This window comes from Chenopodium album, chromosome 7 (genome assembly GCF_948465745.1).
Source record: "Chenopodium album chromosome 7, dcCheAlbu1.1, whole genome shotgun sequence".
NCBI classification, from domain to species: domain Eukaryota; kingdom Viridiplantae; phylum Streptophyta; class Magnoliopsida; order Caryophyllales; family Amaranthaceae; genus Chenopodium; species Chenopodium album.
The window spans coordinates 64,609,869-64,681,957 of NC_137840.1; the positions used below are offsets into that span (position 1 = coordinate 64,609,869).

Genomic DNA, 72,089 nt, shown 5'->3' on the forward strand with positions numbered 1-72,089 from the left:
GTTTTAACCAACAAGAGTTGACTCAAGTGGTAAGCAACTTGATGTCGCTTAAGAGAGGTTTCGGGTTCGAGCCTCACTGTATTAGGCAAAATATAGCTGTAAGTTATTAGCAGTGGTGGCAAATGTTATACGTACTAAAGAATTTTCAATATAATGGAGATTATATGATATGATTGCAATTAGGCTCCCAAAAGTTGACCCCTATTTTGCTCTTCTTATATTAAGAATAATAAGTCAAATGTATTTAGTGCAAAGAAATAAGTTTAGAAATGACAAGTTATAAAAAGTTGATTTAGCTTGAATAAGTTGGAATATTACCTTTTTTTTTTTTTTGGTCAAGGGAATATTACTTGTATAGTTGTATCGCATATTTTAATTTATTCAATCTGTAATTTATTATCATGTCCTTGTAGTTGATGTAGACCACAATATCTAATAATTTATTAACTAATTAGATTTTTTTTTTTCCAACTTTAAAATAGTGATAATTCATGGTAAAGTTGTGATTCTTTAACCAAAACATTCCAAAGAGAAACTTTAAATCAAATAGACAAAGAAAATAACTCGAAAACCAATCCAAAAGTTTTGGGTTTTGACACAGAAATTAAAGTTAGATGATAACGAGATAACTAATAACTTGCAAAGTATTCGAAGTTCATGATTCATAAAATAACCAAGTGGTGATGATTGTGTGCTACTGTTATTAGGCTAGGAGTGCATGGAGCTTTGGAATTAAAAAGTTATCTTCTCATTTCACCAAGCCTAAAGGTGTTTAATGGGGCTCTATGAATTTTTTAATTTTTAAATTAACTTTTTATCTGAGTTTTGCAACTTTGCAATATTAAGCTAACTTTTAAGATAATAAAACATTCTATATATTGCATTAGTACGATATATAGTGATGTACAAAGTTACTAGATTAAGGATAGACATGGGTCATAGTCACACTTATACCTCATGTCAAGCTTGCATGCAAGTTGCCTAGCGCATAGCTAGACCCGACCCAAGTTGAGCTTACTAAGTTGCTAGTTATATATCATACTGGATTTTTCTAAAGGACCTAAGATCAAATGTCACTATTTTGTGTTAGTATGCCAAACTAATTTAACTTTTTAAAAGTACTTTATAGACTTTTTGTCATGTCTACGTGTTTTTCCAAATGAGCCTATAACAACTACAGAGTATGTCTTATGTTGAGATCAAACCTAATGCGATTTTTACTGACTTGGATAGGAAATTGATTTATTTTATTATTTGGTCTAAATAAGTGACAAGGGCAACACAGATTAGAAAGGGGGGGGGGGTGTTGAGGAAATTTGAACATTTGAGATATGACTACATTGGAAATTTGTAATTAGTCTTTGTAGCTCTAGTCTCTATCAACGTAATCTCTTATTTGTTGTTTAACTTGGAAGAATGCTTTGGGTGAAAGTTTAAAGTGTATTAGAGAAAATAAACATTGTAAGACCTAAAATGAGATATTTGCATTGGAATAGCCTTGTAATCATTACACATATTATATGCACATATTTATTGAAAGCCCTAATTGTCCAGTAAATGTGTTTAGTTTTCCTCCCAAATATGAGGTTCTTACATTAATTAATATGGAGTACTTTGTTTTCTTCTAAACTTTATTAGTGTTTCTTACCATTTGGACTTCTACATACATTATATACACCCATTCTTCTTTAATCATATATTGTGATTTATACATACATAATGAACTAATTATGAAAGATCATGTTTGTAAAATTTGACTAAAAGAGAATTACAAATATTCATGGTCAAAGTTTTGCATTGATATAAAATAAAACAACTTTATTGAAAAAAAAAGAAAATCAGAGAAAGCACGTGTTAACCTAATTAATTGCCCATTTTGTGAGCCCTCGATTTGTTATGTCTCCCATCCAATCTTCCCTGTCCCATTGGGCATGCCTTCTTATACTGAAAGCATTTCTTTTGCAATGCCATATTGCCATTAGAATTGGATAGATGTTACACTTCACCTACCAAGGAACATGAAAGTAGCTGCATTTTTGCACCAAGCTTATATCATGGAATATTCAACTTTTGTCTTATTCAATATAACTAGAATTATTTAAGGATGTTAATATAATAATGAATTCATCCTCATAAATGCCCTCCTGTACTTGATTTGATTCATCCATGTAATGTGATTTCAAGTTGGCTTCATATCAGGGCACTACCTTTTTTCAAACAAAAATAACAAATTGTTGTAATAATGTGAGTAATATTTCGTAACATATTATTTTACATTGTACAACTACTAGCTAAAAATTGATTTTACCAAACATATATAATTAATAGTTGACTAGTTGTACATACAACTAATTTGTCAATCTATTGAACAAATGACAATCAGTAACCAATTGGGAAATCGTCAAACAGAACTTTTGTGTCATTTTAAAAAAAAAATTACAGAATAACGTAAGATAATGATATAAAGAGAATACTGGTAAATTAAAATACCATCCCCAAATCCCCGAAAGAGTAATCAAGTGAGTCGAACTATTAGAAGTTGATTATGTTGTTTAACCGTGTACCGCAATCCTTAGCTGTATTATTACAATGTTGGTCCAGACCCATATTAATAACCGTGGATGTCCACGCCAAATAAATATAAGCCACTACGCTTACTTTATAACTGGTCCAACTAATTACAGTAACTAGCAAGCATCTGATGGTACTCTATTATCTTTTCCAGACATCACTAACATAACAAGGCTAATTTTGAACCTCAAAATTACAGAAAATATGTCTAAATACTACTTATATTGTACATATTCCGTTGGGGTTTTCTACGCCATACCCTTGTGGTTTTCGCTTTTCTTATGTATACTTCGTACATTTATAACCTTTTTTTTTTTTTTTTTTTTTTTTTTTTTTTTTTTTTTTCATTCGGCTTGTCAAATAACAAAGTAACCACTAAACACTAATCGAGTTACCCTATAGCCTATAATACTGATCGAGTAACCCCTTCAATCTTGAGGAAGTAACCCCTATAACACTAACAAAGTAATCTCTATAGTGGCTAGTCACATATAAGAGCTTAAGTTTTTTTTTTTCCCCTACCCTTTATAAGGTTACTTGCAAAAAAAGTGTGGAAACTTCCTCTGTTACTTCATCCATCTTTGTTGTACGCTTGTACCCCTTCCCTATACTTCTTATGTTTCATAATATTCCGTATGATTGACACATTTCATTTAGGTGTATTTGCCAGAGCATACGGGTATTTCAAGATGAATTGTCAAACAAAACCTTTGTGTCAAATCACAAAATGAATTCTGCATCAAATTAACTATACCTCGAGTATTTCAAATTTTATACTCCGTCCGTTCCAAAATTACATTCCTCTTTGGAAATTTACACGGGAATTAAGGAGAAAAGAATAAGACAAATAACAATAATTAGATAATGCAATGGGAAGTACAAAGATAGATTAGTTATTACTCATGACATGTCCTCAATCCTTTGCAAAAAAAAAAAAAAGGACTAATCACATGCTCCTAATTGAAAATTTTTAACCAATCATATTCATTGTAATTTGGCACAAGGATTATGAGTAAGATTAGGTAAGGATGAGTGAGAAAGCATTAAATATAAAACAGAAAAAGAGAGTTGATTTACTAAAAAAAACTTACCAAAAATAGAAAGGAGGAATGTAATTTTGGAATACCAAAAATAGAAAGGAGGAATGTAATTTAGGGACGAAGGGAATACTACATACTAGTATGTTTAATCAATGTTAATAATGATGCTTATTTCGTCTCCATACATTTTATACAGCTCTTAAACTAATAATAAATGGTACTCTACTACTCTGTAAACTTTTAGATTCAACTTTTATCGGAGGGAAATTGGATAAAAAAATTAACGTTAAAATCAAATTCAAAAATATAAGAAAACCAATTCATCTACCCAATACCATTAATATAACAGCGAAGGTCACAGCTACCATACAACTACTTCTATCTTTTCCAGAAAAACACACCTTTCATTTAATGTAACATCAATTTTGTAAATTCCCTTAAACCCCAGATCTTTCTTATATAAACCCACCATTTTTAACATAAAAGATTAAACAATTTCAATCATTTTCAGATTTTTCACCACTCAAAAAGTGTTAAAAAAAAAAAAAAAAAAAAAAAAAAAAATCTTTTTAGTGTGACTCAAATTTTTATCTATAAATACATTTCCAAAACTTTATCCATTCACTAAAATTTATATTTTCAAGAACTTCTGAGTATTATATAAAGAGGTAACGTGCATAAATATATTTTAAAAAGAAAGTGAAAAAATTGTGTGTTTTTTAGGAGCAGAGTAAATATGAGCAAATGGGTTTTATCCGGTGGTTTTTGTTGGTGGTTGACGGTGGTTATGGTGGTTGTTGTTGGTGGTTTTGATTGCGTAACGGCGTACCCGAAAGAGGATCTTGTTGTAAATTTACCTGGACAACCAAAGGTTGATTTCAGGCAATTTGCTGGGTACATTGATGTTGATGTTAAAGCAGGAAGAAGCTTGTTTTATTATTTTGTTGAAGCTGAAAATAATACTCAACATACTCCTCTTAGTCTTTGGCTTAATGGAGGTATAATTATTTCTTATTATAATAATGTAGTTATATTGATTTTCGCAATTTTTTGAATCTTACAGTGATGTACTTGCCAATGTGTTAGATTTCGTATGACTTTTTATTAATGAATTTTTGTCGGTTTTATATATAAAAAAAAAAAAAAAAAAAAAAACTTGTTCCTAGATTGTTTGAGTAGGGTATGTTACTTTGAGTTGTGTTGTTTGTATGTGCTTTTGTAATTAACCAAGGACAGATAAAACAATAAAAAAGTTTCTATTTTGTTTTTGTTAGAAGAAGTTTTGTTTTGGAGTTTAATGTTACTGTTGTATAACTGTTTTTACTGCAGGACCTGGTTGTTCATCAATGGGAGGTGGTGCATTTACAGAATTAGGACCATTCTTTCCAAGGGGTGATGGAAGAGGTTTAAGGGTTAATTCAAAGTCATGGAATAGAGGTTGAAATTTGGACTTTATATTAATGCAATTCATGTTATGTTGTTGAATTATGCAATAGTTTCAAGACCTTTGTTGTGATATGTTGTGAATTTGTTACTTTTTAGCATCGAATCTACTCTTTGTTGAATCGCCTGCTGGTGTGGGATGGTCGTATTCAAACACATCGTCTGATTATAATACCGGGGATGCAACCTCTGGTATGGACTAGGAAGCATTTGTTTCATGCTAAATTTTGGTTGAATTTTCTGGTTCTGCAAGTATTAGGCCTGTTTCTGATTTTTTGATATTTAACTTATATTGCAGCTAAAGATATGCTCACATTTCTGGTGAATTGGATGGTCAAGTTTCCTGAATTCAAATCTAGGGATCTGTATCTTACTGGGGAGAGTTATGCAGGTTTGTTCATTGCATAACTCGCACTTATTTAGTTGTTTTTGTAGCAGGAAAATTTTTAATGAATTATCTGTTTGCACTGTACAATTACATAGTTGGGATTGTATTAGATGAGAAGTTTTATGATAATTTTGTTGTCCTAGTTTGTACAAATCTTTCCTTGATCTAATTACTACGTATTTTAGTTGTAAATTGAACTCGTATACTCAAGTTGCCTTATCTGTAGCAATACTCAAGAACAAAGTCTAATATTCTGGTTTTCGTTCAAAGCTAACTTGTCTGTTACATTCCTGCTGTCTTACTGATGTTGCTGTTAGATTTCTGACATTATCGACGTTTATACTGCAGGGCACTACATACCACAACTGGCTGTTGCTATATTGGATCATAAGGCTCAATCAAAGGCCTCCAAGCTCAACTTGAAAGGAGTTGCTGTAAGTAGTGCAGTTTCTTCTGTTTTGATAGGTTGGGTTCTTTTCAAAATCTTCAATGTAGATAACCTGTTTTGCTTTCTGATTTTGAATCAGATTGGAAATCCACTTCTCAAACTCGATAGAGATGTTCCTGCAACATACGAGTTTTACTGGTCTCATGGAATGATCTCTGATGAAATTGGCCTTGCCATCATGAATCAGTGTGATTTTGAAGATTATACCTTTCCAAATCCTCATAACGAAACTGATGTTTGCAACAATGCTATATCAAAAGCAAATACCATTGTTGGCGATTATGTCAACGAGTATGATGTTATCCTTGATGTCTGTTATCCATCTATTGTAGAGCAAGAACTGCGGTTGAAAAAAATGGTGAGATCACTGTCCTTCATAGTAATTTTTACCCTGACATAAAATGAGTAACGAAACATCATTGCAAGAATTTCAGATGCTTTTTATGAATGGATTCATTTTTGTTCCTGAATACAAGTATAATTTTTTTTCAGGCCACTAAAATGAGTGTTGGAGTTGATGTTTGTATGACTTATGAAAGACGATTCTATTTCAATCTTCCTGGAGTACAGAGAGCTCTCCACGCAAATCGGACTAATCTACCTTATGAATGGTCTATGTGCAGTAGGTATGTAATTTTAGGAAACCACTGTCTACTTATGGTGATTGATTTTCCCAGCTATATCTTTATTGGCTTTATATGATATAACATTTTCTGATAACCCCTTCAGAAATAATGAAAAAATCTAGCAAGGCATTAGTACACTAGTACAAGTGTTACTTGCAAAATTGAACCGATTTGTAATAACTTGACTCTAACCCACAATACTACCCAAAAATGCATAACCATTATTGACCCGAACTTAAAATGAACCAATCATGCCAGGAAAGTTAATTGCATAACAGACACAAATATGATCCAGCCTGAATATGCAGTTAACAGAACTAAAATTTCATCTTCTTTCTTTCTCATTATTGAGTTTCTGACTGTCATGTTTTACAGCATTCTGAATTACACTGACACTGATGGTAGCTTGAATATGCTTCCTCTGCTGAAAAGGATACTGTTGCACAATATTCGTGTTTGGATCTTCAGGTAACAGTCTATGAAACTTACACTTTTCAAACCAAAGTATGAAGAAATATATCAAAAATTACACTGCTTAAACTTATTTCTTTAATTTTCGGCAAGCCTAAACATCTGTTACATTGTTGACAGTGGAGATCAAGATTCTGTTGTGCCACTGCTTGGCTCGCGTACCCTTGTTCGTGAGCTTGCTCATGACCTCAAATACAATATCACCGTCCCCTATGCAAACTGGTTTCACAAAGGACAGGTAAATTGTTGATGCATTGATGTCAGCTTTCTCCCCTTTCCCTGCTGTTACTTCTCTTAATCAAGCCTGCATATCTACTAACAGGTAGGAGGTTGGACAACTGAATATGGAAACTTACTCACATTTGCGACTGTGAGGGGCGCTGCACATATGGTACCTTATGCACAACCATCAAGGGCTCTGCACCTGTTCAGTTCATTTATACATGATCGAAAACTGCCAACAACAACTAAAGAATCCATAGAATGATGAGCTAGATTGGAAACTGATCTAGTTCTGGGTGCTCTCAAGTTGCATCCTGCAGTTCTGCATCATTCTACTAAGAGGGATAGTATTTAGATGATTAGTGATAAAGGGTAGAACTACTTCAAATTTCGAAATAAAGGATACTTAGGATAATTGAATTTTCGATTCATCTGCAAGATTAAAGTGAGGGAGCATAGATATCTGTTGATTTGAGTTTCGGAATCAGGGTCAAAGGAGCCTGATTCCTGTGATTTGAGATCTGTAAGTTAGTTTGACATTGTTTTGCAGTTTTTTTTTAATGGGAAATAAATTACATGTTCAAACATATTTTTGCAGCAAGTCAACAAAACTCAAGGCAGGTACATAATAAACAACACATTTCTTGCTGTAATTCTTCCCTCATCATGTATCAGAAGTAGTATTTAAGTTTGTTCCATCATTCTAGTGATCAATAGCCCGCCTAGCTCAGTTGGTAGAGCGCAATTCAGGGTATATCCCACCACTCTCCATGGGTGGTAAGCAATATAAAATCAATGGGTAGTTGTGGTCGTGGGTTCGATTCCCACGGCGGGCAGCACTTTTTCACCGTTTTAGAGTTTATTATTTGGTGTGACACCCATTTCTTGTATCTTGGCTTAGCCTGCGATGACTAAACGATTTGTATAAATTGGTTCAAAACCTTGTAATAATTTTCGGTATGTTGGGTTGGATGCTTAGGTAATCAGCAATTAGTAATTTCTTAGAATAGAATCTCAGTGGTCGAGACATCTTTTTATTTTAAACGTTTTAAAATAATGGTTACACTTACACTTTTTACACTCACACTTTTTACACTCACATTAAAAAGTACAATAAAAGAACTTTTATTTAGTGACTTTTTTGTCTCACGAGAATTTCAACTAATCAAGGAAGTTTCACTCTCTCCCTAATGCTAATTAAATGATTTGTCATAACTCATAATAATACTATGAGTCCATAGATTACATTTTCACTTTCATGAATTCACAATCTTCCTTTCATTTGCTTTTACATACTAAACAAACACTTAATTTATTGTTTGACATAGTTTATTTGAAACGCATAATATCCGAATATCTTACATAATAAGGATAATAAGGTATAAGGTTTGATTTAATTCAACCTTTTTTTTTTTTTTTTTTTTTTTTTTAAATATAAACTAAGGAAGCATGGGCCATTTTATAATAATCATACTTTTGCTTATTTGATCTGAATTTATATTTTATGATATGATATGATTTTATTTGATTGTCTGATTTGATCAAACTTTGACTTTACCTACTAAGTATTTTTTTTCTTCTAATCCAAATTTTTTTTTCAACTTAAATTTGATCTAAAATATGATCAATTAATAAAGTGACTCAACAAGACTTAACACATCCTCAAAAATTGGAAAATATTGAGAGTTGAGACCATCCTTTTGGTATTTAACTTTTTACAGAATTTTTTTCGTGATCAGAGGTCACGTGCGGCATGCGCTGCACCGGAAACTGAGAGCTGTACTCTGCTTGTCAATAAGTTCTTAAATCCCTTAAAACAAGCAATTATCAAAACTCTAATTTTGTTTCAGAAATGTTTTTACTATGATCAAAGCACTGAATTTTGGCTTCTTTTTCAACGAAAATGTACAAGAAAAACTCCCAATTTATTCGTTACTTCTGCAATTTCACACCAAATTTTCCAACCCCACATCAGATTACACATGAGGTTTATGACCATCTTCTGAAACTATGCTTGGAACAATGTGGGAAAATCAAGGCACGCCAAGTGTTCGACGAAATGCCTCAAAGAATATCCCAAGCTTTTAATGCTTGTAAAGTTATCCATGCTAGTACCTTGAAATTGGGTTTTGGGTTAAATGGGCAGTTGGGGAATGCAATTCTGGATTTGTATGCTAAATGTGGTAATGCAGGGTATGCCAACAGGGTTTTTGAGAGGTTGGAGATGAGAGATGTGCAGGGGTGGAATTCAATCATGTCACTGTATTTGAGAAGTGGGTTGTTAGATAGAGTTGTGGAGTTATTTGGGTCAATGAGGAATTCGGGTGTCGTGCCGAATCCGTTTACTTATGCTATTGTGCTGTCTGGTTGTGCCAGGATGATGCTGATTGAATTTGGGAAGCAAGTACATTGTGATGTTATTAAGATGGGTTATATGTGTCATACCTTTTGTGAAGGTTCTTTGATTGATATGTATGTTAAATGCAATTCTTTAGGTGATGCTAGGCGAATGTTTGATCACTTGTGCAGTCCGAGTTTGGTTTCGTGGACTGCGATGATTACAGCGTATGTTCAGATGGGATTACTTGATGAGGCATTAAAAGTGTTTGAGTGTATGCAAAGTTTAGGTTGTGTTCCTGATCATGTGGTATTTGTGACTGTGATTAGTGCATTTGTTAATAATGGGAGGCTGGATAAGGCAAGGCATTTGCTTACCCAGATGCCTTTCCCAAACACTATAGCTTGGAATGTTATGATTTCTGGTTATGCAAAAAGTGGAAATGAGGCAGAAGCTATAAATCTCTTCCTGAACATGAGGAAAGCCGGTGTGCCATCTTCTCGTTCCACTTTAGGAAGTGTTCTAAGTGCCATTGCTAGCTTGAAGTGTCTTAATGTTGGCCTACCAGTTCATGCTCAGGCAATTAAGCAAGGGCTTGATCATAATGTTTTCGTGGGAAGCTCTCTGTTAAATATGTATGCCAAATGCCATAAGCCAGAGTCTGCAAGGCAAGTCTTTGATTACTTGGACCAGAGAAACATTGTGCTGTGGAATGCAATGCTTGGGGGCTACGTACAGAACGGGTTTGCTGATGAGGTGGTTGAATTGTTCTTGGATATGAAGGATGGTGGTTTGCAGGCTGATGCATTTACTTATACCGGCATTTTGAGTGCATGTGGTTACTTGAAGTGGCTGGATTTTGGAAGCCAATTGCATGCTGTGATAATTAAGACCAACTTTGAGTCAAACTTATTTGTAAGCAATGCATTGGTTGATATGTATGCTAAATCAGGCAGTTTAGTGGAAGCAAGGCAGCTTTTTGAGACTATAGAAGGCAGGGATAACGTTTCTTGGAATGCAATCATTGTTGGGTATGTCCAGGTGGAAGAGGAGAATGAGGCTTTTGGCCTGTTTCGAAGAATGATGTCTGATGGTATGGCTGATGAAGTTGCTATGGCCAGTCTACTCAGTGCTTGTGCTAATTTAAAAAATCTTGCCCGCGGAAAAGAGTTACATTCTTTATCAGTGAAACATGGCTTAGCAACTAGCCTTTATGCAGGAAGCTCACTTATTGATATGTATGTCAAGTGTGGGGTGACTGAGACTGCATGCGAGGTATTTTATAGGATGCATAATTGGAGTGTAATCTCTATGAATGCTTTGATTGCTGGATTTTCTCAGGACAATCTGGAGGAGGCAGTAAAAATCTATAAGCTTATGCTGGCTGAAGGACTATGTCCATCTGAAATCACTTTTGCTAATCTTTTAGATGCATGTCACGGTCCTTGCGGATCTAATCTAGGGAGGCAAATCCACTGCCTCTTGCTAAAGAAAGGGACCTTGTATGATGATGGGTTCTTGGGTATATCTCTATTGGGCATGTACATGGATTCCCATAGCAATGCAGATGCCGGTAAACTATTCTTGGAATTTCCAGAGCAAAAGAGTGCAGTACTATGGACATCTATGATCTCTGGTTTAAGTCAAATTGATTGCCACAAGGAGGCTTTGGACCTTTATAGAGGAATGCGTAGCCAAAATGTTTTGCCTGATCAAGCAACATTTGCTAGCATTCTCAAAGTATGCTCCTTTTTAACTTCATATAAGGATGGTACTGAGATCCACTCCTTCGCTTTTCGCTCTGGCTTCAATTCAGACGTGTTAGTGGGCTGTGCTCTTATAGACATGTATGCCAAATGCGGAGATGTGGGAAGTTCTGTAAAGGTTTTTGAGGAGGTTGCCTGTAAACGGGATATTATTCTATGGAATTCAATCATTGTAGGATTAGCTAAAAATGGTTATGTAGAAGATGTACTAAAGATATTTGGTGAATTATTGCAGTCACATGTATATCCTGATGAGGTGACGTTCCTTGGTGTCCTTAGTGCTTGTAGTCATGGGGGCAAACTAAGTGAAGGTCGTCATATCTATAATCTGATGGTTAACCAGTGTGGTATTCAGCCAAGACACGATCACTGTGCCTGTATGATTGACCTATTTGGCCGATGGGGTTTTCTTGAGGAGGCAGAGAGCTTTATTGAAGAGCTGGAGTTTGAACCTGATGCTAAGATTTGGGCATCATTTTTAAATGCTTGCAAGTTACACGGAGATGATGCAAGGGGTAGGAAAGCAGCAGAAAAACTGATTAATCTGGACCCTTATAATTCTTCAGCATACATTTTGCTTTCAAGCATACATGCTTCCTCAGGTAATTGGAGTGAGGTTGACTCTTTGAGAAGGAAAATGAAAGAAATGGGTGTCTCAAAGTTTCCTGGATCTAGCTGGATTGATAGTATGGAGGAGAAAGTTGTTCATAGCTCGCAATGACCATACTTCACTTGCAGTTGGGACAATTTAAAATTATTGGAAAACTTAGGTAGTTTGCCTCACCATCTTTCTTCTGTCATCCCAATGTAAAATCTCTTGCAGAGCATCCCATAATCTGCTGTACTTCAGATTCAAAGCAGACCAAGCAGTACTTTGACAATTAATGATGACAAAACCGATCGCAGAGGAAGCTAAAACCATTTTGAAAGCACTGTTGTACATATCCACCTTCAAATTTAGAGAAGGTAGTAGACTATTAAAGGTGAAGTACAACAACAATAGCAACCCTGTGCAGCTTCCTATTTTGGCAGGATGTGGGGAGATATACATGTGCACAACATTATCAGTCAAGATTAGATGATAGCTCCTCAATGCAAAATATCTATAGAAGGAGAAATTAAATAGACATGGTATATAAATAGTCGCAAGAATTATAAGACCTCTAGGAAAATATAATATTGTAGTTGTGACGATGGAATATAATAGTTTTTTTTTTTTTTTTTTTTTTTTTTTTGGCAGGGTCACGGGGTTAGAACTACGATGGTGTTAAGCTTTCAAAGTGAACAACTCAGTAGCAGGAGAGACTGTAAGTGAATCACTATCATATTATCTAGCTTAAGCATCAAAAGTCTTTATTTTCAAGGGGTAGTGGCCGAGTGGGGGACAATTGGAATTCTGCTACAATATTTGTAAATGTTGTGCTGTAATTCCTCCATATTTCCTGATGTAATGTTGCAGTGTTTTCCTTCCATTACGACTTACGAGGCTATGTTTTTCCATAATCCTTTTACAAATTAAGAATCTTCTGCAGTTGTGCATATAATTTACTGATGTGTAGGTCTAAGACGTGAAACTTGGTTTCTGAATCGTATATCACCTCAGACCTGCTGCTGCATATTAACTACCGGCTTATAGTAACTGTCTATCTGTCAGTTATTGCATCAACATTAGCTAAATAAAGTTTGGGTTTGTTCAGCCCTACTTGCTAGAAATAAACTAGATTGCCTTTTGCATAGCTTCAACATAGAGCTGTCAAATTGGGTCTATGGTCAGTGTGAGAAGCGTGAGAAGCTCAGACACATTGGTAATACTTTTTGCAGATACATTGGCAGTACACTATGAATACATCAAAAATACACTGCAGATACCTGAAAATTCCAGTGTAGGTAGAAAGGCTTTTAAGGGTTAAGTCTTCTAACCCTCTTTTAGAAAGGACAAATTATCATCACCATTACCAAAACTTATGCAAAAGAGAAAAACATAATTACATTAATTTTGATTCCTAATGAATTGTCATGACACACTACATACATTATACAATCAAATATATACTCTGTTTGTCTGGTTTATTAGTTGAGTAATGCGTTGTAATTTTCTCTCCTCAAGTCCTTGTTGAACCCACCAAGCCATCAAAACCACAAATGCTCTCTTTAAAGTTTCAGCTATCTCCCAAAAGATTGCATATTCTAAACAGCTCTGAAATTAGAGATACTCAGCCTCTGTTCTTTGGTTTACTATTTCTTGAAGTTCAATGTACGTGTGTGTGTGTGTGTTTTCCGTCACATTTCAATCTCCTTGTCTATTATTACATAGGTGTGTTGTCGTGTTGATGGTGAACATAAATTAATTTGCTTGCTGCAAATCTACTCAGGCCAGTTCTTGTCAAGCCTTACAGATGGTGAGATAAATTGATCAACTCGGGAGCAGGAGGTATATAGTCGCCTTATGTGAAGCTTGAGAAGAGACTGATAAAGCAAGCCAGATGTATGGGAAAGATAATTTTGTCGTGCAAATTCATAGAGATTGTGAGCATGTCTCTTGATCTAGCATCTCCTTGATGTTCCAGCAAGTAGCTACTGACTTGAGAGGGGGACGGGGGGAGTATGACAATGAGATGATGATTATATCCTAAGTTTCAAACCTTCAGCTAACAAACATGCTATATTATGCATGCTCAGAAAGTAATGACAACTAGTCAGTTTATGCAAAATCACTGAGCACTATTCCTGCCAGGCTGCTTCCCTTTGTATTCATCTTGAATCTGGTTTCTGCATACTTCCATTCTATGTTGCTAGGAGGTATGTTTCCAATTGCCCAACTGGACTATTTTGTGGTATTGTTTCATTATTTGGTTAAAAAAAGAATTAAGTGTCTTAACTATTTTTTAATATCAAATATCCAACAAGTGTACTTGAGGTAAAATAAAGTGTTAATAGTAACAAAGCTTTCATTTGCAGTTAGAATCATTTTATGTGGTAGTCTAGATATGATTACTCTCCCGGTTTTTTAAGTGCATCACTTTGATTATCAAGGAGTTTTAGGAGAGGGAGTTGAATGGATTAAAAAATTGTGTAATTGGGATTTGTTGGAAATAAAAATTAATTAAAAAAAAAAAAAAGAGATTGTGGGAGTAATAGCTTATTAAAAGTAAGGAATGTAAGATTAGATAATAATAATAGAAGTGGGGGACCATGTGAGGAGAGAGATACAATAAAAATAAGAAAATATGTCCAAAAAAAATGTGCTGAATTTAAATAAGGGCCGAAAATGGAAAGTGATGCATTTAAAAAAATTTGGAGGGAGTGTATTGTTAACTCAAATATGTGAGCTGAAGCTGAACATTCCAAATTGTCATTGTAAATGAGGGATAGTGTTTGGTGGTCTTGTACCTTCTGAAAAAACAAAATGTTCTCCTAATTATCCTAAATCCCAATCTTTTGGGGATTGTGCAGTCATATGTAATCCTATAAATTTGCAGAGCCAGAAGGTAATGCATGTGCGGGCTCTTTGTTCAAAAAAAATTGGATGATTTAATTGTGCAAGTGGAGCTCATATATTTACGTACTCCGTATGAAAATATGGTCTCTATTTGGCTGGTAGTGACTCTGTCAGTGCTGATCTTATATTCTTTCCCATACCAGTTCTTTTTTAGTCTGAGGTTTAAGCTTATCTTTCAATTTGGTGATTGAATATTTTGGGCGGAAAATAGGGAGGACATGTCATTACAAATTATTTCCTTAATTTCCGGGCCCATGTCGATTTTTTATTCAAAGATATTTGTTGTTATGCAGTCTAAAAGTTATTCAATTGGACACTCTTTTCCCCACCTCCCTGAAATCTAGTAGCTTTAATTTTTTTTTTTTTTTTTAAAGGATAGCCAACTAAAAGGATACAAACACACCTTTAATATTGGTAATTAATAAACCCACCATTCACATGCTGCTATGCAAATAATATAAATTTAGTAAGGGAATATTTTGAAAAAGTATAGACTGGAAATGACTAGCAGGGCTTGCATCCATTGGTGGCTGATGCTGATAATTTTTGTAGGGATTGGTTGTTTGAATGGGTATCCTCTCAAGGATCTTGTGATAGGATTGCCTGGCCAACCAAAAGTTGGATTCAGACAGTTTGCTGGCTACATTGATTTGGATGTTAAGACTGGAAAGAGCTTGTTTTACTACTTTGTTGAAGCTGAGAAGGATCCTGACCATAAGCCTCTCACTCTTTGGCTCAATGGAGGTTAGCTTCTTGCTCTTCTGTCTGCTTCATATCCTGATGTTCCATTGTACATTTTTTTTTCTTTGTATTTGAATGTATTCTGCTAAGATGCCCTGATATTTCTATGTCGGCTGGAGTATCTACAAAGCTTTTGGAATTTCATACCTAAAACGAGAGACCAAATAAGCTGCTTGATTACAGCTTTTAATAGTAAATTCCTATGTGCTCCATAATAATAACAGTGTAGATAATTGCTGACTATTATTATTAAGAACTGGTTGTCATAGCCCTTCACCCCCCCCCCCCCCCCATCGTGCTGTGTTTTGTTTTCACCTGCATTTTGGTTTGCAGGCCCTGGTTGCTCGTCACTTGGTGGTGGTGCATTTTCGGAATTGGGACCGTTCTTTCCTACAGGTGATGGTAGGGGTCTTCGAAGAAATCCAAAATCTTGGAATAAAGGTTGTACCTGTTAACCATTCATTTAGAAGCTTTCTTATCTCCTGCCTACGTTTGTAACCCACTTTAATGGTACTTTTGTCACCCTATTCTGTGTCGATTACAGCGTCAAATCTCCTATTTGTGGAGTCTCCTGCTGGAGTAGGCTGGTCATATTCAAATTCAACGTCTGATTACAATGCCGGGGATACCTCAACAGGTGTGGTACATTATTTTAGGCCAATCTTTGTTCTAGTTACTATCTCAATAAAAGCTTCATCCTAATTTTATCAACAGCGAAAGACATGCACATTTTTATGATGAAATGGTATGAGAAGTTTCCAGCTCTGAAATCGAGGGATTTCTTTCTTACTGGAGAAAGCTATGCAGGTAATGATCTCTTTTCGCATTGTATGATGATCAACATCTCAACGGTTGTTTCCTTTGGCCCTTCCTACTTTCTCTCTTGCTGTACCCATGTTTTTTAGCAAAATTATATATTTCTTTCTTTTTCAAGTACTTGTAGAAAAATTTGAGGTACTAATGATGGTGTTCTAATATATTTTTGTGTGCTGCTTGTTATTATGGAGGATAATTTACAGGGCATTACATACCACAGTTAGCCGTTGCTTTACTGGATCATAATGCCCATTCTACTGCTTTCAAGTTCAACATAAAAGGAGTTGCTGTAAGTCATTTTGTGTAATTTCACCAATCTTATCTCTTTTCTTATCCCAACCAAAAAAGAAAGTAAAAGGGAAACCTTTCCATTAACAGTTGTAGTGACCCCTCTCTCTTTCTGTCTTTTTGTCGATTAGATTGGAAATCCATTGCTCAGACTTGATCGAGATACTCGGGCAACATATGAGTTCCTATGGTCACATGGGATGATCTCTGATGAAATAGGTCTTACCATAATAAAGGAATGTGATTTCAGTGATTATAGTTTTGGTAGTCCTGATCATAATGTTTCTGGTAAATGCTATGATGCAATAGCGGAAGCTCAGCTCAGCGTTAGTAGCTATGTTGATAACTATAATGTCATTGTAGATGTTTGCTACCCATCGATAGTGGAGCAAGAATTCCGGTTGAGAAAAGCAGTATGCTTCATCTTCATTCCTTAGTGAAATAGTGATTGCTTGTTCCTAATTGAAATAGTTCTGATTCCTGAATTGTGTCTGTCTGCTGATGTGCAGGCCACTAAAATAAGCTTGGGTATTGATGTTTGCATTAATTACGAATCTGGATTCTATTTCAATCTTCCAGAGGTCCAAAGTGCTCTCCATGCAAATCGAACAAAATTGCCCTACAGCTGGTCCATGTGTAGCGAGTATGTCAACTTATAGGAAGTTTTTGTTGGCATTATTGATTCAGGAGATCCTTCTTATGTTTCCTGGGAGATCTCAATATTTGGCTATGGGCTGACATCACTGATAATTGCATCTTTTCTGTGACAGAGTTTTGAACTATACCAAGACTGACGTCAAGATGAATATGCTTCCTTTGCTTAAAGGAATTATCCAAAAAGGTGTTCCGGTTTGGGTTTACAGGTAGAAGCTTGATATAAGATAAATTGATTTTACTCAAGTAATGGAGATATACAATCCTGAATTCTTTTATGCTCAATTTTCCATTACTCAGTGGAGATCAAGATTCTGTAGTTCCACTTCTGGGATCCCGCCAGATGATTCGTGAACTTGCTCATGAACTAAACTTTACAGTCACTGCTCCTTATGGAGCTTGGTTTCACAAAGGGCAGGTAATTCTCTTCCAACTTCTTATGTGGTTATGTCAGATGAGGATAACCAGCCATTATATATGATATGTAGATTACGTACAGCATGCTTGTCTAAAGGATGCAAATTCTTTGTGGTATATGTAGATAATTAGTGAAGTTGGAATAACAGTAGACCTGGCAAATAGGTCATTCAGGTCGGGTTCGGGTCGGGTCAATTCAGGCCGGGTCAGGTTTGGGTCAGCAAATGTTCGGGTCGGGTTCGGGTTGATTCGGGTTTCGGGTCAGCACTTCGGGTCAAGTTCGGGTCGGGTCAATTTTGGGTCGGGTCGATTTCGGATCGAGTCAATTCGGGTCGGGTCTTTTCGGGTCAAGTTTGTGTCGGGTCACCAAAATAAATTCACTTTAAAAAATAGTTGGAAAAATAAAGTAAATTCGTTAAAAAAAAAAAAAAAAATCATGAGTACCTATTACGTAGGAAATAATGAAGCCCTAAACTAAGTAATTCACTACTTCACCCTATTCACTTAGGATTCGGGTCAATTCGGGTTGGGTCACTACGGGTCGGGTCGATTCGGGTCAATCAATTTGGGTTAAATCGGGTCAGGTAACTTCGAGTTTCGGGTCATTTCAGGTCAAGTCAAGTTTGGGTTTCGGGTCAATTTCGGGTCGGGTCATGTTCGGGTCAACTCTATTTCAGGTCGGATTCGGGTTACTTCTGGTCATTTTCGGGTCAATGATTTTGGGTCAACTTTCGGGTTACGGGTCGGGTCATTCGGGTCGGGTCGGGTCAGAATTGCCAGGTCTAAACAACTCTGCAACAACCAAATAGTAGTATGTTTATTATTAGTATGTTTGGTACAGTTGAAGAAATGCGTTTGTATGATACATTTACATCTGATCTATCTGGTAACAGGTAGGAGGATGGTCAACTGAGTATGGAAATTTGTTGACCTTTGCCACAGTAAGGGGTGCTGCACATATGGTGCCCTATTCACAGCCAGCCAGGGGTTTACTCCTCTTTAGTTCTTTTGTTCGTGGACTAAGATTGCCTAATGCAACACGCCAGGCCATTGATGACTAGCAATATTTAGCAATCGCGTGAATTAGAATTGGTATGGCATCTCCAATTCTCCATTTGCTATGCTGCAGGAAACCATCAGTTATGAAAGGCAGATTCAAGTGCTATTTCTTAGGCAAAAACTAATTATTTCTTAGGCAATTTTTTTTTTTTTTGGTGCGAATTCTTAGGCAAATGTACACATAGTATAGCAAGACTGTGATGCACGGGGGATTCCAAAGGGAGGTTAGTTATGTATATGCTCATACATAACAAGTGGTTCTTTTTTTTTTTTTTTTTTTTTTTTTTATTATTATTTAACTGAAACTTGTTATAGTACCACTGAAACTATTAATAATATGACCTACACTGTATATTTTACCATTGATGATATTAATGACTTTTAACGGTACTAATTATCACAACTCTACTACTTATATATCTAAATAAATTAACTTTTAGTTTAATAGCCCACCATGCTTCGCAATAATAATTATTTAACTAGAGGGTTTAGACCAATACCTGAACTTAGTCGACAATGGAACCTCCGGCGTTCTAAGTTTCCGGCTTTACCAAGGTAGCTAACCCCAACCTTGTCTTCCTTAGATCAGGCTCAGCACAGATCTATTTCGTTTCCTACCTTAGACCGTAATTTATAATTAAATTAAACAATCCTTACTGTGTTTATGATGGAACTTTAAACAAAAAGATAACTCATTTGATATATAAGGTTCCAGGGGATAACGTTCCCTTCTTGAACGAAACTTTTATTTAATTTGAAAAGATTACAACACTCATATATTACAACACACACACAAACTGAAAGCTTAAACAGACATAAGCTGAACTAGAATTTCCTCTACTTTAAGAGAGATGGAGAACCAATCTTTCTCTTAAGGTGAGTATTTTTCTTCTAGAGGACTCTCTAAACCTTTCATAGTAATTCTCTAGCTAACTCTTCCAACTCTGCCTTCACTTCTTGGCCTAAGTCCCTTTATATAGGGAAGCAAACTTACATAGGATCCTTATCCTGACTCAGCAAGCAATTTTACACCATTGCTTTTTACAAAGATACAGAAACAATTAATAAAACGTGGCTACAGTAAAGATGCCTTGAATTATTGTTGGTGTGGGCTCATGCATTCATAATTTCATCCATCATCATTTCTTGTAGGCCTCCCTCACTATCTTTACTGTCTTCGTAAATAGGATTCTCTCTGCAAAGGTCTGCGACACATTTGGCTGCATACTCTTCATCCCAACTCATGAATGCTTCAAACAGATACTCATAGCCTTCAAATGACAGAAACTTTCCTCTTTCGATGTCTTCTAAATATTTGTAGATCGACTCGGTGTTGTTTATGCCATCTACTAAATATTCTTTCATCTCGTTAGGCGCCACAATTGTTGTGTTACCAACATGAAACATGACAAGAGGAATTTCTTTCCCTTTTATAAAATCGTTAAGATATTGTGAAATGTAGAAAAATCCCAATGCTCTTGCTTTAGTTGGATTTCTAACAGTCTTCTGACGAATTAGTATGGGATCTTTGCAATACCTCACTCTCCCAAATACTATTAAGTAATGCGGGGGACTAACTTTTCCTTCTTTAACTTCGATATTAGCACATTGTACCTTTACGCTTAACCGAAAATCGTCTTTTTTGTCATCACAATATTTTCGAACCTTGTTGAATGCGTACTGTTGGAACTTTGTAAGTCTTGGAAAGAAAGAGTCATTAGGAGTAGGGAATTCATAGAAATCATGTATCATTCCATAATCCCAAGCCTTGTAATGTATGCTAATGAATGGAGCATTTTTATTAAGAGGATATGGGTAGATTCGCAATGATGCAACTTTAGAGTTTTTGGGAAACTCTACTCTTTCTCCCCATAGATCTCGAAGATCAAAGAATTTACTGGACCTTGTAGCCACCAACTCATACCATGTCCTAAAATCGTTATCTCTTATTTTGTTTAATATTGTATTTCGTACATCAGGAATGAGCTGAAATAACATAATTGTTATTTTGAACATCAATAACCTTTGGACTGCCCGATGACAACCCTTAATTAAATCATCTCGCGAACGTTGTTTTGCTGATATGATCAAGCCTTGCATTAAGGCCCAACTGGAGGGTGAAACCCGCTCCATTGCCTTTTCGGTCTCATCAATGAGAGTTTTCCTCTCTACATCCATCTTTTGAAGTTGGTATGCAGGAGGTTTTTGTGTAGTCTTGAGCTTCTTGGACGACATTAGCTAATTCTCTGGTCAAGCTGTCTGCCAAAGAATTCTTTGTTCCCTGTATATGTTCAACAGTAAAAGAGAATTGGTTAAGCCATAATTGCCAACGCATGAGTCTCCCTTGCGCTTGCATATTAGACAAATTCTTTTTAACAAAACCGAGTATGCCTTTGCAATCTGTTCTTATTAAGAACTGTTTAGGGGCTAAGAAGATTAAAAACTTCTCGATCCCTCTAATAACTGCAAGGATTTCCTTTTGCATTGTAGGATAGTTTAACTCAGCTTTGTTAAAACTTCCACTGCTATATCTGCAAAGTTTTTCTCCTTCTGGTATTTTTAACACAGCACTCCAGTGCTCATTACTAGCATCTGTTTCAAGGATTAAATCATCTTCACTAGTAGGTAGTGTTAGTACAAGAAGATCTTTACACATAGCTTTTAAATCTTGAACAATTTTGGAATCACTTTCTTTCCAGTTCCAAGTTATTTCTTTCTTGAGTTTTTGTTGTAATGGCTTTCTTAATAAAGCAAGATTTTCTAAAAAATCAGAAGCATAGGTTAAACATCCTAGAAACCTTTCTAGCTGTTTTCTATCTTCAATTTTATCGGGAAATTTTTCAATCTTTTCTAGAATATGTTTTTGTAGTATTATTTGTCATGCTTTAATTTCTAATCCTAGAAACTCAATTTCTTGTTTAGCATAAACACATTTATCTTTTCCAAGGATTATACCATGCTCTGCACATTTTTGAGTTACTGCTTTAAGATCATTTTTATGTTGTTCTAAATCTTTTGAAAATATTAGAATATCATCTATATAGACCAAACAACAATGATTAAGTTCTCTAAAAATGTTATCCATTCTTCTCTGAAATATCTGTGGAGCATTTTTTAATCCAAGAGGCATTACTAGCCATTCATAATGCCCTTGAGGGGCACTAAATGCAGTTAATGGAATGCTTTCTTCTTCCATTTTAATTTGCCAGTAGCCACTTTTACAATCCATTTTAGAAAACCATGTGGCTCCTTGTATTCTATTAAATAACACAGTTTTATTAGGAATATAATAGCCATCAAAAACAGTATTATCATTTAGTTGTTTATAATTAATAACCATTCTAGCTTTACCTCTTTTTTCTTCTGCATGATTTCTTACCATGAATGTTGGACTATTATGAGGACTTTTGCTATTCCTAATTAGCTTTTTATTAAGCAATTCTTTTATTTGTTCATCAAACTCCTGAATATCTTGGTAGGTATAAACCATTTGTCTCACTCTAATAATCTTATTGGGATTTGTTAGAGTTATCTTAGCAAATGCTTTATCCTTTTCCCAATGTTCTAAAGGATTTGTTGAATATAATTTTTTGCATAGTTTTTCTTGTTGCTTATTTATCTGACATATTAATGATGAATCACACTTAGAAATTCTAGTGCAACCTCTCGTTGTGTAGGAGTAACCCTATCACCACGCTGGCTGCGCGTAAATTCCATTGTTTGATGAGTATATGCCTTTGTTATTTTCTGTATGGGAACAGAATGACCATTAATAGTAAAGATTATTTGACATTAGTTTGAGTGCATAGAGAGTATAACCTTTGAAAATTATTTCCTATTATCATATAATGACTAGGCTGATCAGTTGCCCATAAAATAGGATAACACATTGGACTCCTCCAATTTCTATTTTTAAATCTTCAATTATCTCCGTATGCATCATGACACTATTATTAGCAATTCTAACTTGCATAGGATTTTTAGCCTTTTTCCATAAGAATTCTGGAAATAATGATCTTTTTCCAAAACATGTAGAACAACCACTATCAATGTATGCACATAATTTATATTTATTATAATCTTCAATGCATATATCAATTGGTATATAAATACTATTAGGATTAGTACTGGATATTTCATTATAAGCTTCCATTTGCATATTAACTTCATCCTCATATACAGGTTCACTCACAGTTTTGGTCTTATACCCAATTACCTTTCTTTTATCAATAGGATTATTTGGATCTTCATTTAACTCAAAATTAGAACATGATCTCATATCAATGCTATGTCTTGCTGGTTGTTTTAAAGCTTTTTTACTTTCATATTTTTCATTTAGTTTCTTTAGTAAAACTAATATTTCTTCTTCATCCTCTTCTGGCTTTTCTTCACCTTGTTTTTTCATTCTTATTATTGTTGAATTTTGTCTACTTAGGCTTGGTGTTCTAAGACTCAGATTTCTCTGTATTTTAGGTTTTGTATTCATTCCAATATGAAGTAATCCTGATTCATCAATTAACATCTTACTTGATCAATTACTAACTGCAGGGTTCATAAAGAATTCCTCCCAAGTTTTTTCAATTTCAATTTCATTAGGATTTACCTTTATAGGTGTAATTTTCTTCTTAGGACCTCCTCCTTGCTCATATTTCTGAGCATCGACTATTTGTTTTTTAAAAGATGAGTCTATAGTGTTTACCAACTTATAAACCACCTTCCATCTTAGTTGTATGGGTCGTGTTCCTTTATGCATTTTCACTCCTTCTGTTAATAACTTAATAGCTAAAAACTTTGACGTAAAGGAATCCTCTAAGCTCACATAATATCTAGGTTCACATATATAGCTTACCGTTCCTTGACTTAAGTTACATGTGATACCACTAATTATTTGATCATAAAATTCTTTATGTCTAATATCACAAATAAAACTCAAGCATTTAACATCTTTGCCAAAATCTTGCAAAGGAGTTATATATACTTGTACTGCACCAATACAAATATAGCTATAATTTCCTTTTTCTTTATTTTTTTAATACTTTTCCAGATTATGATATTAATTTCGGCTGCCTTTTGTTCACAATCTTCGATTACTATGCTTCCTTCCATTTCCTCACATACATATTTAGTTCTAGTTTTAAAGAAAGAAGTTTTAAATATTTTATCTTTAGTAATCTGGGGAAAATTCCAGCTTTCTTTGTTTACTTGATCTAGGTCATTATCTTCAAATGAATACTCAGCTCTTTTTAGTTGACCTATTTTCATTTTGCTTTTATCTTCCTCATTGTCATCTGATTCTGAATTTTCTAATTCTTCTCCTTCCATCATGTTATTCATTTCTTCTTAATTTTCATCTTCAAACTCATCACTAACTTCAGGTTCTTCGTTATATTCATTTTCTTCTTCTATGATTTCTACTATTCCTTTATTATTAATTAAAGCCAATTCTAAAGCCTCGTCTTCTGGTATTTCTATGTAATCCCAACTTCCTAAGGCTTCCATTAGTTTATGATTAGCTTTCTTGCATTCATTAGCATAATGTCCTAATTCTCCACAAGACCAACACTTGCACGTTTTCTTTTTCTCAGGACAATATGTTGCCTTTCTGAAAAACCTACTTGGCTTTCTATATTTATGTTTATAATACTTCTTCTTATAGGTTTCTCCTCTTGATCGGTCAAATTTATTTTTCTTATAGCTCTTTCTTTTATTATAGTTTTTTCTCTCACATCCATAGTTATTTGGGAAATCCCAACAAGTGAGAAATTAAATTGTCTCTTTATTTGTTGAGCTCCTGCAACCTCTCTACACTTCTTTTCAATCCACTTTCTAAGGAAAGCAATTCTGTTTCCTAGGGCATCCCTAGCTAAAAATCTTTATCTCCATTCTTTATATTTTTTACTAATTTCTTCATTAAGAGGACTGGGTAATTTGTCATAGAAGATTCCAAGATTTGTTTCATTTTCACCAATTTTATAATAATATGTTTCAAATTCCATAATATAATCATCAACATATCTCACATATCTCATATTACAGATGGACAAGTTACTTAACTTTCTTTGATATTCCATTCGTTTTTCATTAGGATCGGCTCTAGGACCAATGAACTCTAACTCAATATATTGACATAACTGCCTAAACATTCTAGTAGGTGATTCAATAGCTCTTAATGCAGTCTTTACTTCTTCATCCATTCCATCGTACCAATCTTCTACACAGCCGTAGAGACTATGTTCAATATAATTTAAGAAATTTTCTGAAGTCCATTCAGTATTTAAATTAAGTACACTACTCATACTCTTTTTCCATTGATCTAAAACATCTTATCTATCTCTTACACCATCTAATTTAAGTTTATAACCAGTTTGACTTATGGGTTCAAGAGTCACTTCTTCATGTTTAGGTATATGAGTAGGCATAACCTTGACACTAAACCGGGTAGTCTTCCCTAGTATGTATCTTGGTCGTGTGCAAATTCCTTCTCCTTGATACCTAGGTCTTTGGATAACATTGTTTACATTAATATTTTCATTAATAATTTCTTCTCCAACATCATTATTATTTATTACTCTTTTTCCTAGTTTGTTTTCGATCTTTTGTTTAACAACTTCTATGGGTAGAAAGTCAAGATCATTTAACTTTATTAATCCCATTTGTTGATATAAATCTTCATCTAAAGTAGCATAATTATTTTACTCTATTTCATTATCAGAAGCAATCCCTTTTTTTGAAATTAAATTCATGATTTCTTTAAGCTTATTAGGGTCTTCTTCTTTGTCGAATAGGACTTGTAATTCATTTAGCTTTCTCCCGAAGATGAGGGCTCATGTTTAGTTTCTTTATTCTTTTCTTGGTTACTAGTAGGTCTCTTAGGGAGTGTTACGGTAAACCTTTAGATTTTGAAAAGGATATTTATATTTATATGGGATGATTTTCTCTTTATTAGGTGATACTTCTTTTCCAAATTGATGCCTAACTTCGTTTGTTAAAGCAAGTTGAACTTGTTTAACCTGTTCGTTTAGGTCGCTTACTTTTTTATTAATATCAGTTGTGGTTATTGATATCTTATTTTCTATATTAATACAACGAGCATGTATGTTATCAACTTCCGATCTTAATTCGCCAATTTGATCTACTATGTAATTAAGGACTGGGCCAAAATTACTAGTATTTTCAGGAATATGATAATAATGCTTAAAATCAGGTTTCTTACACTCAGTAGAGGGTCTAGTATTCTCCAGTTTTACTTAATTATTAACAACTTAATTTAGCTTTTAACCGTATGGCTCTGATACCAGATCGTTGCTGGTACTAGATAATAAAGAGAATTTATAAAGATAAGAGAATTTATTGGCTTTAAAAACTATTTACTTAAAATCTACTACTGAGGCAGATCGTCGCTGCTACTAGATAATAAAGAGAGTTTATAAAGATAAGAGAATTTATTGGCTTTAAAAACTATTTACTTAAAATCTACTACTGACTACTGAATTTATATCTCTGGATAGTAATTTTCTATTACTAGAATTATTAAGAATATCACTGAAGATTGAAGTTTTTAAATAGCTTAATATTACTGGATAACTAATTTGTGCAACTAAGGCTTAAATATATATCACTGTGGCCTGTAGTGATATTAGTTTGATTCGCAGTTGGACTCGTTATATATTTTCTTATACATAACAGTTATGCATTAGTACTTCCTCGTGATGCACGGATCTGTCAAATGGTTGCTGTCTTTTATTTTTGAAATGTCCTCAAGGCGTCTCCAAGACATGAACATCACTAATTAAATAATCAATGTCTTATATTATAAATTTATATGGAGTATAAATACATCAAACTAATATAATTCACAAAAATTAGCAAACTCTAACCCTAAATTGACAAAACCTGACCCTAAAATTGGAAATTTGTCCTAATGCACACAACAATATCATATGATAGATTTAAGGCACATTTTTTAAAAGTCGATCATGGTATACCATTTGCAATGATCAGAAGTTTTTTCTAAAAAATAAAAGGTAAGAAATTGCTTGAATTACACACTACAAACTACTACAAACTGATCACAGAAATTGCTTGAATTGAACCATCAAATAAAGATGAGAGAGATAAGAGTTTAGAGATGAGAGACAATGAGAGAGAAAGAGACCTTCGAGTTTGCTCCCATGAAGCAGATGAGTTTGAATAATCAACAGCTCACTTGGTTCAAGAATAAAGCTGCTAAGGATCAAAGGCAGAAGAAGGCACGCCAAGAGTCCTTTAGCATTGTCTCTTAGAAGTGTTGGAAGTTCTTGAGTAAAACACAAAAAAAAGGTAAAATGGAGGGTCTCACTTTGATAATTTACCAAAGCTTTGCGCCATTTATTCTTTGGAATAGCTTTGTACTACTTGTTTGAGAAGTGGTAAGCAGGTTATGGCCATATTTTCTTGACGGTTTATTGTTCTTGGAATATTGTATCTATTACAATATTTAAGGGCTATTCGTATGAGTTATTTTCGTTGTTTATTTGGGAGTTACGCTCATCAATAACTTGTTATTATGCCCTTTAATTATCACTTTAATAGGTCTTCTTAGTTGTTGGTCGTTTTCCCTTTGACATTTTTGTCATAATCTTCCATCTATTGCTATATATTTTTTGTATTACCAACTTCAAATAAACACACACTCAAAAAATCAGAAATATTCTATTCTTCTCTCTAAAAATACTCCGGTTTAGGGCAAGTATTCTGAATTTCAGTCGAATTTTGTGAGTTCACACAAATTCTGCCATTGTGCTTATACTGGAGAGCGACCACTTGATATCTATTGTACTAGGGTAGCGCGGAATCATCTTTTAGGTCAGTGGTTCACCACGACATGACAATTGTCAATTTGACACAACATTGAGATAAGTATTTATTGTATTATATTTACTTATTTACTAACTGTAGACACCCATTTGTGTCTCCCCAAAACCAAACCCAGTGATGAGTACCTTTCACGTAGAATCATTATCGAATGAAGCGAAAGTGTGGAAAGTCTAGTGTTGCGGAAAGTTTTAATTTCTTTTCTCTTCTCTCTGTTTTTGAAAACTTATTTTAAGAAAACATCCAATCCAGTTTGGTTGGTCCATGATATGGGTCCAATAGTAGTGTAGTTGGATGGGGCTTGACAAGACCTTTCCAACGATATATTATAAGCCCAATTCCGATGAATATTGAGGAAGTTATGACCAATTTACTAAACTGGGCCCGGTTTGAGCCTTATATGCGGCCCAATGATCTAGAGGAGGGCCTAATATGATTTATCATTCCTAATGCAATTAGAAATGGTTTTAGTCTTCTAGATTCTTCTAGAAGGTTCTTTTCATTCCTAATTCAATTAGCATTGATAAATTGACTTTTGTTGACTTTTCAGAGTTTTAATTTAAATCAAAAAGCATTTTCGAGGAAAAGATACGATTTTATCCTCCAGTACGGCAAACTTATCTGATTTTTGAAAACGCGTTAAAAACAGGCCTGGCGCCAATAAGCTGGTGTTGGCGCCAGCTATGTTTTGCGTGCGCCAACCTCGTTTTGCGTGCGCCAAGTGCTCTGTTTTGATATTTTATCTTTTTGGCTGATTTCTCTATAAATAACGTATTAAAAACTCCGTTTTCATTCACCAATTCTCACGAATTCTTATCTACAATCAGTTTTCATTCGCAATCTTTCATCATCAATTCTCTCTTAATCTCTTTCTCTTTATCTAAACCTTGCTTTTCAAATACAAAATTCCGCATTCGCAAGATCTAGAAACACCTAGCCATATTCGAAGTTGTCTTCGCTCTAGACGTGAAAGGTTTAATTTCTGAGGGTTTTGTCCCAAATCTCTCTTTCAATTATTTAATTTAATTGTTTTGTTTATTATTTTCCTTGAAGTTACTAACGTGTGTATTTTGTTATTAGAAAGAGGTACGAGGCATCAAAGTAAGTATTTTAATTGATTAATTGATATTATGATGTAGAAATCATGTTTAAATTGTTATTATGATATTCCTAGTATCATGTCTAGGGTAAATTTAATATTAAATATGATTGTTATGATGCTTCCTATGTTCTTCCTAATATTTATAATTGTTAGTATCATGTTAGGGTTAAAGATTTGATTTTTATTGCTTAGTGACATGCTAGGATTTGTTATTAATCTTGTTAGTATCATGCCTAGGATCTTGCTATTATTATGCTTTAATATTAACATGAACATGATTATGATTATAATTGTTATAATTTATGATGATTATGAATATTATTATTATTATTATTATTATTTTGATGATGATTATTTTATTTATGATGATATTATTATTTTTATGATTATAATTATTATTCATGATATTGATTATTTATTATGTTGCTTGATACATATTATATTTATTTTTATTGCTTGATCACGCCTTTATTGCATGCTTAAAGGGAATTTGGTACTTGTAATCACGCTTAATAAGATAATTAATAATCTTATTTAGGGTTAATATGATTATAATTCAAGTGATCGCCAATAATAGTTTATTTGTGCATTAAATTCAACCAACATAGATTAAACAGGTTTAGGGTTAAACATAATGATTGCATGTTAATCAGAAAGCGCACATGAATACGATAATAATAAAGTAGAGGCCTATTATTAGGGCAGGTTCAATCTCTTTTAGGTTGGATTTGTACCTTCATCCCCGAACCCTTATTTGGTTCTAGACCTTATGGAGTTGACGATCTCTTGGATCGTAAAGGGGTGTAACCTTCACCTCGTGAACGGTTTACAAGTTCCTAAAACTTGTTGGCGACTCTTTTGCTCTATCTTCTTCCCTTTTGGACGCCACCGTACTTTAGTGTATGATCACAGTGGGGTTCAAGCTAGTGGGATTAAAGCTTGAAATTATTCCCTACACTAACAATCTAAAAGACGATTAATTGACTTCCTTTTTTTTTAATATTGGTATGTCAAATTTAGATAATGTTGCGATTCGGTTTTAGTCCGACTATTTTCTTTTATTAATTATAGATTTATGGATTATGTTTTTCTTGTAGTTACATGATTTGTTAAGCAACTAGGTTAGAACCCGTGCGATACACAATTTATGTAAAACCTAACATTAATTTGTACATTTTAAAAATTAATCGCTATTATACATGACTATAAATAAGAATTAATTATATTTTTTAATTTTAAATTTTTTTATTATAATCAAAATTATGATATAGTATTCGTTCAACGTTGTCTAATTCATAGTTCAATGTGGGAGGTCATTTAATAGTGTGCTATTTAAAATTGTTTCAATTTCCTACGATAAATTGATAGATTTTAGTTATAATGTAGACGTTTTAGGCAGACTTTTTTTATTTTTTTATTGAGAAAGCGACACGTGGGCAATGGTGATGTCAGCAACTTATGTTTTAGTAATAGTTAATAGATAGATTATGGATTGTGATAGTATTGCTTATATGAGTTATTTTCATGGTATATATGATTATTTATATAATTTACAATGACTAATGCAAATATGTTTATAATTTTACAAATGCAAAATATATGACTATATTTTACTAATGCAAAATATATGATTTTTTTTTTTTTTTTTTTTACAAATGTTTATAATTTTAGACAAGCTTTTGAATTTTTATTTTTTTTTGAAATAATTTTTCCTTAGTTGGAGAATATCCTTTGAATAGTACCGTATGTTCCAAATTATTTTCATTTTTTCCAATAGTACAATATGCTCCAAAATAATTTAGAACATTGGAAAAAATTTAGAACATAAGCTGAAATAATAATTTAGAACATAGGAACAAATTTAGAATATAATCTTAAAAAAAATTAGAACATAAAAAATAATTTGGAACATAAGTAGAAAAAATTTATAATATAGGAAAAGCTTTAGAACATAAGCAGAAAAAAAATTTAGAACATAGGAAAAAGTTTAGAACATAAAATGTTCTTACATAAGAAAGGGTTCTTATATAAGGAGGAGTCCTACAGGATCCTTCCCATAGAGGAAGGCTCCTATAAGAACCCTTCTCTATATAAGAACTCAATCTTATATAAGAACCAATCTCATCCCTATATTAGTTTTGATCTAACCATCTAAAATAATCCTTTAGTAATGACATTTTTGTAATTTTGAGAAGTTTATATTTAGAACATAGAAAAAAATTTAGAACATAGGAAAAATTTTAGAACATAAGCAGAAAAAATTTAGAATATAGGGAAAAAAAAAATTTTAGAACATAAGCAAAGAAAAATTTAGAACATAAGAAAAATAATTTAAAACATTAGTTGAAAAAATAATTTATAACATAAGAAAAAATTTATAACACAAGTTGAAAAAATAATTTAGAACATTGGAAAAAATTTAGAACATAAGCTGAAATAGTAATTTAGAACATAGGAACAAATTTAGAACATAATAAGCTTAAAAAAAATTAGAGCATAGGAAATAATTTGGATCAAAGTTGTGTGGGGGACTATTAAAAGTGGATGTAGTATGGGACTGCTCATTGAGGGTTATGAAGGGAGAAACTTTGGTGGCTAGAGGTCAGTAGCTTTATGCTAACCGGATATCCATCTCCTACCACTGTCTCAACTTCTTTTGATAATCTTTCTTGAAGCCAATAGCATTTGGTCCTCAATTAGCCTTGAATACAATGGATGTAAGCTAAGATTCAACAATGGTTCGATCAAAATCAATGGTTAAACACCTTAAACTGCCTTGATACAATATGTGAACGATGATATTCCTCAAAATTGTATCTGAATAAAGGCTCCAATGAACGTACACCACTAAATCTGATCATGCAGGTGGTCGAGCAACAATTCCGAAGTGTAGGGATGCCATTTTATATCCTATGTCCAATAAAAAAGAAATTAAAATAAAGAACATGATTATGAAAGAAGTAAAACCATCTACCAATAGAAATGTCAACCTATTGCCAAGCTAGTAGAGACATATGGCAACAAATAACTTGGAAATTAGAAAGAAAATAAGCGAGTAGGAAGGATGGTAATAAAATTCAATCACAAAATAGCCAAAGGAGTAAGCAACCCAATACTCAAATGGACAGTATAGGGCCATAGGCACACAACAAAAGAATTAAAAACGGAACCAAGAAATCAATGCACAAGGAACCCAACTTAGCAGTAAAAATTAAAGCAGTAGAATAAAGAATCGAAGCCAACTGGCAAACAAACCCAAAAGACATAGTGAACATCATATAACAATTAAAAGGAAGTGGCAAGTAATGAAGGGGATAATCCAACGGTACATTGAACATTGATCGAGGAAACAAGTAGATTCCAACATAACACATTCTGAAGAAAACTGAAAACTTATCATAAATTGTAAAGAACCCAAAGATAGGTGAGCCAGCAGGAGGGGGGGATAGGCTAGGGAATATTAGGGCTCTCAGGCTTTAAAAAAGCTACATCCTTGGGTCATAAGCCATACTTGGGCCATAAGCCCCATAGGCAACACTGAGCAACTTGAAAGGCTATTCCTTCAACCAAACGCTGCCAAAACCCAACCCTAAGGAGAAAACTGGTATGGGAAGGAAGGTGCCTTGAACCTTGGAAAGGCTGGAAACAAGGGGGAAAAACACAAAATAAGCATCAGGGACAGAGTAGCAAATAAGCAAAGTAAAATCTCAGTAGAACACAAAATCCATGGCAATTGCATGGTTGATCGGATGGTAGGTGATGGAGCAAATAATCATAGAGTAAAATGGGTGTGAGTTGTGATGCAACAATTGTTGGATCAAGATCAATATTATTGTCAAGCACCTTAAACTGCATTTATACAAAATTTGAACAATTGATATTCAACAAAACATGCATTGGGCCTTTGTTTTCTACAGTTTTGTGGAATATCATTGTCCGCATATTGTATCAATGCAGTTCAAGGTGCTTGATAACATTGATCTTGATCCAACCATTGTTGCATCACAGCGTCACGCCCATTTTACTCTATGATTTTCTCCATTATCTCTCGTTCGATCAACCATGCAATTGCCAAGGATTATGTGTTCTACTGGGATTTTACTTTGCTTATTTGCTACTTTGTCTTTGATGATTTCTTTCTTCCCCATTGGTTCCTTTGTTGTAGACCTGATCAATGGGCGGGGCGGGCCGGGCCGAGGCATAAAAAATCAGCCCATTTCTCGGGCCGGGCCGGGTTAGGCCTAGCTTCGGGCCAAAATTTTCATGCCCAAACCCGCCCAAAATGGACGGGCCGTGCGGGCTTTTCGGGCCATTTTTCAGGGCGGGCCAAAAAATTGAACTAAAATAGCTTAAAAATGCATTCCCAAGCCCGTCCAAAAAAATAAAAAATTCGGGACGGGCCGGAAAATGCTGCCCAAAACCCTCCCAAAATCGGGCCGGGCTTGTTTTGATCAGCTCTACTTTGTTGTCTTTGTGTTTCTCCACCTTTTCCAACCTTTGCATTGTTCAAGCCTTCAAGGCACCTTCCTTCCCAGACTAGTTTCGCCCTTAGGGTTGGGTTTTAGCAGCGTTTGGTTGAAGGAATAGTCTTTTAAGTTGCTCGGTGTTGTCCATGGGGCTTATGACCCAAAGATGCAGATTTTTTAAAACCTGAGGCCTAATCTTCCCCATCACGCCTCCTTAGCTTGCTAGTTCACCTATCTTAGGGTTCCTTACAATTTATGATAAGTTTCCATTTTTCTTCAGTGTGTTGGAATCTACTTGTTTCTTCGATCAATGTTTAGTATTCTGTTGGGTCATCCCTTTCATTACTTGTTTCCTCGATCAATGTTTAGTATATTGCTCGACCAATGTTTAGTATAGTGTGTTGCCATGCACGAGTTATTCGTAGAAAATTCCATTGAGGGATGAGTGAGGAAATTTCAATAAGTCATTATGGTTATTATGTGTAATCGAAAGTTTGATATAAAACATTAAATTTTTGGAACTTTAATTGGAAAAAGGCTTGAATAAAGAACGTGGAAGGACTAAAATTAAAAAGAGCAAAGGAAAAGGTTAAATTGAAGAGGGGAGATGAAGATGAAGGGTAAGTTTAATGAAAGAATTAAAAAAGAACAATAGTGTAATAAAAAATTAATAATACAAGAAGACATGTGACACTTGGGTTAGAGAAGTATAATAGGATGGGAACATGTGTATTTCCGGTTAGAGTTATTAAATACTAAGTATATATGTAAGAATTTGACATGACAATTTTAAGATTAAAATTTCAATTTGTATACTTATGTCTTTAAAATCTTGAAATTGAGCCAAATTCAATTCCCAAATTCCAAGTACATCCAAATAGGGTAATTATGACAAATCCAATATTTCCAAATGAAATTCTAGTTTCAAAACAAGCCATTATTAGGTACGGAGTACAAAATAATATGTTACTCCGTAATAAATTATCTAACACTCTAAAACACTCATAAGCAAGATCCAAGTAAAAAAATTACAAAGTAGACATTAGTAACATCAATTAACGCTTAATTGGTTTTTTTTTTAAATTTTTTTTCTTAGTAACATCAATTAACGCTTAATTGTTTTTTTTTTTAATTTTTTTTTCTTCTCTACAAAATGCTTAATTGATTCCTAAACGACCAACCCATAATTGTTTACAGAAATACAATAATATCTTAGTGCTTCTAATTAACTACTCCTAATCAGACTTATCATATATAGTAATCATAATTTCACAACTGTTGTTGAAAATCACCGACAACAATTCCAATATCAAAGTCTGAACCCACCAAACTATCAACACTAAAATAGTCAACAGTTACTCAACACCAACAACATTGGAGGTTGTCTACTGTCTTCTTACCACTTTAAACTCTATCTTTCCTTCTTCATTACACTAACTCTTTAATCCACTCAATACTACTACCAACAAAGTGGTTGCCATTTTAACAAGAAACATTGTAATTGTAAGATCTCTGCTTTTTTCTAATCTCACACTTACTCAATTCTTTCAATCAAATTCATTTTCTTCTGATTTATTTACCAATTTTATTACAAATTTCTGAACTTTTTAATGGATTATGAAGTTGTGTTTCTGGGTTCACTTACATTGATTTATTTACTTGCTTTATTGTACTGGGTATTCCTTAAAGATTTGATTAATGGTTTACATTTGAGTTCATTTGGTCAATTTAAGAAATTTTACACTAGGGTTTCTAGTTTTGGGGATTTAAATTTAGTGGGTAATAATGGTAAAAACTCAGGTATAAGATCTGTTAATGGGGTTTTAGCAACTGGGTGTTTGTTGATTTTCTTTCTAATTTTAGGTTTTGCATATTGGTTACTTTCTAGTGATTTGCAGCCTAATTCATTGGATCAGGGTTTTAGTATTCCTGGTCCTAATGATGTAAAAGGGCAATGTAATTTGTTTGATGGGAAATGGGTTCCTGATGATAGTTATCCTTTGTACAATGCATCTGATTGCCCGTTTGCCGAGGCCGGGTTTAATTGCTTGGCAAATGGGAGAAGAGATAGTGATTATATGAAATGGAGGTGGAAGCCTAAGAATTGTGATCTTCCTAGGTTTGATGTGCAAGCTTTATTGAATTATCTTCGAGGGAAGCGGGTCGTGTTTGTGGGTGATTCATTGACTAGAACACAATGGGAGTCTTTTATTTGTATGCTTATGTCTGGGGTTGAAGATAAACGGTTTGTGTATGAAGTTAATCAGAATTCGATTTCGAAGAAGATTAGGTTTTTGAATGTGAGGTTTGATTCTTATGACTTCACGGTGGAGTTTTACCGGTCTGTTTTCCTGTCCTGGCTTACTACTCCACCGAAACATGCACCCAAGAGAGTTAAGTGGACTATTAGACTTGACAAGATGGATAATGCTAATGAAGAATGGATTGATTCTGATGTCCTGATATTCAATACTGGGCACTGGTGGACGAAGACTAAGCTTTTTGAAACGTAAGTTCCCGAGATCTTATTATATGCTTTGATATGATTTGAAGGAATTGTTGAACTTTGACTTGCTAAACTTTATAGATCTTATTCGTTTGGTTCTCTTTCTCACTAATTTTGTGTAGTATGATCCCGTTTTAATGTTGTTATCTTTCACTTTCATAAAACTCATTAAGTCATTATCCCATTATACCTTAGTGAATGGTGAGAACATGGTGAAATTCTATAATTTTGAGTCAGAAAATTCTAAAGGGCACATCAGTTGTGATGAACCTGTCGCAGTGATGGGATACCAATGGCTTATAATATATATAGTCTATCAGAGGCTATACATATAGTCTTTCTTAAATGTATGATGACAGCACCATTGTGTATATGCTATAGGGAGATGCACAAATATTTAGTGGTATAATTTTCCATTAGGTTTTGGTTATAAGAATATAAGTGCACATCAACAGTCATTTACCAATTGTCATGAGCAAGGTTTTTCGACATTCAAAATCCATCTTAAACCTATATTTGGTGTCTCTTTTACTGTTTTGGGTTTATGGTTGCACAAGCCACATTGTTACTTCCACCTTAGGCCATGCTTGGATTGAAGGTAATGAATTAAGGGAGTAATAAAAGTCAAACTAGGAAAACATAAGTGATTAGAGGTGATATTATACGAGACAAGGTGTTTACAAGTGAAATATGGTAGTTGTGACTTGTGACATGATGAAAAGAGAGAGATGGTGGAATCATTACGTTCATAATGAGAGTTTTAGTTACCCACCACCCTCCTAGGATAACTGTGAAACCCCCAAAATGAGGGTAATAATTCCCTTTACTTCACCTCTCACCACACCATCGCTATATAATTCCCTCTACAATGACACCGTCACTATCTCATCCTTTCTTATATCCAATTTCATATTCTTTAGTTTGACTTTTATTAACCTGGTAATACAATACTATCAATCCAAGCAAGCCCTTATTGGGAATAATCTTGTTTTTGCTTTTCAAGATTATTCCCAATAAGGGTTTTTTGACCCTGATGAGCAAGGCAAACAGAGTTAACTTTTTTCCCCTGTTTTCTAATCTCAATGGAATACAGTAACTGGTCTTATAAACTAACCTATTTCTGCTGTCAAAAAATCATCTCTCCCAGTTCTTACTGAATTTCACTACACTTGACAGGCCTTTACCAGAATTCAAGCTGAAATACACTATCACTTCTTTAACACCCTTTAACCTTATGTATTCATTATTTACCTGGTCACTCATTTAATCTTGATCTGATGTTGAATCCCCTCCCACCTTACGCTAGTCACCAGCCTCCCCCTCCCCCTCCCCCTCCTTTGACTTTGGTGGGGGCATCAGGGAAGTGGTGAATGTTGAAGGATATGATGATATAATTTTAAAATTTTGTGATGATGTCACATGGCATAAATTTCGTCCAACACAAAGAAGACCTTGTAAGACTATACTTGAAGGATTAGGCCTGGTGGGGGAACTTATCAAGTATAATAGATTGTATACTTGAAATCATCAGTTTCTCAGAATTAATGAATACACAGAATGTACATGACACGACTATATCAATATTAATGATATAGGTTTGCTGCCTGTTTCAGTTATCAACTCACGAGCTCTTGTCATATCTCTTTCTCAATAATAAGATGTCTATGTGCTATCTGAGAGGATTTACTTTTCAGTATCTTGTTTTCCTAGTTATCATTTTATATTTCTAATGTTTGGTGGAAAGGGTAATCCCTTGAATTACAGCTATAATAAACTCCTTATATTACACATCATTGGAAAAACACCTTTGTCTTTATTTTAGTTACTCCAATTATTTTAGGAATCATTGATATTAGTTATTTCAAGGTTTCTCCATTTTGTGATTTGTTAATTGGTTGTTTTGTATGTAATTGCTTCTAACTTGTTTATTCAGACAGGGGTACCTATTTTCAGGTTGGTAAATCTCTGAAACTGGGAATGCCAGTTAGTAAAGCTCTGACAAAGGCTCTTGAAACCTGGGCATCATGGGTTGAGTCGAGGATCAATCATAATAGGACCCATGTATTCTTTCGTACTTTTGAAGCTTCTCACTGGAGGTGAGTTTTGTTTCAGGCTTCAGGATATACATATTATAAATTGCCTTTCAGTTTGATTATGGTGTAATTTAAAGTTAGGACTTGCTTTGAGAAGTTTAAAGTGTTCTTTCTCCTAGACATGATCATGATCCTATTAAACAGTAAAAGTTCATACATTCCTTACCGTCTTCCCCCTCCTTTTCCCCTTTTGGTTATTCTGGAGTCTGGATACAATCTGTGTTTCCAGCTCATTAATGCCAGTATGTGCTTCATTGTCGTTTTCCAACTGATCTAATGCTTTCTCAAAATGGACTAGAAACTCTTTCTCCAAGTAAGCAAGGGACCATATATCAAGCTTGGCTTAGTTCTAGCATGATAACTTAATATAGACATGTGAATATAATTTGCAGATAAAAGGAAATCCCTAATTAATTGAAATTGCAGAAGTATTTTATTAATTCCTCTATCTCCCTAAATAAAAGTCCCATTTCACTCAAAATCCTTGTACAAATATAAAAATCTCACTTCACCTTATCCGTTTCTTTATTCACTCTTTACTAACCAAACCCCATTTTTTTTTTTTCTATTCACATTAACCAACCAAACCCCACAACCTTGTTTTTTATATTTACCTTTAATCAAACCAAATTCCACTATTTTATTTTTGTATTTACCTTCCAGGAACATTTGTAAATGACAAGTGAGACTTTTTATTGGGGATGAAGGGAGTAGCATATTCTTCGTACTTTGGTTATGCTTATAGCAACATAATTGTTGATTTGGAGAAGAAAAATGTTGATTGTGTAAGGCTGTATATTGGTGTTGTTAGGAGCACTCTTTACCTGTAGGCTGTAGCTGTAGCTCTGTAAGCAGAATAAATCAATAATTTTCTATACTTATTATTTAGTTTAAAGTTTTATGCTTCAGTCTATATGTTTTGATCTCTGTAGCCGCTCATCAATTATATATTCAAGTAAATATTTGTTGAGATTCTGGTATTAACGCTGCTGAACACTACAGTGGTCGGAATCGTAATGCATGCAAGGTGACTCGAAGACCGATGTTGACAACTAAGGGTAGGGACAAAAGCCCTATTTCAGATATGATATTGAGGGTTATCAAGAGTATGTCAGCACCTGTTACGCCTCTGCATGTCACTCCCATGGGAGCCTATCGCAGTGATGCACATGTGGGTAGATGGAGTGACAACCCACCAGTACCAGATTGTAGTCACTGGTGCCTGCCTGGGTTGCCAGATATGTGGAATGAAATCGTTTTTACATACCTTCTGCACAAAGATAAGACCACCCAACAACAAACTGCAAAGTGAAGGTAATTTATGACTTTTTATTTTCCATTGTTATTTCGTGTTCAGGGACTATTTTTTTAGGTTGAACATTGCAATCATCTGAAATATTCCATACTGAAATTCACTTTTCACTTTTGAATGGAATTCTACCAATAATCTGTTCCTTCTTTTCTGTGTAAACAACTAAATAACAAAGTGCCTCACATACTTCTTAGTTCATACTCCGTACTGTATAATGTTAGGAGATTATTTCCAACTTTAATGCACTCTATCCGTCCAGAATTAATAGTTGTCTGAAACCTCCCTGATTACATGATGATATCTCAAACATGTTAGTCCATGTAATTGTTTACTTACCGTATACTCCCCACTAATTATGTGTATGCTTAAACTTTGGAAATCTGTGCGTGGACATAATTTAATTTTATTTTGAGAAATGTAACAACCTTTTCGGAACATTCTGATATACTGCTGTGGTCTCCTTAACTTTATCTTCTAAATGCTGTCAACTTAAAGGTCCTTGTTATCTGCCACTTTTATATTCCATATATCCATTTTAAATTATTAATTGATTTCCCGTTTTACTTTGTAATTAATTAATGACCGGGTCATACTCATTTAGTCTAGCATGGATTAAAGAGTGTTTAGGTTGTGGTTATTAGCTTCCAACGACATCTGACTTTATAAAAAATTAATGTTTACTAGGGAAGTAAAAAATCCGTCGAAACCAAAATATTGTATAAATCCTAGAACTGCTGATATTAGGGAGCAAAGGGAGTAATATGTCTATAAATTCCAGACAGATGCCATTTATCTATACTTCAAGATGCTATATCAGAGAAATTCACCTATATTGGCTATAGAAATTATGTTGATTAATCAAGAGTCTACGGCATGCAAGAAGATTAAGTAAAGGCTGTTCCATGACATTTCCCTTTATTCTGTTGTTTAACAATCAATTCATACATATCTTCCTTTCTTCGTGTTAGTAAAGGGTTCCAGTAATAACTACTAATCAACTATCCACGGTCTGAATTGTAGCTTCTGTTCAAAGTGACTCTAGGCAAGGATAATCATCATATGACAAACGATTGATGTCTTACCAAATAAGTGCATTTCCTGCCATGCTGGCATGCTACATCTTACATTGTAGTTGTTAGTCTCCAACATTGATTCTGTAGATTTTCCTGCTTGAGTTGAAAAACGGTTTCTGTATTCTGGAATTTATCATTTGCATTGCCCATATTACTGAACAATTTGTTGATTGTATAAATTCCTTGTCCTGCAGTATTGTATTACAAGTTATGAGACAGAGGTGCAACCACGCAAGTGAAGATACTTATACATGTATCTACGTGTTTAAACGTTGGAACTTTGACCTGTAAAGTTCTTTCAGTCATCAACAGTTGATGTCATTGGACATCAGGCCTCTGAATTAGAATTGGATAGACAGAATCATAGATGCTAGAAGCCACTCATCCTCGGCAGATTGTTGTATGTATTCTTGCTGTATCTGCTGCATGTTTGTAAATTCTCAGTGGATATTCCTGAAAATTCGTTCATCTGTGCATTTTTTGAAGTCCTATGTCCATATCAACTTGGTTATATACCTAAGAATTCAAGTTTTTTTGTACACATTATCGAATTCTAGTTGATCATTTTTGCCCGAGAGAGGCTCTTTTTGCAAGAGCCATATATATACGGTTGCTGTGTTGTTAAAATTTTAGACTATAGATCTTGTTGCTGTATGTTCTGTTTTTCTCTGCTTGAAGCTGTCATAAAATCAAAGATATTTTTGGATGACAAATTGATTACTTTATTCATATTATTGGTTTGGTGGGAAGAAAAAAGGCAGAAATAGAGGAAAGAAAGCCTGTGTAGTGTTGTAAAATACAATCTTCATATCTTAACTGAAGTGTTAAGCTAAAAGATACTTAGAAGCATGCATATAAACATGAACCTATAAATACTCCCTTCAACCTTGTCATTTATCATCAAACTCAAAAACCCGATTCGATCTAATCAAATCAAATATACCATCAAATCCCAGTTCAAACCATCGAAAATGGCTTCTACTTCGCCAACTGCTGTCAACAACCCCTTCCCACGCCCAACACCACCCTCTCCAGACTACCACCCAACAGTGATAGTCGTCGTTTTCATTTCATTCGGCTGTATCCTCTTATTTGGAGCCGTTCTGTTTTGCATTTGGTGGCTCATCAAGAAGCACCACAAGTGTAAGCACTGTCATGAGAGGAAAAACATTCACGAGAGGAAAGACGTCGATGTGGATGAGCATTTGAGAGTTCAGGAAATGATCGTGCGTGGACCTCACGGCCCAAAGAAGGTGTTGGTGCAGGTGGATGACGATGTACGTGTGCACAAGGATACTCACAAGGAGGAGATTGATATGGTTGGTAAGGCCTTGTACGGAGAGCGCCGAGAGGGTAGCGCTGGTGCTAGTGGCTCTAGCCAAAACCTAACCCTTCCTGAGCGCCAAGTTTGATGTATGCCATTGATAGACTCTTATTCTTCTATACTACTGTTGTAATAAAATGTTGATATGAACGCTATATACTATGTCAAGAACAAGAGCGGTAAAATGTAATATTAAGGTTACTTGATTTAATTCACTGTATAATGTTAATTACATTATTAATTTTTATAACAATCTTTAACGAGTTTATAAAAGTGAAATTGAACACATAACAAGGATAATGAAAATATACTGGTAAATATAACAGTTGATAATACACACAATCAAATAGAAAATATACACAAAATATTCCCCTCGTAAATTTAGAACGTCTTCAATTATGCAAAGAACATGCTTATTAGCACAGTGTAAGAGGCCTTACGATGAAAGGATATTCCGCAAGATGAACCCATCTCACGGCAGTAGCAGCAACAGCAGATTGTTTAGATCCCATATAAACAAGAGCATGACCATTCTTGCTATACTTATTAACCCTAATCTTAACATCTTTCACCTCTCCAAACAACTGAAACAAATTCCTAATTTGAAACTCACTAAACTCCCCAAATTCAATCATGTTCCAACTAACCCTCAAGATCTTACCCTTGACCTTCCAAACCTCTTGAAAAACCCTAATATTTTCTTGATCATTAATCCTCTCCAACAACTTCTCATACACTAATCTTTCCTCCTCCTCCACCTTCTTCATCGCCTCATTCTCACCCCTTTCGCGCTCAACCCTCTTCCTCAACTCTCTTTTATTCCTCTCATTCTCCTCCCATTCGCGCATCACCTTCATCTGCCTTGCCTTTTCCTTCCTCACATTCTTTATCCATTCGCGTGCCATCTCCATCCTCCGTTCCATTTCCCTCTTCACATTCATCTCCCTTTCGCGTGCCATCTTCTCCGTTTCTTCCTTTCCCTTCCTAAAATTCGTCTCCCATTCGCGCTTCATCCTCTCCTTCCATCCTTTCTCCTTCCCTGTCCTCCTTACTTTTTCCTGCCTTCGTCGTAACCATACCACATCAAACCTCTTCCTGGCTTCCCTATCAAGTAACACCTCATACGAAGACTGAAGCTGCTGAAAAGCCGCAGTCATAGAACTAACAGTGTCACTGTCATCTGCAATACCATCTCTTTTTCTCTTCTTAGAGATTTTATCAGGATGTAACTCAAGTGCCTTCTTTCGATAAGCCTTCTTGATCTCAGCTTCGGTTAGCTTCGTACAGTCGACTGATTCTACAGAAGACAGACCAATTATCTCATAATGATCCATCGATCTTTTTTTGTCACTCTAACTTCCTTCCTAGCTAAAATTAATGATCAATTATTTTTTTTTTTTTTTTTTTACAACAGATGTTCAATTTATTGATGTTCAATTATAATGAGTTTATATTTTAGGAAATATTTCTAGGATATTTTTTATTTATGTTAAGTTCTTATTTACATTTACAATTAGGAAGATGTTCTTATTTCCTAATATGTGACGAAGTAGATTGTGTAATTTGTATAACAAAAATAAATAGATAAATAATAAAAATAAATAAATATCATAGATTGCCTTGAGTTCCACGGAATTGTTTTCCTAATCTACATCAAATTGCATCAACAAATTTTATCTTAATAGAAGAAGATATTTAAAATTTTAATGATTTACAGAGTATTGCAATTTGCAAATTTATTTTTTAAAAAAGGATTTATTGTATGTTACCAATATTGTGGTAAGTTAAGCTAATATTCCTTAAAAAAAATAAATAAAAATAAATAAATAAAATAAAAAAGAGTAAGTTAAACTAATAAAATTAAACAAAATGCTATTCATAGTCCTTAGGACTGTGTATAAGCATTAAATTTACATTAAAAATTAGAAAATTATAAAAATATAAATAATAATTACACTAATTTATGCGTGTTTTTGTCATAAATTCCTAATTTTATATAATTTTCAAGGGTGTATTTAATGTTTATATATAGCCCTCAGGGCTACATATATCATTAACCTAAAATTAAAATAGTATGGGTCGGGTATGGTGGTTTTAATAATATCATCATATAACATGACACCTAGTGTGTACCCCGGGCGATCCACCGGGTTTTACTTTGAAATATCAACAAATATTATTTAACCTATAAAATATAAACGGTATAATTAGAATAAAAATAAACAATAATAACTATGAAACTAAATAAGTGCTCTCAAATTGATGTTTAATACAAAGAATTTAGTATATTTAATTGCATATGAAAAATAATTAAACGATAGTAAAGATGGTTAGAACATTAGATTAATTCTTATTAGCAGTGGCGGATCCAGGAATTGTACCTAGGGGGTTCGAACTTCATCAAACACCCGATGTCCGAATGCACAGATATAAATCGAGTATTTAAGTATAAAATAGAGTGTTCTAATAAATACCAATACACAAGTACACAACAAAATAAGTCCAAATATACGATAATTAAAATTTTCATGGTCACACATTACAATAATTAAAAAAAATTAATCAGTACCAAGGTTGCACGAAAACGGATATGGATATATAAACAGGTACGGACACGGGACGAAATACGATAAAATCAAAATTTCAAAAAACGGGTACGGCATGGATACACAAAATTAATTTTTTAAAAAAACCTACCTACTACTACTGTAAGACTGTTGATAACTCAAATGCATCCCGCTGACATTCGAACCTAGGACCTTCTGTCCAAATATTTCTAGCCTAACCACTGAGCTGCAAGTTAGACATGGTATATTTACGCTTCGAATATTATTCATATAGTTTTTTTGTTTTTTTTTTTAATAATTCCATTTTTTCCCGGATCTAACGGGGTTCAGTTGAACCCCTTGAACCCCCGCTAGATCCGCCACTGCTTATTAGACTTGTGTTCAAACCTTGTAATAAGCAATTTTATTGATGCGGCATATATCTAATACATGTGAAGGGTGCCATGTGACACATATTACGTTGTAGGAACGGTTATTAATACGAAGTATATAAAATAATAAAGTATAGATATTAATATGATGTTTCAATATTATTTTCTTTTTAATAACTTTTATTAATTTTTATAAGTGTATAAGATAGTGAAACTTGTGCATCCATATACCTTTATTAGTGCATTTGTATGTTTGAATATATCAATTATTAGCTACTACCGATAGAAAACTAGGGCTGCATGTATAGCATTACCCAAAAATTAAATCAAGAATGTTACGAGTAATAAACAATTTGAAGTGAATTAGTAAGATATATATATATATATATATATATATATATTTTTTTGACATCGTAAATTTCTCGTAATCAATAAGATTTTGTGGTATATAGAAGTACAAGAGCACATAATTGTAAAATTAAAGATTTGAAACAAGCGAGTATTATATTCAAGAGGAAGTAAAAGTTTTAGTGCAAATTAAAAAGCTAAAACATATACATTAACTAAATAACTAAGCTGTGAGAGAATAAGATTAACAGACTAATAAGAGACAGAAACAAGAGAACAACGAACTAATCTATGTTGAATTATTAGCAAAGACAATGTTAACATGATCACAAAGAGTTCGTAGCAATAACAACTTAACAAGCAGCATAGCATAACGCCATTGATAGACTCTATTCTTCTATACTAATGTTGTAATAAATTGTTGATATGAACCGCTATATACTGTCAAGAACAAGACCTGTAAAATGAAATATTAATGTTTATACTTGTATGATTTAATTCACTGTATAATGTTGATTATGTTAGTCTTTTTTATATCAATCTTTACTGAGTTTAAAAAATTGAAATTGAATTCATAACAAGGAGAATGAAAAAATACTTGTAAATATAACAGTTAACAAAATACATAATCAAATAGAAAATATACACAAAATATTCTCCTCGTGAGTTTAGAAGAACATCTTCAATTATGCAAACAACATGCTTAGCACAGCGTAAGGGGCCTAACGACGAAAGGAGACTCCGGATGATTAACCCATTTGGCGACAGTAGCAGCAACAACAGATTGTTTAGATCCCATTAAAATAAGAGCATGTCCATTCTTACCAAGATCCTTATTAATTCTAACTTCTTTCACCTCTCCAAAAACCTCAAACATATCCCTAATTTGAACCTTACTAAACTCCCCAAATTCAACCTTGTTCCAAGTAACCCTCAAAATCCTAGCCTTAACCCTCCAAACCTCTTCAAAAACCCTAACATTTTCTTCATCATTAATCCTTTTCAACAACTTCTCATACACTAATCTTTCCTCTTCTTGTACCTTCTTTATTGCCTCCTCTTCCTTCCTCTCATTCTCCTCCCTTTCGCGCTCAACCTTCATCCTCATCTCTTTCTTTACCCTCTCACTTTCCTCCCATTCGCGCTCCATCTTCCTCTGCCTTTCCTTTTCCTTCCTCACATTCATCTCCCACTCGTGTGCCTTCTTCCTTATCCTCTCCAATTCCTTCCTCATACTCATCATCCTTTCGCGTGCCATCCTCATTTGCTCCCTAAAACTCTTTCCCCTTTCGCGCTCCTTCCTTGCCATCCCTTCTTGCATCTTCCCTTTCCTTACTTTTTTCTGCCTTCGTCGTAACCACACCACATCAAACCTCTTCCTGGCTTCCTTATCCATTAAAACCTCGTACGAAGACTGAAGCTGCTGAAAAGCCGCAGTCATAGAACTAACAGTATCACTGTCATCTGTAATACCATCTCTTTTCCTCTTCTTAGAGATTTTATCAGGATGTAACTCAAGTGCCTTCTTTCGATAAGCCGCCTTGATCTCGGCTTCGGTTAGCTTCGTGCAGTCGACTGATTCTACAGAAGACAGACCAAGTACCTCATAATGATCCATCTTTTTCTGTGACTCTAACTTTCTTCCTAACTGAAATTGATGGTCAATTTATAGGTATAATTATAATGAGTTTATATTTTAGGAAATATAGGATAAGAATTTTATAGTGAAATTATAGATTGTATAATATGTACAACTAAAATAAATAATAATGAAATAAAATTATAGATTGCCTTGAGTTCCACGGATTCGTTTTCCTAATTTACATCAAATTACATCAACAAATTTTATCCTAATAGAAGAAGATATTTAAAGAATATTAGATTTATTTTTTAATAAAATTATTTATTGGATGTAACTAACATTTTAGTAAAGTTAAGCTTATATATATCCCGTAAAAAAAGGGTAAGTTAAGCTAATAAAAATAGTATGGATATATACTACGTAAATAATATCATCATATAACATTATAACATGTTAATATAATGTCATGCACAATATTATTATCTTTTCAATAACTTTTATTAATTATTAAAGTGTATAAAATAGTCAAACTTATGCATCCATATACCTTTAATTGTGCATTTGTATGTTTGACTGTATCAATTATTAGCAACTCGTAGGAAATATTTAGGGGAGTATTTACTTATTTTCTTGATTTAAATTTTAATGATATAAAAACAAAAAACAAAATTCAATTTACGACATCCATTTCAACTCTTTATTACTCCATACCTAGTTCTTCCTTTAATTTCTATCCTTAAACATCAATATACCATTTCTTTCAATTTTATGGATAATCTACAAGAATATTGATGATTAACGATTGACAGTTGGTGTAGTGGTGATTAGGACTACACTTGATAAGAGGAATTCGTATTTGATCCCCCACAATAATAATTGAGAGGGGACTGAAACCTAACCACCTAAAACTGATCATCGAATTCAAATTAGCCCAAAGGGTGTACCAGGTGGAACAAAAAAAATATAAAAATAAATAAAAAAAAAACCCAAGAATATTGATGAGTCATTTGACCATTTATAATATTGAGTAGAACGTATTTGTTAACCTGTTATGAAAGTCAAAGAGTAAAATCGCCTTGGCTATTGTAATTTTGGAAATCATGATTGCATCACACTGGAATATTTTATTATACACATCCGGGCCTACCCGGCAAGATTTTGATATTATATAAATAAAAAAAATCTTGTACAAAAAAGTATTAAGGTTTTATAGTAGGCTTAGTTGGTTAGTTACTTATTGCACGAATTTGGTAGGTTAAGGGATCAAATCCCCTTGTTTTCAATTTTTTTTTTTTTTTCGTATGGGCTTCTTATACTCATATCGCTCTTGCCTGTTAAAAAAAAAAAAAAAAAAAAAAAAAAAAAAAAAAAAAAAACTCATATCCTTTTTTATAACTTCAGCTCGGTCTATAAAAAATTTCTGGATCCACCCTTGGTACCGTGCACCCAACTAATTAGAGTTGAAAAGAAAAAAATGGTTTATTTGTTTTACATACATAATTAAAATTACAAAGAGAAAGAGAAATAAGACTAGAAAATAAATTTTGTAAATTGTATTTAAAAAGTAAACCAAAAAAAATAGATAAATAATTAATATTGAATTAGGCAGATTTTTTTTTGACATCGTAATCATTAAGATTTGGTGGTATGTAGAAAAGCATGCACATAATTGTGGAATTAAAGATTTGAAACAATAAGTATTATTTTCAATAGGAAGCTAAAGTTTTAGTGTATATTAACAAGCTAAAAGATATACATTTACTAAGCTAATGATAGATTTAGATTAACAGGCTATTAACAATAACAGATAGAAACAAAAGAACAACTAATCTATGTTGAATTATTAACAAAGACAATGATAATATGATCGCAAAAGCAATAACAACTTAACAAGCAGCATAGCATAATGCCATTACGTAACATATCTTTTTCTTGTAAAGTACGCATGAATTCACTAGCTAACTAAACAACAAATAAAGAATTCATCAATTGTGATGGAATAATTAACGAATAACCAATTGAGATTGACTAATGGAACTGTGGATTCCTAATTACAATTCAATTCTCACGATATAATTGTCTCGATTAAATCATGCTAGTATTAGGGGGAAAAAAAAAAGTAAAAAGAGATTGGAAAATTACTTGCCATCATCCCATATGCATTGTAGAATTGTAGCTTTGACACAAATTAATGTGTTACTCGATGACCCATATCGCCCATTGTATTGTGTAACATTAACATCAAATCAAAAAGAAATTATATTAGAAGAGGTTATTGAGAAATTATCAAATTTGAAACTATATTAGAAAAAAATCAAAGAAATTTAGAACTACACCTGTTTCAATTCATCAAAACATGTCTCAACGTCTGCATCCAATTATCAAACATCCAATGACAAACCACCTTCGAATTTCTTAAGAACTTACCAACAAACAAAAAAAGTACACATGAAAAACCCAAAGGTTTAGAACAACACAACAGGATTACCAATTGAATTAGGGTAACATTGCAAGAGGCCATACCATGAAAGCAGGAAGCTGATCATCCCAATCGGCCGCAGTAGCAGCAACTACTGATTCCATTGACACCATAACAACAAGTGCAATACCTATATTCTTCGGTGCCCTTGAACTCAACACGTTGTTCTTGTTAGTCATAACCTTTTCAATCCTCCCAAATCGTCGAAACAAATCAGTAATCTGCACTTCAGTATAATCCCCAAGAACATCTTTGTTCCAACTTACCTTCAGAATCTTGGATTTATCCCAATACGCCAAAGATTTTATCACATCAGCATCTATGACAGCAGTTTTCTTCAGAATCAGGCTGAAATCTTCCTGCAGAATTCGAGTCTTCTCTCGATTCCAATTCTTCGATATTTTCCTCTGATCACGGTCCCTGATTTCGCGGTCCCTCCTTTCTGGGTCCATCCAATTCAAATCTTGATCCCTCTTTAAGCGCTCCAACCATTCCCGAACCAAATCTGAATCCAAGTCCCAATCCGGACTCTGTCTGTCTCTGTCGGTCTCCCAGTCAGTCTGTCTGCTCTTACTCTCAGTCCTCAGATTTCCTTCTCCTCGCGACTGTAACCATCAGTAACGCATACGACGACTGCAGCTGCTGGAATGCAGCAGTCCTAGCAGCAATATCATCATTAGCGTGAACGTTATTATTGCTGCAATCAGAGTTTCTTTTTCTTTTCCTCATGATTGTATCAGGATGTAATTCAAGCGCTTTTTTTCGATAAGCTGTCTTGATCTCTGCTTGGGTTAATTTCGTGCAGTCGAATTTGACAGATGACAGACCAAGAACGCTGTAATGATCAATATTATGATCCATCTTCATCAGTTAGAATTATTCAAACTTTGGTATTATGATTAATTCTTTGCTAATATTTAAATCTGTGATTAATAGATTGTAGGTATGTATATATACATATATAGAAGATAGCCAGATAGTAGAGATACAAGGTTTTTACCTTGCCTAGGACTTCTAAAGGCGGCATATTTTTTTAACTTTTTTTTAGAAAGTTTTTTTCCTTATTTAATTTCCGTTATTATAAAATATTCATATAATTACAAATAAAATATGTAGTTTGATCATTTATAAAGAATGATTTCGATCCTAAACACGGAATTATAGTTGAAATAAAGCCCTATCTTTCGGGAAATTCCCTGTTTCTAATGGTGAGAAACAAATTTGTTTCTCATAATGGCATTTTCGTGAATAAATCAACAACTTTTTCATTATTGTGGGCTCCACAATTGAATAAAGTTGTTGGTTTATTTACGAAAATGCCATGTGAGAAACAAAATTTGTTTCTCACCATGAGAAACCGGGGCATCCTCCTATCTTTCCTTAAAAAAAACACGGAATTAGTTTTTTTTTTTTTTTTTTTAAATGTCTCTGTTTGGGACCTTGGGGATAAAATTTGATAGTTAATTCTCTATTAGGCATGCAAGACAATGGTGGTGTTAAAAATAGTTAAATAGTGAAAGCAACTGTAATTGTCATATACATAATTAGTTCCTTATAATTGAATTTTTATTCTAGTAATATTACGTTTTACGACACACAAGTTTAACCATTGATAAATATCCTATATGATTTCATAATTATAAATCACAAAAACAAGCAAGTTAAAATAAAGTTTATAAAAGTCCGAAAGTTAAAATGGGTCAACTAAAAAAAAGAACAAAGGGTATACAGTATATTATTTGAAGATCTAATAGCAATAATCCATTAATTATAGGTGATCTAAATGGTTCAACTATAAAAGAATTGACTAGTTGCGCATTTTCTAAATCAAACATACGCACCTGTCAAAAAACATAAAAAATATCAAACATACGCAATTACGCATTACAAACTCACAATTGAAAATACTCGTACAGTATTGAACTTCTGTTTTGTTATATGAAATCTTTGTTAAAAAAAAAATACAACTTAACTGCATAGCCTAAGGTAACATATTCCATGTAAAGTAGAATTCATTAGCCAACTAAACAACAACATATTAAGAATTCATCACTTATGGAATAATTAACGAATTCATCAATTGTGGAATAATTGGGAGTAATTAATGATGTGTCTATCTCTAAAATTGTGTTATATACTCTCTCCGTCCCCGAAAGAACGACCTATTTGGCCTAATTTTAGTCCAAAAAAGAATGACCCATTAGCATTAAAATACCCACCAATTTGCAATAATATTTGTGCAAAATTAGCTTTCCCATATAAAATTTTGATTTTCCATATACTTTTATTACTACTCTCTCTACTTTTTTGTAAAATACATGTAAATTAATTTTTCCAATATACTTTTACTTATTTTTATTTGACTTTTATTAATACCCGCGAAATCAACCCAAATGAGTCGTTCTTTCGGGGACAGAGGGAGTTTATAGTCAAAACTTTGGATTCCTAATCACAATACAACACTTAAGTACTCCCTCCATCCCCTTTTAATAGTCCCTTATGGGCATTTTTCACGAGAATTAATAAAACACAAAAAAGATTTTTTTTTTTGTTTGAAAACACAAAAAGGAATAGTAAAAGTACATTGAAAAAGTAAATTGATATTGAGTATGCAAAAAAGTAGAGAGAAAAAGTAATAAAAGTATATGGAAAACAAAATTTACATGGAAAAAGTTAAATTTGCACAAATATTGTTGCAAATTGGATGGAATTTTTTTAATATATTAATATTAATAGTTGTTGAAAAAGGCAAATGGGGTGAACATTTTTGGACTAAAATTTGTCCAAAAGATACTATCAAAAGGGGACGGAGGGAGTACAATATAATGGTCAAAATTAGTGATATTAGAGATCGAGAAAAATAAAAAAAAGAAAAATGAATTGGAAAATTACTTCAGATCATTGGACCAATTTTAGAAACTAATTAGCCCAAGATATGTTTAACGATTGGAGGGCGAGAGGTACACTACAAAAATTCGGTCAAATGACCGTTTTTCTACGACCGTCACTAAAACGGTCACAAATTTGAAATTTGCGACCGATTTTTATGCAGTTACAAAATTGCGACCGTTTTCAGAACGGTCGCAGATCTGCAAGCGTTTTTGGGTATTAAACGGTCGCAAATATATTTTAACATTTTTTAAAAATAAAATACATGTGAAAAATAATTCAAAATTATATTAATTTTTGTACGTTCGCTTGTAAGGTCGCAAATTTTGTAAATTGTGACTGTTTCTATAACGGTCGTCAGGCCCATTCCTAGGTTTTTGGTGGACTATGGGCGGAATAAAAAATTAAGGCCCTTATTATCGAGTAAAGTAAAAGAATAAAAAATAAAATCTGTTTTTTTTCCTTTAAATGGATCAATTTTTTTTTAAAAAAGACCAACTTACATTAAAGAAAAAAAAACAATAAACTTACAATTAAATATCCAAATCATCATACTACAAAACATTGTCTACGAGCATTTCTAAATGCAAAATCAACCATAATAGTGTCAACATCAATATGCTTTAACATATTTTTCTTAGTACATAAAATGGCTGCATAAAAAGGACTTAGATGTTGTAAAAAAAAAGGAATTAGAATTTTCGAACATAACTAAATTGATCTACAACATTCTGATTTTCGTTCAATACAATACCCAATAAAATTTTTTATCAAAGAAGACCGTTTGAATAGTTAAATTAAAGCTATTTTAGGAGATTAATGAGGTTGATGAAAATTGCAAAAATAAATTAACAAGATAAACTTATTTTGGAAGGGAAGTTGAATAACCATAAACCATGACAATTAAGATATTTTTGGGGAATTAATTAGGAGAGAATAAAGGAATTGAAAGTTGAAATTTGGGAATACGAACATTAATTTGGAAACGAGGGTATTGTACAACGTATAGAAGTATTAAAAACTTGAGTCTTCTTCATTAATTAGGAAGTATTAAAAACACGAGCCTCCATCATTAATTAGAAATATTATCATTAATTAGGATTTAATTTTTTTTATTTTATATATGAGGCTTTATTAAAAACTTGGGCCTCCTTCATTTGGGCCCCGGGCGACGGCACCTGTTGCCCTGCCTCAGGGACGGGCCTGACGGTGGTCGTAATTTACGACGGCTAAAAGTGGTCGCAAAAGTGGTACTTTTTAAAAAAAAAATTAACAAGCTAAGTATAAAACAGGTGCACCTTAACCCTAGTTTCTTGAAGCGCCGCCCCTCTCTCCTCTTTCCTTTCACTTTCTTCTCACGTTCCTCGCTCTCCTTTTCTTCTTAATTCTTTCTTTATCTTAAAATTTCGTCATTAAACGAATTGTGGTATGTGAATTTTTCATCAACAAACGAAGTTTGGTGTTCATGGTCAAATTCGACCAATACAATTCCACATCTGGAGTTTTTATGGTCGAATTTGACCATATAAACCTAAAGAGGAAGAAGTATTGGAAAAGGTAGGTATGTTGTTTTGTTTGAAAATTTCGTTTGTTTTTGTTTATTTTCAATTTTTTTGGATTGATTTTGTTATCTAATAAAATTTCCATGTTTGTTTGGTTTTGTACGATTTTTTCTATTTTTGTTTGAGTTTTGTTTCGAATTCTTTAATTTTGGGTTTGATAATATTGAGTTTTCGTTGATTTGTTTTCGAAATTTCATGAAATTTGTACATATTTTGTTCGAATTTCTTTTTTTTTTTTTTTTGGGTTTGGTTTTGAGTTCTCATTAACTTTGTTTGAATTTTTTAGAGTTGTGGGTTTTTTTAGATTTGTGTTTGGTGCCTTTTTTCTCCTTTTTTTAGATCTATTTTTTGTGTTTTTTTAATGAATTTTCTTGGTAGGTGGCGACGGTGGTGGGAATTGGCGGTGCCACGATGTGGTGGTTGTGAACTACTGGCATTAATTAGTGCCTTTTTAAAAAAAAAAAATTAGCGACCCGTCTAAAGCGGTTGCTAAATTCTGGATTTGCAACCGCTCACAAAACGGCCGTAATTATAAACATCTACGACAGTTTGGATAACGGTTGTTGAAAATAATAAAAACGGTCGCAAATAATCGATCGCAATAATGTTTTTTCTACGACTAGGTAAATAACAACCGCGACGTTACGACTGTTGACGGTTGCAATTACTTTCTGCGACCGTTTTTGCTATTTTCAGCGACCGTTAGAGGTGGTCGCAATTTGGCCGAATTTTAGTAGTAGACATGGTCAATAACACACAAGGTATGATATGCCTTATGATATGTTATGTTATGTCTAATGTATGATATATTCTATTATAATTAGCCTTGTATTTCATTTTGTTCAGCTCTAATATGCCTTTTAATCGTCAATTTTTTCAGATGGAGGCTAGTCAAGCTAAGGGTGAGGCAAGCAATCGAGATAGAGGTAAAAATAAAAGGTAATGGACGTATGAAGAAGATGCAGTTTTAATAAGATATTTGCATGAGTTGAGTTGCAATCCGAAGCGGAAGTGTGAGAAAGGGTTTAAGAATGGTTACATGAATAAGTTGGAAGAGATGATCAATGGTGTACTTCCTAATTGTGGCTTGAGAGCGGTTCCCCACATTGATTCGAGGATCAAGCATTGGTCGGAGAAATATAGTGCATTGGCGGAAATGTTATCCACCTCAGGATTTGGATGCGATGCTGAGAAGAAGATTCTACAAGTAGATAAGTCGATGTTCGACGGATGGGTAAAGGTGTGAACTGCTCTTTCACACCTCACTGTTTCTGCTGTACAGTTCATATGACCTGAGTTCTGTAATTTTTGTTATTTCACTGCCACTGCTTCTGTATTATCATTAGATTAGTAGCTGAATAATGTCTATTGGTGTTGTGGCTATTTGTTAGCACAGGCACAACCAAGTAAAATTATTCTCTGCTTTATATATGTCCTCTGCTACAATTTTTATGATATTTTTTCGTCATTACAGATTTCAAACTAGATAGAATTAGACCTACTTCTTGGGCTGATTATTTAGTTTGATTTTTCTTCATTATATTATTTTGTTGAAATTTTATAAATTTTACAGCTTTTTCTTCAATCTTCTTCTCTTTTACTTCCTCCGTTCTTTATTACTTGACCCGCTTTGACTTTTACACTATTCACCACCCCTCTTTTGACCATCTATTGTGAATAATATGTAAGGAAATATATATTCATGTAGGACCTTTTTGGATTCGTCTCGATCAATAAGTACAATCATAATATATAACTTTTATAATTTTTACTTATAGAGAATTGAAGTTATATTGATCATTAAAGTTTTGCATAGACAAGCGTGATAAAAGAAACATGTCAAGTAAAAAAGAACAGAGGAAGTATATCCTTAATTTAGTAAGATTACTACTTAGCCTATTTTGATTCCATTTTCTCTCCAAAAAAAACCTTTTTGTAGTTTTGTGTAATTGGGATTTTGCCTTTTGGGGATTCAGAAATATGATTGTGGAATTTGGAATCAAGTTAATAGCAACAATAGAGGTCACTCTCCAATATTGCCTATTGAAGGCATACCCATTCTTAGTTGTCCTTTATCCAGCATAAAATTACTTTTTGGTTAATTAATTCTGTTCTGATGCAATTATTTTTTCTGATCTATGTCAATCAGAGAATTAACTAGTTGTAATCTCTTTATTAGCTATACTGATGCAATTTTTTTTCTGATCTGTATCAATCAGAGAAGAGTTGCCCATTCTTAGATGTTCTAAGCATAAAAAATCAGGATGTTTGGCTTCTTTTATCAGTGTTGAAGATCTCATGCAGAAGGGTAATAGTAATATGTTAATCTAGTTGAATACTTGAATATATAGTTTGAATCATACAGCAGAGAGATTATTCTGAATCTTAAATCTTAACTCTTAACTCTGAACAAAGAGTTTAGTTCAGAAACTAGTATATGCATAAAATATATTAATCTAGGTGTATTCTCTCTTATATGGCAGACTCATAAGAAAGCTAAGGGGTTGTTTGGAGTTCAATTCGTTCATTATTACACTGTAGCAGAAATATATGCAAATGACAAAGCTACCGGAGATGTAAGCGAGTCATTCACTGATGCCATAGAAGATATGGATCAAGAGATTGATAAGCAACCATTGAATGTCGAGAGTGATGAAGAAGATGATGATGAACAAGGTAAAGGGAAAGAACAAGGCAGATTTGAAGAGTTTGTGTAGGAATGATGATGATGATTTAGTGGCCTCCTTCCATGATGTTTCTAACATTTTTGGGAAGATATTTGAAAATATCAATGTTAATCTTGGGACTATGGCTAGTGCATGGTCTAAAGCGGAAGAAAGAGAGCAAAGGATGGATGAAAAAGTGAACAAATTTTTAGATGAGATGATGAAGTTAGATGGAATTTCTCCATCCGAAGCTTTAGAGGTTGCTATAATTCTCATGGCGGAAGAACATAATAAGCTTCGCATCTTCTATGGTTTTTATTTGAATGTTTTTATTTATTTATTTGAGAATATAATACTAGAATTTCAATGCTTTTGTAATCAACAATTTATGTGACTTTGCCTAAGAAGGAAAACTATTTGTTTCCAAGTTATCTATATGTCAAACAAGAGGAAAGAGATTGGTTATAATCGTTTACGTTTCCTTAGTAATACCGAACAACTAGTAAGAGTAACACTATATATTACCCTTTGCCCTCCTAACTTGTTTCCATTCCCTTACATTTACTAATTTGCTACCGAACACCCCCTTACTCTCAGTCCTCAGATTTCCTTCTCCTCGCGACTGTAACCAAAACAGATCAAATATCTCCCTAGCTCGTTTGTCCATCAATAACGCGTGCGACGACTGCAGCTGCTGGAATGCAGCTGTCCTAGCAGCAATATCATCATTAGCTTGAACGTTATTATTGCTGCAATCAGAGTTTCTTTTTGTTTTCCTCATGATTGTATCAGGATGTAATTCAAGAGCTTTTTTTCTATAAGCTGTCTTGATCTCTTCTTGGGTTAATTTTGTGCAGTCGAATTCGACAGATGACAGACCAAGGGCATGTTCGGCAAAATATAGCTGTGAAGGTAGCTGTAGCTGTGGAGATAGCTGTGAGCTGTGGAGATAGTTGTTAGCTGTCAACAAGCTGTTAGCTGTGAAAAAAAATAATTTAGGTATGATTGTTCAGTAAAGTAGTGGTTGACTAGCTGTTACATTTAAGAATCAATATTTTATTTTTTAAAACTATACATTAAATTTTCAAAAGCTACTTCAAAAGCTACCTCTAACTTCAAAAGCTAATAATCCTAGCTTTTGATAAAAGCTACCTCCACCACTAAAAGCTACTTGAACCATTACTTTGCCAAACACTCACATTTTTTGTTGAATAGTGGTTTGACTTGGTCAAACCACTAAAAGCTACCTAAAAGCTACTCAAAAGCTAGCGCTGAACACGCCCCAAGTACACTATAATGATCAATATTATGATCCATCTTCAGTTAGAATTATTCAAACTTTGGTATTATGAAATTTATGATTAACGCTTTGCTAATATTTAAACCTGTAATTAATATATATATATATATATATATATATATATATATATATATATATATATATATATATATATATATATATATATATATATATATATATATATCATATAACTAATATATAAAGTTAAACTTTCACGACATTGCGACACTTGGCGTTCTAACTTTTCGCCAAGTGTCGCGCCACGTTGGCTACATTTAAATAGATTTTATAAGATTTTCTCAAAAAAAAAAAAGATTTCATAAGATAAAAAGTTAGGTTTAGAATTTTATTTGAATAAATTTTTAGGATAAAATTGTTAGTTTAGAGTTTTATTATTGATAATAATACAAATTGAATAATGATTTTATCCAAAAATTTATTAGATTATAATTCTAAAAAATTATCATATAAATTTATTTTTTATATCATAATATTTTTTTGGAGCGAAGGAAGTAGTTCAAAGCGTAAAACATCCATTTATAATATATACTAATCAGTTAAAATTATATACTTCACAATCTAATAGAATGAATACCTGTCAATTAAGGTTGAATCATGAAACATCTCGGAATGAGATACTTCAGGTTATGAATAAAGAAATGTTCATCCCTTGCCCAAAGTTTTAGGTATGGGTCAATCTGACGTGCTTTGAACATTTATTTTATTTGGTTTATTTTTTCTAATTTTTTAAAATTATTTTTTAATGTATTAAAGCGAATATTTTCACCAACATTATTATTAGTCATTACATGCTTACTAGATAGCAAATCGTCAGAAATGCACACCAACTTCTAACTAATTTTGTATCAATTGATATATTTAAAATTTTGACATATAGATTATAAATTTATCCTAAAATTCAAAAAATAACCCGGGCATCGCACAGGGCACAAAACTAGTATATATATATATATATATATATATATATATATATATATATATATATATATATATATATATATATATATATATATATATATATATATATATATATAGCCAGATTGTAGAGATATCCAAGGTAAAATAGTACTCCGTAAAGTATTCAGATCAGATAATTACAAATAAAATATGTAGTTTGATCATTTTATAAAGAATGATTTCTATCCTAAACACGGAATTACAGTTGATATAAAGTTCTATCTTTCCTTAAAAAATTAAAAAAAAAAAAATAAAGACATGGAATTAATTTTTTATTTATTTATTTTTTAATTTTATAAAAAGTCCGAAAGTTAAAATGAGAAACCGGGGCATCCTCCTATCTTTCCTTAAAAAAAACACGGAATTAGTTTTTTTTTTTTTTTTTTTAAATGTCTCTGTTTGGGACCTTGGGGATAAAATTTGATAGTTAATTCTCTATTAGGCATGCAAGACAATGGTGGTGTTAAAAATAGTTAAATAGTGAAAGCAACTGTAATTGTCATATACATAATTAGTTCCTTATAATTGAATTTTTATTCTAGTAATATTACGTTTTACGACACACAAGTTTAACCATTGATAAATATCCTATATGATTTCATAATTATAAATCACAAAAACAAGCAAGTTAAAATAAAGTTTATAAAAGTCCGAAAGTTAAAATGGGTCAACTAAAAAAAAGAACAAAGGGTATACAGTATATTATTTGAAGATCTAATAGCAATAATCCATTAATTATAGGTGATCTAAATGGTTCAACTATAAAAGAATTGACTAGTTGCGCATTTTCTAAATCAAACATACGCACCTGTCAAAAAACATAAAAAATATCAAACATACGCAATTACGCATTACAAACTCACAATTGAAAATACTCGTACAGTATTGAACTTCTGTTTTGTTATATGAAATCTTTGTTAAAAAAAAAATACAACTTAACTGCATAGCCTAAGGTAACATATTCCATGTAAAGTAGAATTCATTAGCCAACTAAACAACAACATATTAAGAATTCATCACTTATGGAATAATTAACGAATTCATCAATTGTGGAATAATTGGGAGTAATTAATGATGTGTCTATCTCTAAAATTGTGTTATATACTCTCTCCGTCCCCGAAAGAACGACCTATTTGGCCTAATTTTAGTCCAAAAAAGAATGACCCATTAGCATTAAAATACCCACCAATTTGCAATAATATTTGTGCAAAATTAGCTTTCCCATATAAAATTTTGATTTTCCATATACTTTTATTACTACTCTCTCTACTTTTTTGTAAAATACATGTAAATTAATTTTTCCAATATACTTTTACTTATTTTTATTTGACTTTTATTAATACCCGCGAAATCAACCCAAATGAGTCGTTCTTTCGGGGACAGAGGGAGTTTATAGTCAAAACTTTGGATTCCTAATCACAATACAACACTTAAGTACTCCCTCCATCCCCTTTTAATAGTCCCTTATGGGCATTTTTCACGAGAATTAATAAAACACAAAAAAGATTTTTTTTTTTGTTTGAAAACACAAAAAGGAATAGTAAAAGTACATTGAAAAAGTAAATTGATATTGAGTATGCAAAAAAGTAGAGAGAAAAAGTAATAAAAGTATATGGAAAACAAAATTTACATGGAAAAAGTTAAATTTGCACAAATATTGTTGCAAATTGGATGGAATTTTTTTAATATATTAATATTAATAGTTGTTGAAAAAGGCAAATGGGGTGAACATTTTTGGACTAAAATTTGTCCAAAAGATACTATCAAAAGGGGACGGAGGGAGTACAATATAATGGTCAAAATTAGTGATATTAGAGATCGAGAAAAATAAAAAAAAGAAAAATGAATTGGAAAATTACTTCAGATCATTGGACCAATTTTAGAAACTAATTAGCCCAAGATATGTTTAACGATTGGAGGGCGAGAGGTACACTACAAAAATTCGGTCAAATGACCGTTTTTCTACGACCGTCACTAAAACGGTCACAAATTTGAAATTTGCGACCGATTTTTATGCAGTTACAAAATTGCGACCGTTTTCAGAACGGTCGCAGATCTGCAAGCGTTTTTGGGTATTAAACGGTCGCAAATATATTTTAACATTTTTTAAAAATAAAATACATGTGAAAAATAATTCAAAATTATATTAATTTTTGTACGTTCGCTTGTAAGGTCGCAAATTTTGTAAATTGTGACTGTTTCTATAACGGTCGTCAGGCCCATTCCTAGGTTTTTGGTGGACTATGGGCGGAATAAAAAATTAAGGCCCTTATTATCGAGTAAAGTAAAAGAATAAAAAATAAAATCTGTTTTTTTTCCTTTAAATGGATCAATTTTTTTTTAAAAAAGACCAACTTACATTAAAGAAAAAAAAACAATAAACTTACAATTAAATATCCAAATCATCATACTACAAAACATTGTCTACGAGCATTTCTAAATGCAAAATCAACCATAATAGTGTCGACATCAATATGCTTTAACATATTTTTCTTAGTACATAAAATGGCTGCATAAAAAGGACTTAGATGTTGTAAAAAAAAAGGAATTAGAATTTTCGAACATAACTAAATTGATCTACAACATTCTGATTTTCGTTCAATACAATACCCAATAAAATTTTTTATCAAAGAAGACCGTTTGAATAGTTAAATTAAAGCTATTTTAGGAGATTAATGAGGTTGATGAAAATTGCAAAAATAAATTAACAAGATAAACTTATTTTGGAAGGGAAGTTGAATAACCATAAACCATGACAATTAAGATATTTTTGGGGAATTAATTAGGAGAGAATAAAGGAATTGAAAGTTGAAATTTGGGAATACGAACATTAATTTGGAAACGAGGGTATTGTACAACGTATAGAAGTATTAAAAACTTGAGTCTTCTTCATTAATTAGGAAGTATTAAAAACACGAGCCTCCATCATTAATTAGAAATATTATCATTAATTAGGATTTAATTTTTTTTATTTTATATATGAGGCTTTATTAAAAACTTGGGCCTCCTTCATTTGGGCCCCGGGCGACGGCACCTGTTGCCCTGCCTCAGGGACGGGCCTGACGGTGGTCGTAATTTACGACGGCTAAAAGTGGTCGCAAAAGTGGTACTTTTTAAAAAAAAAATTAACAAGCTAAGTATAAAACAGGTGCACCTTAACCCTAGTTTCTTGAAGCGCCGCCCCTCTCTCCTCTTTCCTTTCACTTTCTTCTCACGTTCCTCGCTCTCCTTTTCTTCTTAATTCTTTCTTTATCTTAAAATTTCGTCATTAAACGAATTGTGGTATGTGAATTTTTCATCAACAAACGAAGTTTGGTGTTCATGGTCAAATTCGACCAATACAATTCCACATCTGGAGTTTTTATGGTCGAATTTGACCATATAAACCTAAAGAGGAAGAAGTATTGGAAAAGGTAGGTATGTTGTTTTGTTTGAAAATTTCGTTTGTTTTTGTTTATTTTCAATTTTTTTGGATTGATTTTGTTATCTAATAAAATTTCCATGTTTGTTTGGTTTTGTACGATTTTTTCTATTTTTGTTTGAGTTTTGTTTCGAATTCTTTAATTTTGGGTTTGATAATATTGAGTTTTCGTTGATTTGTTTTCGAAATTTCATGAAATTTGTACATATTTTGTTCGAATTTCTTTTTTTTTTTTTTTTGGGTTTGGTTTTGAGTTCTCATTAACTTTGTTTGAATTTTTTAGAGTTGTGGGTTTTTTTAGATTTGTGTTTGGTGCCTTTTTTCTCCTTTTTTTAGATCTATTTTTTGTGTTTTTTTAATGAATTTTCTTGGTAGGTGGCGACGGTGGTGGGAATTGGCGGTGCCACGATGTGGTGGTTGTGAACTACTGGCATTAATTAGTGCCTTTTTAAAAAAAAAAAATTAGCGACCCGTCTAAAGCGGTTGCTAAATTCTGGATTTGCAACCGCTCACAAAACGGCCGTAATTATAAACATCTACGACAGTTTGGATAACGGTTGTTGAAAATAATAAAAACGGTCGCAAATAATCGATCGCAATAATGTTTTTTCTACGACTAGGTAAATAACAACCGCGACGTTACGACTGTTGACGGTTGCAATTACTTTCTGCGACCGTTTTTGCTATTTTCAGCGACCGTTAGAGGTGGTCGCAATTTGGCCGAATTTTAGTAGTAGACATGGTCAATAACACACAAGGTATGATATGCCTTATGATATGTTATGTTATGTCTAATGTATGATATATTCTATTATAATTAGCCTTGTATTTCATTTTGTTCAGCTCTAATATGCCTTTTAATCGTCAATTTTTTCAGATGGAGGCTAGTCAAGCTAAGGGTGAGGCAAGCAATCGAGATAGAGGTAAAAATAAAAGGTAATGGACGTATGAAGAAGATGCAGTTTTAATAAGATATTTGCATGAGTTGAGTTGCAATCCGAAGCGGAAGTGTGAGAAAGGGTTTAAGAATGGTTACATGAATAAGTTGGAAGAGATGATCAATGGTGTACTTCCTAATTGTGGCTTGAGAGCGGTTCCCCACATTGATTCGAGGATCAAGCATTGGTCGGAGAAATATAGTGCATTGGCGGAAATGTTATCCACCTCAGGATTTGGATGCGATGCTGAGAAGAAGATTCTACAAGTAGATAAGTCGATGTTCGACGGATGGGTAAAGGTGTGAACTGCTCTTTCACACCTCACTGTTTCTGCTGTACAGTTCATATGACCTGAGTTCTGTAATTTTTGTTATTTCACTGCCACTGCTTCTGTATTATCATTAGATTAGTAGCTGAATAATGTCTATTGGTGTTGTGGCTATTTGTTAGCACAGGCACAACCAAGTAAAATTATTCTCTGCTTTATATATGTCCTCTGCTACAATTTTTATGATATTTTTTCGTCATTACAGATTTCAAACTAGATAGAATTAGACCTACTTCTTGGGCTGATTATTTAGTTTGATTTTTCTTCATTATATTATTTTGTTGAAATTTTATAAATTTTACAGCTTTTTCTTCAATCTTCTTCTCTTTTACTTCCTCCGTTCTTTATTACTTGACCCGCTTTGACTTTTACACTATTCACCACCCCTCTTTTGACCATCTATTGTGAATAATATGTAAGGAAATATATATTCATGTAGGACCTTTTTGGATTCGTCTCGATCAATAAGTACAATCATAATATATAACTTTTATAATTTTTACTTATAGAGAATTGAAGTTATATTGATCATTAAAGTTTTGCATAGACAAGCGTGATAAAAGAAACATGTCAAGTAAAAAAGAACAGAGGAAGTATATCCTTAATTTAGTAAGATTACTACTTAGCCTATTTTGATTCCATTTTCTCTCCAAAAAAAACCTTTTTGTAGTTTTGTGTAATTGGGATTTTGCCTTTTGGGGATTCAGAAATATGATTGTGGAATTTGGAATCAAGTTAATAGCAACAATAGAGGTCACTCTCCAATATTGCCTATTGAAGGCATACCCATTCTTAGTTGTCCTTTATCCAGCATAAAATTACTTTTTGGTTAATTAATTCTGTTCTGATGCAATTATTTTTTCTGATCTATGTCAATCAGAGAATTAACTAGTTGTAATCTCTTTATTAGCTATACTGATGCAATTTTTTTTCTGATCTGTATCAATCAGAGAAGAGTTGCCCATTCTTAGATGTTCTAAGCATAAAAAATCAGGATGTTTGGCTTCTTTTATCAGTGTTGAAGATCTCATGCAGAAGGGTAATAGTAATATGTTAATCTAGTTGAATACTTGAATATATAGTTTGAATCATACAGCAGAGAGATTATTCTGAATCTTAAATCTTAACTCTTAACTCTGAACAAAGAGTTTAGTTCAGAAACTAGTATATGCATAAAATATATTAATCTAGGTGTATTCTCTCTTATATGGCAGACTCATAAGAAAGCTAAGGGGTTGTTTGGAGTTCAATTCGTTCATTATTACACTGTAGCAGAAATATATGCAAATGACAAAGCTACCGGAGATGTAAGCGAGTCATTCACTGATGCCATAGAAGATATGGATCAAGAGATTGATAAGCAACCATTGAATGTCGAGAGTGATGAAGAAGATGATGATGAACAAGGTAAAGGGAAAGAACAAGGCAGATTTGAAGAGTTTGTGTAGGAATGATGATGATGATTTAGTGGCCTCCTTCCATGATGTTTCTAACATTTTTGGGAAGATATTTGAAAATATCAATGTTAATCTTGGGACTATGGCTAGTGCATGGTCTAAAGCGGAAGAAAGAGAGCAAAGGATGGATGAAAAAGTGAACAAATTTTTAGATGAGATGATGAAGTTAGATGGAATTTCTCCATCCGAAGCTTTAGAGGTTGCTATAATTCTCATGGCGGAAGAACATAATAAGCTTCGCATCTTCTATGGTTTTTATTTGAATGTTTTTATTTATTTATTTGAGAATATAATACTAGAATTTCAATGCTTTTGTAATCAACAATTTATGTGACTTTGCCTAAGAAGGAAAACTATTTGTTTCCAAGTTATCTATATGTCAAACAAGAGGAAAGAGATTGGTTATAATCGTTTACGTTTCCTTAGTAATACCGAACAACTAGTAAGAGTAACACTATATATTACCCTTTGCCCTCCTAACTTGTTTCCATTCCCTTACATTTACTAATTTGCTACCGAACACCCCCTTACTCTCAGTCCTCAGATTTCCTTCTCCTCGCGACTGTAACCAAAACAGATCAAATATCTCCCTAGCTCGTTTGTCCATCAATAACGCGTGCGACGACTGCAGCTGCTGGAATGCAGCTGTCCTAGCAGCAATATCATCATTAGCTTGAACGTTATTATTGCTGCAATCAGAGTTTCTTTTTGTTTTCCTCATGATTGTATCAGGATGTAATTCAAGAGCTTTTTTTCTATAAGCTGTCTTGATCTCTTCTTGGGTTAATTTTGTGCAGTCGAATTCGACAGATGACAGACCAAGGGCATGTTCGGCAAAATATAGCTGTGAAGGTAGCTGTAGCTGTGGAGATAGCTGTGAGCTGTGGAGATAGTTGTTAGCTGTCAACAAGCTGTTAGCTGTGAAAAAAAATAATTTAGGTATGATTGTTCAGTAAAGTAGTGGTTGACTAGCTGTTACATTTAAGAATCAATATTTTATTTTTTAAAACTATACATTAAATTTTCAAAAGCTACTTCAAAAGCTACCTCTAACTTCAAAAGCTAATAATCCTAGCTTTTGATAAAAGCTACCTCCACCACTAAAAGCTACTTGAACCATTACTTTGCCAAACACTCACATTTTTTGTTGAATAGTGGTTTGACTTGGTCAAACCACTAAAAGCTACCTAAAAGCTACTCAAAAGCTAGCGCTGAACACGCCCCAAGTACACTATAATGATCAATATTATGATCCATCTTCAGTTAGAATTATTCAAACTTTGGTATTATGAAATTTATGATTAACGCTTTGCTAATATTTAAACCTGTAATTAATATATATATATATATATATATATCATATAACTAATATATAAAGTTAAACTTTCACGACATTGCGACACTTGGCGTTCTAACTTTTCGCCAAGTGTCGCGCCACGTTGGCTACATTTAAATAGATTTTATAAGATTTTCTCAAAAAAAAAAAAGATTTCATAAGATAAAAAGTTAGGTTTAGAATTTTATTTGAATAAATTTTTAGGATAAAATTGTTAGTTTAGAGTTTTATTATTGATAATAATACAAATTGAATAATGATTTTATCCAAAAATTTATTAGATTATAATTCTAAAAAATTATCATATAAATTTATTTTTTATATCATAATATTTTTTTGGAGCGAAGGAAGTAGTTCAAAGCGTAAAACATCCATTTATAATATATACTAATCAGTTAAAATTATATACTTCACAATCTAATAGAATGAATACCTGTCAATTAAGGTTGAATCATGAAACATCTCGGAATGAGATACTTCAGGTTATGAATAAAGAAATGTTCATCCCTTGCCCAAAGTTTTAGGTATGGGTCAATCTGACGTGCTTTGAACATTTATTTTATTTGGTTTATTTTTTCTAATTTTTTAAAATTATTTTTTAATGTATTAAAGCGAATATTTTCACCAACATTATTATTAGTCATTACATGCTTACTAGATAGCAAATCGTCAGAAATGCACACCAACTTCTAACTAATTTTGTATCAATTGATATATTTAAAATTTTGACATATAGATTATAAATTTATCCTAAAATTCAAAAAATAACCCGGGCATCGCACAGGGCACAAAACTAGTATATATATATATATATATATATATATATATATATATATATATATATATATATATATAGCCAGATTGTAGAGATATCCAAGGTAAAATAGTACTCCGTAAAGTATTCAGATCAGATAATTACAAATAAAATATGTAGTTTGATCATTTTATAAAGAATGATTTCTATCCTAAACACGGAATTACAGTTGATATAAAGTTCTATCTTTCCTTAAAAAATTAAAAAAAAAAAAATAAAGACATGGAATTAATTTTTTATTTATTTATTTTTTAATTTTATAAAAAGTCCGAAAGTTAAAATGAGTCAACTAAAAAAAAAAAAAAGAACAAAGGGTATACAGTATATGATTTGAATATCCAATAGCAATAATCCATTAATTATAGGTGATCTAAATGGGTCAACTAAAAAAGAATTGACTAGTTGTGCATTTTCTAAATCAAACATATTATTGTCAAATGCTCATTAATGATAATGATAGCATTATTTATCTTGTACACCTCCATAATATATAGTCCGACCAAAATCAGGACTATAACCATCATCTAAAACAGTGTAGTTAGGATAACAGTTCATAACCTTAGTAGGATTTCCAGGCAATGCCACATTAACATAGTTTTCATCAAGATACGTAGCTCGGTAAATTGCTGCTGAAGACGATCTTGATGTATATAGTCCTTTGACGCCACTGCCCATATCAGGTAACGTACTAGGACTAGGAGGATCAGTCGATCCAAAATCATAAACCTCGCCTCCCCATTCAACTTTATTCGCAACATCCGCTAATGTAGTAAATATTTCTTTAGGCCAATATCCAATTGCTTTGTTTACTTGAGCTACGTTTAACCACCAATTCCCGTCATCTTTATGCTATACCCTCGCATAAAATTAATTGATGCAAATGAGTGTATTTGTACAAAACGAGTTTATAACACTTGAATAGTTGTGAAATTGTACCTTCTCAATTGAAAAATTCCAAAACCTTTGTTGTCCTCCAATAATTGAGTTCGTGTCCGGGATTGTACCCAAAGGTGCATCTGGAGCGACTTGAACAAATCCTGGACATTGAAGATTTACACATCCTCCTTGCTTCGCAAGCTATTAATTTAAGATTATATTCAGCATACAAATTAAGAAGCTAACATAAATTGGTACATGATTATTGAAAATATGATGTGCCTACTGCCTAAGACGTTTTAAAACGATTTACACATAATTCAAGAAAGGGTGAAAAATTGAGGGCTTGTTCTCATACGATTATTTTCAGTTCAGTTTAGCTCTAATAAGTTCAGTTCAGTTTAATTCAATTCAATTCAATTCAGTTCAATTTAACTCTAATAATTTCAGCTCAGTTCAGTTCCTAATTTCCTTCTCTTATAAAATATTTAGTTCAGTTCAGTTCAATTTATCTCAGCTCAGCTCTAATAAGTTCAGTTCAATTCAGCTCGGCTTACTTTAGTCAATCAGAACAGACCCTGAGTAGGTGTAAGAGAAACTAAGAGTGGTGGTGTATAAAGGTGAGTGAATATAAGACAAAGTATGTGAGATTTTATACAAAGGTGGATATGTCTAACAATATAAAGTAGGAAAAAAGTATAAAAAGGGAAAAATATTATGGGATAAAAGGTCAAAAGGTATGTGAAAAATTAAATAAAGAAAAAAAAAGTTAAAGTTACATAAAACAAAATTTAAAAATAAAGAAAATTTTAATTTAACTAATCCAACCTTAGCCTTTATTTTTAATAATCCAACCTTTTTATTCTATTGAATAATCCACCCCTTACCCCCATTCTGTTTTTCACTTTTTCTTAGGCTAAACTGACCATTTACCTAAAGAACAAGTCATTTATTTTGTTTAAATAAATAAACAACCTATCTCCTCCTCCTTCCCAAACTGCCTCTCCCCTTATTCCCCCAGCCACAATCACCTCCACCTTTCCCTTTCCCTTTCCTTTAGGTTAAAATCGTCAAAGGTGGCCCGTTTTAATGGATGGATTGATTTTACAATTTAAAAAAAAATATGGGAAATAATAATAATAATAAAAAAAAAAAACTATACATATGCAGTATAAAAAGTGTTTAAAAACCGATATAATATTTTTTGTGCATTGCACGAAATTGAAGTAACAACGCATTTAAAGCGAGCCTCTCCTTGTTGTAGACCATGAGGACTCTCAATTGCTTGACATAATTTACAAATTATTGTATATGTTGTCACATGGATGTACAATATTTGATTAGAATACTTACCAAAAATCTTACATACAAATGTGCTTCAGTATCATTGAATAGTTTTGGACTTACCTATAAAATAACCAAATTTACAAATTTGACATCAGAAGTGTAATAATAATAAATATTCTCTATAACATAAGATTCAATTTGAAAACAATAATTTAAAATTTTGGTACCATCCATCCAGCTTCTAAGCTATCGTCTCCATATGAAAGTTTGATTCGCGCAGAAGAATATTGGTTATCATTATATACACGAGGTTTATATAAAACCAGTGTACCAGTAGCTCCATAGAATAATGTGCTGTTATTTGAAACATCATTATTTAATTGAACTCCAGCAACCTACACCATTAATAGTGATTAATATAGTTAATACCTTTGCATGAATATATCACGTTATTAGTATATTATTATGTACAAAAATTAAACCTAAGCATTAATATGTCATTGCATAGAAGCACTTGGTGCAATTTTGTTTACCGATTATAAACTTGTCATTTGGGCCATTAGGCTCGTGTAATTTGCATATGGTTTATAGCTATATAATGTTTATTTACTTCTTTTTTTTTTTTTTTAATTAGAATAGCCAATAGTTTAGAAAGGAGAAGGACTTGTCAAAAAAAAAAATAAAAAAAGAAAGGAGAAGGAGCTGACAGCTGAGGGCTGGGAATTAAATATAAGGAAATTAAGTTAGGCACCAATGAAATAAACAACATTTCCTTTTATCCTTTGTTAAAAAAAAAAAGAGAGAGAGAGAGAGAGAGATAAACGACATTAATATATCTGTGTATTTTTATTTTTTTTATACTCTGTACTAGATAAGCCTCGTGCGATGCACGACATAAAAAATTCTTTAAAATAAATATTTATTTTACATATGTCTCTCGTATGAGATAAATTATAAAAACATAACCATTAATTGCACTGCTATTTAGATTTAACTAATTTTAAAGAAGAGTATATATTTAAGTAAATTATGCAATACGAAATACTCTTTAACCGGGAGTAATTATATTTTGAAGCCAAATAGTAACTCATAAATTCATCATAATATAATATATGGAATAAATAATTAATATAATATAATAACTGTTTAAAAAAATATATATAAAAATAGAAAAAAAATATTGTAATAATTTAAGGTGAAAAACAAAAACAAAATATGATGTTAGCAATTAATTTAGGCGGGAAAAATTTTAACCACAACTTGACATGTGTACAATTTGAAAAAGTGATGATGTCAGCGGTTGTTGTTTTAGTTTATTTATAGAATAGATTTTTGACGGAACCTTAAATATGTGTATTGACTTAGGGTCTGTTCTCATTGACTGAACTCAGCTGAACTGAACTGAACTGAACTGAGCTGAACTGCACTGAACTGAACTGAACTGAACTGAGCTGAACTGAACTGAACTGAACTGAATATTTTATAAGAGAAGGAAATTAGGAGCTGAACTGAACTGAACTGAATTTCAACGTAAGAGAACAGGCCCTTAAGGTTAGTATCTGTGTTTTTTTTTTTTAACTTTTACCTTTATTTTAGAGAGGAAACAAAAGAAAATGATAAAAGTTGTGACATTGGCATGAGTTGTTTATTTTAAAAATACTTGAATTGGTTTAAATTAATTATTGTTATTATAAACTATATGCAAAGTATTTTTTTTAAAACAATACTAATGACACATTGTGCCCCCAGAAATTAAATTAATTTTCATCAAAATAATACTTTCATATTAAATTAAAAAAAAAAAAAAAAAAAAAAAAAAAAAAAAAAAAAAAATCTTACGCAATTTAGAAGGTTGGATTGAGGAGGTGGTGCATCCTCGCCCCAACGGGAATTTGGATTGGTTCTTAAAATGGGTACAGTCCCTATAGGGCATCCACCATCTTTTAGTCCAAAGCCATTAACTTTCTCTCCTTGAAGTTCTTCTATCAAATTTGGCAATACCTGTACATAAAAATAAAAGTTTAAGAGGACCTGTGAGGGTAGTTTTATTTATTTTATTCTTTTTGAAAAAATACCTCATTAATGAAAAGTCTTTAAGACATTTCAAATGACATCTAAATTCAATAAATACATTAAAATTAATCAAACAAATAAAGATTTCCTTCATAGAACCCACATTCATCGAATGGATCTCGCACTATGGTACATCCTTGCACACATCACTATAAAGTACAACCTTTTTAAAGAGACAATGTAAGAATTCTCTGTAGCTGAGAGTTTATTGTAGCTAAGAAGGTGAATATCATCTGACTCATTCAAACGTACATACTTAAAAATTTGACAACCTTATATGATTTTTTACCAGAATCAATTATAAGGCAGAAGAAGATTTATTTATTTTTAACTAGGTTAGGTCTCGTACCATAAACGGTAATTTTCAATAACTATTTTTTAAATGAACATTATATTAAATATTTGGGTTTCATATGTTATATTCATATCAATTAAATGCTGAAGAATTTAAAAAAATGGTAGGAAAGAAAATCACACTAAGAATAATCAACATGTGTCAAAGTATTATTGAAGTATCCATAGTTAATTGTAGATTATTAATAGATTAAAATTTTAATCATAATTTATTCAAGGAAATAGCAAAAGTATCCTAAAAATAAGGACACAGTACACCAGAATATGAAACGTGTCATTGTTGGTGTGTCTTTTAGTATATAGTTATTGATTGATAAGCCGTAACCAACAATAATAATTCCCTAAGGAGAACAAACAACTAACTTATACCAACGACCAATAACTACACTACGAACGACCAACAACTGCGCCACGAGGAGATAATTGGTACATCTACACTACTCTTGTAAAGTAGTATTCGAAATTAGCAAAGAAAAATTAAAGAAAAATAAAGAGAATGAGTTAAAAATAGTCTTATTTCTTACCCTAGAGGAGATGAGGAGGGGAAAGAGAGAATAACTTTTATATATATATATATATATATATAATCACATATGCTCTCGTGAGAATTTTTCTTATATGAGAATTTTTCTTATGTGAGAACACTCTTTATGTTCTAAATTTTTACTCGTATGTTCTAAGTTTTAAATCTGATGTTCTAAACTTTTTTTTAGGTGTTCTAAATTAAATCAAATGTTCTAATTTATTACTCACATGTTCTAAACTATAAATTAGTTAAGCTTGATGTCATAAATTTTAAATAACTTATTCCAAACTTTTAACTTTTATGTTCTAAATTTTAAAACGTGTGTTCTAAGATTTTTAATTATATGTTCCAGATTTTCTAAGATTTTTTAATTATATGTTCCAGATTTTAAAGCGTATGTTCTAAATGTTACTCATATGTT

At 32.8% G+C, this 72,089-nt stretch overlaps 5 protein-coding genes across 5 annotated transcripts; 4 read left to right on the forward strand and 1 right to left on the reverse strand.

The window, feature by feature from the left end:
• Positions 1-4,270: 4,270 nt before the first annotated feature.
• On the forward strand, positions 4,271-7,905 carry LOC145638087 (serine carboxypeptidase-like 42). Its single transcript, XM_081689045.1, has 10 exons — positions 4,271-4,609; positions 4,941-5,048; positions 5,154-5,246; positions 5,353-5,445; positions 5,791-5,876; positions 5,970-6,248; positions 6,383-6,516; positions 6,892-6,984; positions 7,108-7,225; positions 7,310-7,905. The coding sequence occupies exons 1-10, from the start codon at positions 4,348-4,350 to the stop codon at positions 7,472-7,474; spliced, it is 1,431 nt and encodes a 476-aa protein (XP_081545171.1). The 5' UTR covers positions 4,271-4,347; the 3' UTR covers positions 7,475-7,905.
• Positions 7,906-9,037: 1,132 nt separating this feature from the next.
• LOC145638088 (pentatricopeptide repeat-containing protein At3g09040, mitochondrial-like) lies at positions 9,038-19,078 on the forward strand. Its single transcript, XM_081689046.1, has 11 exons — positions 9,038-12,016; positions 12,554-12,573; positions 15,882-15,994; positions 16,098-16,190; positions 16,268-16,360; positions 16,573-16,658; positions 16,789-17,070; positions 17,167-17,300; positions 17,428-17,520; positions 17,612-17,729; positions 18,622-19,078. The coding sequence occupies exons 1-11, from the start codon at positions 9,113-9,115 to the stop codon at positions 18,787-18,789; spliced, it is 4,104 nt and encodes a 1,367-aa protein (XP_081545172.1). The 5' UTR covers positions 9,038-9,112; the 3' UTR covers positions 18,790-19,078.
• A 15,469-nt stretch (positions 19,079-34,547) lies between these two features.
• LOC145638089 (protein trichome berefringence-like 7) lies at positions 34,548-40,943 on the forward strand. The gene is made up of 4 exons (XM_081689047.1): positions 34,548-35,717; positions 37,652-37,810; positions 38,810-39,121; positions 40,387-40,943. Exons 1-3 carry the CDS (start codon positions 34,819-34,821, stop codon positions 39,117-39,119), a joined length of 1,368 nt encoding a protein of 455 aa, XP_081545173.1. The 5' UTR covers positions 34,548-34,818; the 3' UTR covers positions 39,120-39,121; positions 40,387-40,943.
• A 220-nt stretch (positions 40,944-41,163) lies between these two features.
• Positions 41,164-41,604, forward strand: LOC145640479 (protein TRACHEARY ELEMENT DIFFERENTIATION-RELATED 6-like). Its single transcript, XM_081691751.1, has one exon. The coding sequence runs from the start codon at positions 41,164-41,166 to the stop codon at positions 41,602-41,604; it is 441 nt and encodes a 146-aa protein (XP_081547877.1).
• Positions 41,605-41,932: 328 nt separating this feature from the next.
• On the reverse strand, positions 41,933-42,850 carry LOC145640480 (uncharacterized). The gene has a single exon (XM_081691752.1). The coding sequence runs from the start codon at positions 42,848-42,850 to the stop codon at positions 41,933-41,935; it is 918 nt and encodes a 305-aa protein (XP_081547878.1).
• Between the last annotated feature and the right edge of the window lie 29,239 nt (positions 42,851-72,089).

Excerpts from the sequence above, each read along its gene's own strand:
- LOC145638087 (XM_081689045.1), top strand. The coding sequence starts at position 4,348 with ATGAGCAAATGGGTTTTATCCGGTGGTTTTTGTTGGTGGTTGACGGTG. Across the intron at positions 5,247-5,352 it reads TACCGGGGATGCAACCTCTG|CTAAAGATATGCTCACATTT; the intron begins GTATGGACTAGG and ends CTTATATTGCAG. Across the intron at positions 5,877-5,969 it reads TCAACTTGAAAGGAGTTGCT|ATTGGAAATCCACTTCTCAA; the intron begins GTAAGTAGTGCA and ends ATTTTGAATCAG.
- LOC145638088 (XM_081689046.1), top strand. The coding sequence starts at position 9,113 with ATGTACAAGAAAAACTCCCAATTTATTCGTTACTTCTGCAATTTCACA. Across the intron at positions 12,017-12,553 it reads ATAGTATGGAGGAGAAAGTT|GGTCACGGGGTTAGAACTAC; the intron begins GTTCATAGCTCG and ends TTTTTTTGGCAG. Across the intron at positions 17,301-17,427 it reads AGCTGGTCCATGTGTAGCGA|AGTTTTGAACTATACCAAGA; the intron begins GTATGTCAACTT and ends TTTCTGTGACAG.
- LOC145638089 (XM_081689047.1), top strand. The coding sequence starts at position 34,819 with ATGGATTATGAAGTTGTGTTTCTGGGTTCACTTACATTGATTTATTTA. Across the intron at positions 35,718-37,651 it reads AAGACTAAGCTTTTTGAAAC|GGGTACCTATTTTCAGGTTG; the intron begins GTAAGTTCCCGA and ends TTATTCAGACAG. Across the intron at positions 37,811-38,809 it reads TTTGAAGCTTCTCACTGGAG|TGGTCGGAATCGTAATGCAT; the intron begins GTGAGTTTTGTT and ends TGAACACTACAG.
- LOC145640479 (XM_081691751.1), top strand. The coding sequence starts at position 41,164 with ATGGCTTCTACTTCGCCAACTGCTGTCAACAACCCCTTCCCACGCCCA.
- LOC145640480 (XM_081691752.1), bottom strand. The coding sequence starts at position 42,850 with ATGGATCATTATGAGATAATTGGTCTGTCTTCTGTAGAATCAGTCGAC.